General features: G+C 32.4%; 1 protein-coding gene across 8 annotated transcripts; it reads right to left on the bottom strand.

Annotated features, from left to right (window-relative positions):
- Window positions 1-5,518: 5,518 nt before the first annotated feature.
- Window positions 5,519-36,066, bottom strand: LOC143045408 (protein phosphatase 3 catalytic subunit alpha-like). Of its 8 annotated transcripts, none has more exons than XM_076217885.1 (14): window positions 35,875-36,066; window positions 30,804-31,004; window positions 26,869-26,993; window positions 25,132-25,243; window positions 23,602-23,747; window positions 22,804-22,943; window positions 22,425-22,502; window positions 20,730-20,824; window positions 19,609-19,734; window positions 15,897-15,974; window positions 15,446-15,463; window positions 12,261-12,345; window positions 9,836-9,933; window positions 5,519-9,468 (listed from the first exon to the last, which is right to left on the bottom strand). In XM_076217885.1, the coding sequence occupies exons 1-14, from the start codon at window positions 35,921-35,923 to the stop codon at window positions 9,344-9,346; spliced, it is 1,476 nt and encodes a 491-aa protein (XP_076074000.1). In that variant the 5' UTR covers window positions 35,924-36,066; the 3' UTR covers window positions 5,519-9,343. The 8 variants fall into 8 exon arrangements, with proteins under 8 accessions (XP_076074000.1, XP_076074002.1, XP_076073998.1 ...); XM_076217887.1 differs by lacking the exon at window positions 15,446-15,463 and adding an exon at window positions 13,855-13,866; XM_076217883.1 differs by lacking the exon at window positions 15,446-15,463 and adding an exon at window positions 13,644-13,688.
- Window positions 36,067-64,661: the final 28,595 nt, after the last annotated feature.

The raw sequence follows: 64,661 nt of genomic DNA, 5'->3' as shown, positions 1-64,661 counted from the left end.
CGAGTTTCGTCTTCATAAGACTCATCAGTGACGCTCACATCAAAATATTTATAAAGCCAAACAAGTACAAAATTGAAGAGCATTGAGGATCCAAAATTCCAAAAAGTTGTGCCAAATACGGCTAAGGTAATCTATGCCTGGAATAAGAAAATCATTAGTTTTTTCGAAAAATTCAAAGTTTTGTAACAGGAAATTTATTAAAATGACCATATTATTGATATTCATGTCAACACCGAAGTGTTAACTACTGGGCTGGTGATACCCTCGGGGACGAAACGTCCACCAGCAGTGGCATCGACCAAGTGGTGTAAATAGTTATCAAAGGTACCAGGATTATAATTTAGTACGCCAGACGCGAGTTTCGTCTTCATAAGACTCATCAGTGACGCTCACATCAAAATATTTATAAAGCCAAACAAGTACAAAATTGAAGAGCATTGAGGATCCAAAATTCCAAAAAGTTGTGCCAAATACGGCTAAGGTAATCTATGCCTGGAATAAGAAAATCCTTAGTTTTTTCGAAAAATTCAAAGTTTTGTAACAGGAAATTTATTAAAATGACCACATTATTGATATCCATGTCAACACCGAAGTGTTAACTACTGGACTTGTGATACTCATACAAAGTTTTTGTACAAGTAATTACCTGTACAAAATAATAAAATGTACACGACATATACACATGGAAAAAGTATTGCAACACTAAATTGAAATTCAAATTAAAAAAACACTCTTCTTTTTTTGTGATATAATTTGTTGAAATAGAACTAATTAAACATTATTTAAATATCACATGAGTTTAATCAATAAATATAGACTCGATAAGTTCTTATCTGCACATGCAGCTACTGTACTCGTAAACAATAAAACAGATGTTTTGTATCCTCATTGTTTTCAACACTTTAAATAACCAAGTTTATAAGTTATGTGATTGACACCTGTGACAATTGAACGTATTGTTGGTCATCACCATTCCACTATAAGTCGTTTTGAGAATAAAAATCGGGCAACAAACGATGTTAAAGACCTTCCGAGATCAAGAAGACCCCCTATAACATCTGCTTGGGAAAATCAAGCATATTGAAGGTTGGTCAGAAGGAAACCCATAGCAAACAATACAATCCTAAAAAGAGAGTGATGACCATACAGGAGCCTTTAAACAAGAACTGTTCGAGATCGGCTCATCGCTACTGGTTGTTATGCGATAAGACCATTTCGGGGACCATTACCTACGAACAGACACACAGTTGCCCGTATCCAATATAGTGCAGAGCTCGCCAAATTTGGAAATTAGCAACGTGGAGGAAGATCCATTGTTCCAATGAAATTCGGGTTATCTTCCTTGGCCCGATCGTAGCCCGAATTTGAACCATATCGAGCATATATGGGACCCTATTGGGCGTAAAGTGCACGAAAGGACACCCCAGTTCAAACACGTCATGAAATAAACAACACCCTTCGTCAGGAATGGTTTCTGCTACCTTAGCAACACATTAGTCGACTTATGGTAGGAATCAGAAGACGTTAAGATGCGGTTATCCGTTTGAATGAAGGCTGCACACAAAGTAATAATTCTTTGGCGTATAACGATCAACCATGATGCGAACAATCATCTTAAGATTAATTTTGAAATGTCTGACATTGTAAAGTTCGACTACAATAGAAGTTGTAAAATGCATTTTTTTTTGTACAAAAAAAACACTTCATTTTGTTATAAAAATTTTGGTTGGATAAAACATTATTTTTCATACATTTTTTGTTTGTTTTAATGCCAATATTATCATTAACTACGTTTCAATATTATTTTACAAATATTTTATCATATTCCATCCAAAATAAGAGGCTACTTTTTCAAGTTTTAAAAAATCGAGGTGTTGCAATACTTTTTCAATGTGTATATAAAGTCTTCAGTTTACAATAACATTTGTTGAAAATGTTTTCATAATATGCAGAACATATAAAGTGTTGTTTGTCACGTACTGATTTAAAATCTGTTTATTTTATCAAAATCAAAAACAACAACATTTCTCATCTATTAAAGTTTAGTTTTTGAGGTTATAGTAATGACAGTTTATAGGTTCTATGGACGGGCGATGGTGGGTAGATACATTTTCCTTATTTATTTGTAATTGGAGGAAACAAACTATTTCTGCTTACCCTTCCGGAGCACCTGAGATCACCCCTAGTTTTTTGGTGGGGTTTGTGTTGTTTATTCTTTAGTTTTCTATGTTGTGTCGTGTTTGCTGTTGTTTGTTTGTCTTTTTCATTTTTAGCCATGGCGTTGTCAGTTTGTTTTAGATTTATGAGTTTGACTGTCCCTTTGGTATCTTTCGTCCCTCTTTTAAATAATACAGTCATTAAATTAACATGTAAGATAAAAATCAAAGTGAAAATGTTGATTGACAGTTTAATTTTATTATATCATAATCCATTGATAACAAAAATATTAATAATTTTAAATGTGTTATCACATGATTTTTTAGCCTCTGTTTGATTCTAACATATTTTGCCGGGAATAAGACATACATATTTTTAACTAGGGACTAAACCTATACTACCACAATTTGAAAATTAACATAAGCACTATGTGCATTTTAATAAAAGTTTTGTGAGCTTGTCCAAAATTAATTTTAACTGCATATGTTACTACTGGGCCTTTGCTTCTCCCCTTCTTATTAGAAATACATAATTCAGGACAGTAAAATAAATAACACGATAAACAACATTATCCCCCCTCCATCTAAGCTGTCATAAAATGCTACCCAAAACATTGTCCAACTTTGGTGAATAATCAAATATGTCAAATGAAATAATATAAAATCATGGTGTGCTGCTATTAAAAAAAAACCAGCAATTATAAATGATTTTTAAATTGATATTGATTTTTGGATATTTTAAGTATATTTCACTCCACTCCAATTTTTAGTACATGCCAAAATCAAGAGCACTGAGGACCTAAACTCCTAAACGTTTTGCCAAGTACAGCTAAGGCAATCTATTCCTGAGGTAGAAAAGCCTTAGTTTTTCAAAAATTCAAAAGTTTTGTAAACAGTTAATTTATAAATATGACTATATCGATGATAATTCATGTCAGTCAGCAGTGCTGACTACTGGGCTGGTGATACCCTCGGGGAATTCAAACTCAAACAGCAGTGGCATCAACCCAGTGGTTGTAAATAAACTTATAGAAAGCAGGATTAAATTTGTATTTGAGCCCGACGCATGTTTTGTCTACAAAAGATTGATCAGTCACGCTCGAATTCATCCCATGCAAAATCAACAGGAATTCATATGTGCCAGTATATTAAAGTAAAGTTGAAAGCCAATATGCAGTATTGGATCATCATCTACAAATTGTCTGGGAGTCAGGTAAAAAACTATACATGTGTTGCATGGGTTATAATTGTTTTGATTGATTCCAGTCGGTCAACACTAAATGCATTCAATGTGTAGATTTAATTATTCTGGGAAATATTTGTTTATTTATTAATTGAAATTCGCTAAGAACTAGCTTTCAATAACTGCAAGTACTCGGGTTATATTCTTGTCAAAATATATTTTGATATGCTTTGTGTAGTTCTGTAAGTCAAGCCCCTTTTAATATAGATTAAGTTTGTTCTTGTGTTCTGTTGAAATTAACTTTGAACTAGCTTTCAGTAGCTGAAAGTACTCTGCATTATAGTCTGGTCAACATGTTTTTTGGTATGCCCTGTGTAGATCTGTAAGTCAAGCCCCTTTTAAAATAGATCAAGTTTGTTCTTGTGTACCTTTGAAATAGCGTTCAGTAGCTGAAAGTAATCCGTGTTATAGTCATCAAAATGTTTTTTAGTATACTTTGTGTAGATCTGTAAGTCAAGCCCCTTTCAACATAGATTAAATTGATTCTTGTGTTGAGTTCTGTTGTTTAACAAGTCCCAGATTAGGGGAGGGCCAAATATTACTATATTTGGGAGCCTAAAATTCAGTAGTTGTTGGTTGGTCTGCTTTGCTTGACTTTTTTTTTTACATAAATTTGGTGGATTGATTCTTATTTTCTTTTGCCTTTTATAGCTTATGGGTTTGCTCATTGAAGGAATGTAGAAGATACCAAATGGATAATCAAAGTGATGACATTTACAACATAATGGCAAAAACAAAAACATTGAAAACTGAAGATTTAGCAACACGAATTCAACCCAAAAACTGTAGTGCTGCAATTGTTACTGGTGATAGTTGTCTCATTTGCCATTATACCACAAATCCTTATTTTCAATTCTAAAATGACTTTCTTTAGTTTTGGATACAAAGCCATGTTCTAATTCCAGTAAAACATGGGCTGCACGTGATTGACGTCACAATCGAAATTGGAACGTCAGATGCATTTTAAACAACAACGGAGATCAAATTTGACCCTTTTGTTGATGTTGCTCACTAGGAAATTAAATAAAAAAAAATTCTAAAAGTAAGTTTGAATGTTTCTGTTCTTTTTTTATTGTTCAACTTGATTTTCTATAACGTTTTTGGTTCATCAAATCAAAATGGTCGAGCGTGTATTATAGGTCCGCTTCGAAGTACAAAAGTTCAAAATATTCCTATTAGAATCGAAATAATTCTATCATGCCATGCTCTATGCTCATTTTAACACGAGTAGGCATTATATTTGTAAACATTTAATACCTCACTAACACTCAGTATTAAGATATTGACAAATATAATGCCTACCCATGTTAAAAATGATCATAGAGCATGGCATGAAAGAATTATTTCTTAAATTAAATCAGACTTAATTATAAACTTTATATCTCTGCTACTCTTTACCCTCTAAATATAAAGAAATAAGGTTGTTACCCTGTCCAGCAGAATATACACTTTAGGATGATTTTCTAGATCATAGTCTATCAACTTAGTAAGAAAACTTGGTGCCAATCAATGACCATAAAAATGAGTTCAGTCGGATGATCTTATCATATGAACCTGTAATTCATATATTGAATCTTCATATCTAATAAAGTTGTGTTTTTTTTAATTTTACTGCAATTATGTTTTGAAGTTTAATATGAAGTCCAATTTCAGTCAACTATTAAATATTTTTATTTAGGGGCTGGTTGAGGTACAACTCTGGATGCAGGATTTTCTTGTTGTGTTGAACACCCATTGGTGGCCTTTGTCTGTTGTCTCTTTGACATATTCCCTATTTTCATTCTCAATTTTATTGATATTTCATTATAGTATTAATCATGGAAGAACCTTTTAGCAATTATCTAACTTGAAATTTCAGACAATCTTTGTCGGATGGACATACAAGACCATATATATTTGACTTATTACTAAAAACTGAATAAATGGTCAAATCAAGGTTTCTGTAAAATATTCATCATTTAACAATGAAAATGCAGTCTAAGACAATTGGATGCATACCAGATGATTAGCATCAGTATGAACAATAAAGATTTCATCAAAGAGTTACACTATCACTACTGCTTCTTAGAACTGACTCCCTAGTTTCCACATCTCCTCAATATTTATATTGACAACAAGATTTGTTCATAAATTATTGCAATTATTTTTATTAAGTATAAAAAAAGATTTTGGTGGTAGAGAAAATGGTGTGAAGGAACAATATGCTTTCAAATTCAAGCAAAAGACTATTAATAGGGAACAACACCTAAAATTTCCAAAAATTTAAATTTTATGAAAAAAAATTTAAATGCATGTAACAACAGATAACTTCTTAACATATTTGAATCTTGAAAATCATTTTAATGAAAAAGGAACATTAACTGTTCCGAATGAACATCAATAATAATAATACCATTTATACATCAGGAAATAAACTGTACGACCACAAGTGCACCAACTGTACTGAAATATCACCACTGATAAAATGTAGTGGATTCTTCTTCATCTGCTTCAATGGAAGACATTCTTCCTGCTATAGTTGTTTACTACTAGCTCAAATGATAAATGCTAGATAACTATAATATGATTGCCCTAACGTTACTTGTAATTATAATAGTTAAACACACTATAACTTGTTGAAATCTTTAAACAGACATATCAAAAGACAAAATTTGAATAACTAGACAACGAAAATGTTCAAGATTATCAAAATATGACAATTTTACTGCAAAAGAATGCTCTTGTACAATTATGCAGATTCAGCATCTTTTATAGTGTTACAATGAAAATAAAACCACACTATAATTGACATAAAAAAATATGAATCAAAAAGTTAATTTTGTTCTAATATAAGCAATAATTATGCTGAAAAAACTATTCAAGAAAAAACTTCTTTAGACAAAAAAAGTGTGAATCGTATTGATATCATGTGGTCTGATATTTTCTATTTTTGCCTATTGAATTTGTCTCATTCACTGTCAAAACTGTTTGGAGGATTTGAAGAAAGCATTACTTTTAGTACTATTGCACTGTAGCAGACTGTACTATATAGCAGTTGAACATCTGTCCAACAGGCATTTTTGTTTCTATTAAAAAATTTATACATATAATTTTTTTTTTTCAGTCAATTAAAACTTGGATAAACCAATAATTCAGTTAGCTATCAAAGGCCTTATCTAATAGTTTTAATCTATTGTAATATTTTTTCCTATCAACTGATCATTTTTTTCCCCCAAAGATCCATACTGTTGGACAGTTAAGCAATTTCTGCTTTGGTAAATGTAATTGTGATATCAGTACATCATACGAAAACCTACTCTCATATTAAGATATATTATATATATAATATAAACTGACCAGCATCCATATCACAAATTGAAGGAGCAAATAAAAATCCACTACTTGTATCAGTTGTTAATAAATACCAAGGATTATTATGTCTGTTTTTGCGTCAGAAAATATAAGATTATACATAAATATAAATATATGGAATGCAACTTTTAACAGATTCTGCAAATATAAGGAATAGGTATAGATTCATAACACAAAATCTCTCACAATTAAAACTCAAACAACCATCATGTATACACAAATGATAAAACGTATCAACTTGCATTTGGATTTCAATAAATTGAAAATATAATTTATAACGTTGTATGATACACTTACAATATAGCCATTCATAAGATAAAGAAACAAAATAGTCTGCTAGAACAAGACATTTAACCCTGGAAAATAAACCTATGAACAACACAAACAAAAAGGAACCAACATACTGTACACAACATAAAAAGTTTAAAGAACAATCTTCTATATCTATCTTGCACTTGCCCCTAAATATAATTTTTTTCTCTTATATATTAGATTTGTATCCGCTTTAAATATAAGAGATATGTACATTTGTGCATGGTTAATATTGACCTGAATACTCCATCAAATTACACATTGTCCCTCACATGAAGAATTGTTGTTACTTATTGCTGCGGGAAAATTTCCAAGTTTGGGCTTTGGAGGCTTTAGAAGCCATTCATCACTTATTTGTTCAATAGAAATTTTTAAAGTGTATTTGGAAACTGATGGATTTTGAGTTTTATCGGTGATGTAATTCAAACCTCGATGTAATTGTACTTCCTTTAAAAGCCTCATGTAGCATTGTTTTTAGTTATATCTATGTAATACTCATCTCATTCTCTGAACTCATTATGCACAAGGAAATATCTAACTTATCATTATAACATATAACACTCCTATTCTCATCACAAATATAAACACAGACATCTAAAGTATGAGATTCTAATATCAGATACTGTATCTTCCTAGCTATATCTGAACTGAAGAAACTCAAAATGATAATTCTGTATCACAAGCCCGAACCTTGTTATTCTTATTTACAATTGAAAGGAATGTTGGCTTAATCTACATGGGAGGGTAAGAACTTGTATTGTAAGAATTATGTTTAACAGTTACAGCATTACTCTGTTGGCTAAACATTCAAGTTTCATTTCTAACTAAACTTCTGATATAACACATGAAAGCAAAAGCAACAAAAAAACTCTAGACATTAACAACTGCAGGATATTTTATATTTTACAATCCTGAGATGTTTTTCATTAGATATTATCACAGAAATTTTGTAGACATACAATAGATAATAACATTTACCCATTTAAAAATGTATGTAGTACAATAGGTGCTTTAGTACCAAGAACATTCAATTAGCACTATTTGATTACTTATTTTGTTATCAATTTTCTGATAGATAAATATGCGAAAGATGGTGCAATTAATAACGGAAAATATATGTTGATTTGATTCCTGAAAGTAATTCAATACTTCTATATATATATATTTTTTTAATATTTCCAAGTAGTGAACAGTTATTTAGAATTGTTTTCTAGCAGTTGTTTGTAACTGTTATTAAAAGTTAAAGCTTCAGAGGGAAAAACAATGTTGAAATCATGTATAATAGAACAAACTTTGATCAAAATTCAAACATACACTTACAAAGGAAAAAAATTCAAACTTGAATGTTCTTAGTATCACATCAACTATAAACACATAGGTCTAAAAATCTTCCCATTAATATCTGGAACATAATTATTCCCCAGCACACAAAGATGCCACAGAAAAAAGATGATGACAATTACACTTAGTATGAAAATAAACTGGGACTAGCACTATGACTAAAGAGGATTTAAAACAAAACATTCATCTGGCAAGTTCCTACTTGACATCCACTTCAGGGGGAAATATAACAAACAGATTTAAAACATTCCTTATGAAGCAGTGTCGATGTGGACATCTACAGCCATGGATAATAAAAAAGTTGATTAATTATAATAATAAATATTTGAATCTCAGAAAAAAGTTATTTGTTCTAATGTAACATTCTGCGTACTCATCACTTGCAGCACAACCAATATTAGGCAGAGATAAGATGGTTTGCCAAGAGTATGTCTCTTCTTACTAGGTCCTTGCTGTGATAAGCCGGTCCACAAATGCCAATAACTGGCTGTTTCCTTCTGCCTTCTGTTTTAAGCTGCGTTGGACTGAGCATTGTGGAGAACTCTCGTTAAGCTGTCCATAAAGTGACATACTAAGAAAAAGCTGGCCTAACAAACACACACACTAACATTCATATAACGGATTGACTAGATCTTGAAAGGAACAACTTGCAGAACATTTATACAGTTTGTGAGCATTCAAATTATGAATTGTGTAGACATTTCAGCAGAAATTTCAAGTAATAAAATATTTAAGTTATGTTTCTGAATTGCTTTTAGTCTATAAATACTGCATTCAATAATATACAAACTAGAGATCAAAATGTTCAATCTTTTTCCAGTTTAATCATCATGCATACATAGGCCAGCTTTTAGTCAGGAATGTCTTGGGACAGACCCATTGGACATGGTTAAAATTATCACGTAAGGAGACCAGCTCATTCATGTCACTTGATAAGTCTTTAACTACTATTGTGGGTATTATTTAACTGTTCTCGCCTAGGTGGCATTCGTTCATTCATCTTATCTAAACATTTTGCCTCTTCAAATCCACTGATTTTGTGTGTAGGTGAAAAACCACTGAGAGCTACAAATATAAAGATGTATATTGTCAGGTCATGAAATCTTCAGCATAGTTGATATATAATTTTATAAATATGTCCTGATATGAAAGATTTTAATATCGAAGTAAGTTCCATTTCCAATTAATATATTATATACATATTGAAAAACCTAAGTTCCATTCATGTTAACATATCTTTTACAGCATTGAATTTTTTTAACGGTCAAGTATTTCATTGAGGGCTGTGCCAGGAATATGATCTTTAATTCAAATTACTTTAATGGCATCTCATGTAAATTGAAATTATAGAATCTAACTTTAAAGTCCTAACCTTTACTATTATGCATTAACTTTTAATTCTATAAATCTGCAAGTGTTATAAATAACATACCATTAGAAAGTGTATCTTTCCCTCCTGATAACGCTCCCATTGGAAGAAGACCATTTGGAGTAAGTCCCTTGAGCTGTAACACACTTTCACTTTCTTCTCTGTAATATGAAAATTATAAAATTAGTTTTCTTCATTTTTCTAAAATCACATTTATAATATAACAATGTTGAATCAGCAGTCAAAAGCAAGTCATTTGTATAAAATGTATCATATATTAATTTGATGTCATCAGTTCCTTTTTTAGTACCTAAACCTCAGTTAAGAGTGATATGAACTGACCAATTAGGTAAATTTGTATCCAAGCTGCTAAATGGTTTGAAGAGAGATTTGTTACAACTGATAACGACTACAGATACAATTGAATTGATAAGAAGAGTGTGCACTTTGTTATTCTGTTAAATATCAAGCTTTTACTTTCTTGACTGTAGCTAGTTTTATTAATTGATGCACATTTTTGTTTTTACTTATCCCTGGTCAAATTGCCATACTAAGTTACCTCATAAATGTAAGCTATTCAATGTAGTGAGTAACATATTAGTTGATTGAATAATTAAGGCAAGTGTATAAAGTGAATATGTTACATCAAATTGTGTGTTTTATAAAAATAACTCTAGTGTGTGCACTAGTTAATAAGTAGGGTGAATATATATAAATTTCAGTCCCATTCCTTTCAAGCAGATACTATACATACTTATCTGATTAAAACCAAACTTCAGTTTACAACTACTGTAAATTCAGATATTATTGCGATTTTGTCATTTGAGACTTTAATGAGAATTTGAGAAAAATCCTGTTAAATTCATATAAAATATTTTTCACAATAATTTCTGAATTAGTATGTTTCATGATGATAGAGTTATCTTTAAATGTTAAAATCAGACTAATCCAAAAGCGTGATAAATTTAATGCAAGTAAAGGAAAAGATTAATTCAATTTCCTGACTATACATGTTCTGCTAATTTTATATCTTAGGAATCTTTCATAAATTTTGGTCTACTTTTTATAGGTCAACCAAACTGTAATAAAAGTTGGACAAATAACCAATACTAATCATGATAAACTTAAATCTGTTTCAAAAAAGATTGTCCCCATATGTTGATTTATTTCTTCAGTTCGTAAATTTTTTTCACCAATTTTGACCTATTCTTGTTTTCACAATGATAGGACTACAAACAACTTTGTTTAAACAGATCTTCATGCAGTAAATCAGTAAATGGGAGCAATAAGTCTGATTTTAATTAGTACATGCACTAAATATATTTCATGCATCTAAACAGTAAATGTAAAAATATCTACATCGAACAAGTTATCATCAGAAATCTTTTGCCAAATGCTAAATATGAAAGGTCTCAAATGAAAATGGGATAATACTTCTCTTGGTACTGGTTTTACATGTAACCTCAATAACATAAATAACAGTTATATTTCAACATGACATTCTAACTAATAATGCTTTTAACTTGCCATTTAATAGAAAGATGTTGAAAGGGTATGTAATGCTGACTCCAGTAAAGAAAAAGGTAGTTAAAAATGGGGATTACTTAAAATATTGTTGGTCCAAAATTTGCTCCTTAGAAATTATGTTGCATAAAAACAGGTTGGTGACAATCAAATGATGGATAACAAAAGATTTGCCTAAACTGTTTCTTTGACCGTAGATTTTGAACCAAGTGACCACAAAATCAGAAGAGAATTTATCCCCACAAGGCAGTTCAAACATTTGTAAGTATATAATTTATGGCTCAAATATTGTCTGGATTATATTTATCCAAATTGCTCTATTAATAGGAAGTGAATTTTACTTTGACCTACTTACTCAATATGTGTGGTATCACCAGTACCAAGAGAAAGGAAAATAAATACAACACTGGGTACACATATAGGTAAGGAAGCATAAGAAAATGTGTATATATATATTATAAAACTGTTATTTTATATAGTGAAAATCTACAAATATAAACAAAAAGGTTTGCAAATTCCTGTAAAAATCAAAGAAAAAACTTTTCCCATGCTAAATAAATTGAAATCACTTCACTTGTCATTCATTCAGTTGAAATCGGTAACAAATATTCACTATTTTTCTTGTTTAAACTAAAAAGCTGAAGGCATAAATACAGTTCCAGTCATGTTTACTGGTGATTTTAAAGCGAATTCATGATCACATTTGTCATATTAATAAACTTTTTTCCTTTTGAATCCAACATGTAGGCTTCAATATTTAGCTTGGAAAAAACTAAACTACTCCAGGAAGAAAGTAAGTATCCATGATGAAGTCAGCTGACATACCTGAGAACTGTGAAGACCCTAGCCATTTTTCCAATGGCTCTGATTTTGTTCCTAATCACCTCTTTTCTTGCTGCCACTGCACCATCTGTAATGTAATTAACAAACACACACTGAGAAATTAGTTGTCAAACTAACATACCTGAGCACTGAGAAGACCCTAGCCATTTTGCCTATGGCTCTGATCTTGTTTTTAATCACTTTTTTCCTAGCTGCTACTGTAGTCCCTGGAATCAAAGCACAACTGCATTTTACCCTGCTATAGAACAGTTAAAACACATGAACTGACATTCCTTCTAGTGCCATCTTGTGCTGTTTTAAATGAACTTGATTTTTAAATTAGTTTATATCATTGTTTCTGTCAAAAAATCGTTTTCAAAACAATACAATTTCAATAAGCAGAAAATGTCCATAAGGGAAAAGATACAACTAAAGTGTTAAATCATAAAAATAAAATCAAGAATTATAAATAAATCTTATCTATGTAATAACTCAGCAAGGTAAATGCAAAGCTAATCCTACTTGTGCTATTACTCCATTCAGATTTGCAGCTTTTGTCAGATGATAATCTTCAGCAGCATTTTAATATTTATGTAGTAAAATAGCCAATTCTTGCTGCAGAGCTGCAGTTAACAATTTACAACAAAGCACTAGCTAGACTCATAAAATTATATATTTATAAATTAACATGTTCTAGCATAGCTCACAGTAAAACTGGTGGGCTAACAGTAACAGATATTGTACAGCAGAAAAATGGAGCCCAGGGTTCACTATTGACAAACAAATTCTACTTGTTACCAGTGTAATTGTTAGTTCAACTGACTGAACCCTGGTGTTTGCAACATACTAACTAGCACAGGACTACTACAAAAAGCAAACAAATGACTAAAACAGAAAATAAAAATAAAGTAGGTGAATTAGAGCAAAGTATAAAGCGTGGAAGATCTGAAAGATAAGGCATTATTCTGATTATTTGGTTATATACGTCAGACAGAGAGTCAAGCAACTAAGCTGCCTGACTTGTTAGTGGCCTCAGTCACATGACCAGTATTTAACAATGCATCAATGTTAACATGGTCAAACATGTCAAACATGCAAGCTTGGTAAAGTCCTTAGAAAATATTATATCTTTTTGTATCAGTGATTACTTGATTAAAAAGTGTTCTTGGTTTTATTATGTGTTCCTGATTTCTTTGCTCACACGAGTATCAATTTATTTTCCTAAACTATTTCAACCCTAAAATTTCTCTAAGACAAGTTACACATGTTACGGTGAGCTAAATTAGGAGATTTTGTTATTATCCTCACTATTGTTATTATTATACATAAATTAAAACATTCATTTATACAAAGGTTACTGAACTACTACAATGTTATATCTCTGTGGGTACACATAATTATGTAAAACATAGATCAAACTTGACATCACAGAATGCCGTGTGAGTTGTACTTATCAAACCAGGAACAATTTATAAAACCATGTCTTTAGCCATGTCAGATTATTTTTTCAGGACTTTAGACTTACTTGTCTCTCTGTCTACCTCTTTAAGTGTTATTTTTCTCGCCTGTTCTAGAATTTAAAGAGTTGAGATAGTTGAGAAAGATGCAAACAGAAATGCAGAAAATTTCTACAAATTAAAGAGATTATACACTGTAACACAATTAAAATATGCAAACTAGCTTTTTTTAAAAGGTAATATAGTTATTTATATATAAAGCTTGGGCTGTGCACTTACCATTACGCTGCCCTAATTGAGCACATGCAGGGATTTTCAAGGAACCCAACAAGAAAAGAAAAAGAAGAAAACAAAACACATTTACAAACATTCATTAAAAACATAACAAAAATTTGTGTAGCACAGCTTGCAAAATAAATATGTGGCTGATATGCATATATATAAACAAGACTGTCCCACTACAACTTCGTTTAAATTTGGAAACAAATTAAAGATGAAAGAAAAAAATGTTAACTAAAAAAAATTTTGAATTGTTTTTTTTTTTCTTCAATTATCTGATCAAAATTGCAAGTAGATTTTCTAATGGAACAGCTTTTTAATTTATTTTTGTGATGTTACTTCAAGCTTACAAAAATTAAAGGTTTTCCAATAATGAATCAGTCGTTGATTATTCTAATATTTGTTTAAACTTTTAAAACACATTACTTTTGTGACATCACAAAAACAAACAAACATTATGAACATTAAAGCAATCTGCACACTCAATTTTAAATCATTTATTAACTGGATTAAATATAACAATTACAGTATACTGGTGATTTTCTAGTGTCTACTAAACTTAAGCAAGTTAACTTTCAATTCAAAATTCAAAACACCATGCCACTTCATACAAATCAACATCCTTTGACATTTGTGATGAAAAAACACTAAAATACACATTGACATGAAGAAGAAAAGTGTTTTCCCATAACGGACAAATTAACAAGGCAATTCAGCTTTTTTGTTTTTACAGACCATCTGACCATAAATTTTAGCAAAATATGAAGAGAAATTCAACATCATGTATGATTATTGGTGCTGAGTCTGGTTTACAGTTCAAACTTGAAATGTTTTAATTCTTTTATTCAAAAATAAAAAGACAGATGGATTTTAAAATCTCAAACCAGAAGTATGTGTCTGACAATGTTTCGCATATGACATCACCGTAACACTGCCTACCAAGTATGAAGTCATTCAATTCATTAGTACACAATAAAGGTGTGTAGAAAAAAATCATGGTATTGGTAAACAGGAAATAGGTGTCTGGTAGATCCTTAAGCGTTTTGAACTTTTCACTTATAAGCTGCTGATCAGATGTGTAGTAATTAGTTCAGTAGTACCAGAGAAAAGAATCACAAAGGGACTGGGGATCAAACAATCAACCAAACCTTGAATGCCATATAGCCCTTACTCTTAATACATGCACAAGTGAGTATCCCTTCCAGTACCAGTTCAAAATTCAAAAGCCTTGCTTCAACTAGTATTCCATTCACATTCTCAGAATATATCATCACCAAATTGTATGTTGATATGAAGACTTGAGGTTCAACATAAGCACATTAAAGGAGTTCCTAGGAAATCAATTTCCAATAGTCACGTGACAAAAACATATGCAAGATTAGATTTAATTTCTCGACTCCAGACTTGACAGAATTGTCTATTTACTCACTGATGAATTCAGATCAATTTGAGATCAAACATTGACATTCAAATGAAGTTAATATGTAAAAAAGTGCAGTAAGTGACAATGATGTGAAACCTTTAACACTGACCCTATTATATGAGCAGGCCCCTTCACTCCTAAAACACTAGCTCAAACAATCAACAATACCTTGTAATAATATTGGCACTGAAATAAACTTTTCTTGTTTCAGATTTTCTCCCTCAATTTTTTTTTCAGAAGCTAGTGTTAACTTACTAATTAAATTCATTAGTATACTATTTGCTGACATAATTAGTTATTAACAACATCCGTAGAACAAGATACTTCTTCGACAATTGACAGAAGCATGTCTTCTGAACATAATGAATTGACTAGTTAATTATGATGTACTGCTATTTTATAATAGTTAAATTTCAAGTATACATGTAAATAAATTGATACAGCAGGTTATTTAAAGCACAGTGTTCTGTATAAATAGATTTATATTGGATTTTCAATAAACTGTCATGTATAAATACATTTTATTTTCTGGTGCAATTTAAAACATTTATACACATATGGACTTTATGTCGCGTACGATAGAACAGTAAATAAAACACAGAGAAGTGTTTAAACTTACCATCTAAGATCTCATCTCCTGCCATTATAAGCTCATCATCTGAGCAAATATTCAATACATTCACTAACATTTCTGTAACTGTAAAACAAAAGTTTTCGAGTTAGATTTGTTTACAAAATATTACTCTGGTTAGAGCTTAAAAGATTGTTATCAGCTGATTTTTGTAGAAAACTGTATGATACCCTTTAATGTAGTTTGGTTGCTGTCATTGATGTTTACCACAACTTTCATTCATATAAATGCGTCATTCTGATTTAAACCTTCATTAATAGCTGCCCTGACAGAAGCTACTTTGAGAAAATGGCTTCCCTGGCAATTGTGACACATGTAGATCTTTATATCTAATATCAATAAAATCTTGTCTGAAGTAATTTATGTCTATTTTTATCCACTTACACCATGGACATAGTTTTGTTAGTTTTATTGAATTAATTTGCCTGAAAAAGAAAAAAAAATTGCCCCTTTTCCACATTAAAATAGATGAAAAGCAAAAGGCTTCAAAGTACTTAATCAAAGCGCTGTAAGCGCTAAAGGCAGTTAACCAAAAACCAAGGCAACCGTTATTATGAAAACTGTTGCAATGTTGCCTCAACATTAAACATTCATATATGAGTACATTCATGTTTATCTAATGATTTATTTATTAAGGCAAATAATTTATATGTTATCAAGGTTTCAAAAGCAATGCATATATCAATGTATATTTTTTATGGTGAGTCTGCAGTGGTACAAGTTCCCAATGATTGCAGTTGTTCTACTTGGTAGTTAACCTTGGTTTTATTTGACTGCTAGAAGTTCAATTTGACTTAGTATGAACATGTAATAGTATGAATGGACTGGTTTCCCTGGAAAGAAAACTGAGTTTGTGTTCTATAGTACAAAAGTTATGAGACACGAATCAGACAAATGTTCACTACAACAGGGATCAAAGGTGAGGTCTGACTGACCTGCCCATAGTAAATGTAAATGATTTGTTATTTTGTCCCATACATATGAGTATATATAATTTAGGGGCGGGGATCTCAACGGTTTTCAAGTTCTCAAACAGGTAAGGGTAGGCAGAGGATTTAGGGGGGCAGGGGGCCCGGCCCCCCTTTTTTGGGAAAAAAATTGGTTGCTTATATAGGGAATCACTGAAGCGTGACTGGAGCGGGCCCCTCTTAGGTCAGTCAGTGGGCTCCACTTATGAAAATTTCTGGATCCGCCACTGGGGGTAGAGTGACCCTAGGGACTTCCCCTACATTTCATTTTATTTGTTATATTGTCCCATACATGAATATATATGGTTTAGGGGTGGGGATCTCATTGGTTTTCAAGTTCTCAAACAGGAGGGGTAGGGTAACCCCAGGGACTCCCCCTATATTTCATTTAATTAGTTATATTGTCCCATACATGAATATATATTGTTTTGGTGTGGGGATCTCGACCGTTTCCAAGTTTTCAAACAGGAGGGTTGGGATGACCACAGGGACTTCCCCTATATTTCATTTGATTTGTTATATTGTCCCATACATGAGTATATATGGTTTAGGGGTAAGGATCTTGACCATTTCCAAGTTCTCAAACAGGAGGGTGAACAGTGACCTCAGGGACTCCCCCTATCTTTCATTTGAATTGTTATATTGTCCCGTACATGAATATATATGGTTAAGGGGTGGCGATCTCAATGGGTTTCAAATTCTCAAACAGGAGGGGGTGGGGTGACCCAAGGGACTCCCCTATATATCATCTGATTTGTTATATTGTCATACATGAATATATATGGTTTAGGGATGGGGATCTCGACCATTTTTAAATTCTAAAACAGGAGGGGTGGGGTGACCCCTAGCGACTCTTCCTATATTTCATTTGATTTTTTATATTGTCAAAAACATGAATATATATGGTTAAGGGGTGTGGATCTCGACCGTTTCCAAGTTCTCAAACAGGAGGGGTGGGGTAACTCCAGGGACTCCCCCTATATTTCATTTTTTATTTATTATATTGTCCTATACTTGAATATATGCAGGGGCGGATTCAGACGGGGGAGGGTTGCAGGCTTGCACCCCCTTAAATTTGCAAAGCATGGGTTGTTCTCAGCTTGATAAAGAATATTCCGATAATTTTACCTAAATTTTTTTTAGCCTCGCTCTGTTCGTCGAAAATTTAAGTTTGCGCCCCTCTTAACCTAAAATCCTAGATCTGCCCCTCATATGGTTTAGGGGTGGGGAGCTGGACCGTTTCCAAGTTATCAAACAGGAGGGGGTAGAGTGGCCCAAAGAATGCCACCTATATATCATATGGTTTACTTACATTAAGGTATATATAATATAGTTGCATTATTTGTGAAAATAAAGAAAGAAACTTTCAGCTACTTTAATTGACCCTTCAAAATTGAGAAAAAACAAATAACCCCTCGAAATTGCAGTAATATGTTTACACTTTAAAAGCATCTCACATGCATTATCACCATTTATCATTTATAAAGAAAATTTAGACTGTGACCATGACCATGTATATTGTTAGATATACTGTTCCATGCTGTCACGTTGTATTGGATTTTTAAATCAAAATTTGTCAAAAAGTAATTTTGAGTTTCTGAATAAAATATTTTTCTGCTTTTTCTTTCTTTTACATATATCTTTTGGTTTACAATACTAGTGTTTATATTCATTTACCATGCATAGATGTATTTTTTACACCTGCTTGGATTTATTTTGAAAATGATCACCAAACCCGGAATTACCCTTATCCGCTTCCGGAATCAGATCCGATTTTGTAAAATTTTGTCTTCACGGCCGCCATTGTTATGTGTTTACAATGTTGTTTACGATTTTACTCGAATTTATACAATATTTGTCGGCGATTTTCTATATAAAGCTAGCGGTTGAACAAAATGAACATCGCCGTCATGAATAATAATGATAAAAATAAGTTTTAGCTCGTTTAATTGGAGACTTTGGTGAACATGGTGAAAAGGTTTGCAAAGTAATTTCTTATTTTCTTTCAAATGGAAGGTGACTACGTACGTCGGTCGTAGCTAAATGTAGAAACCAACTATCCTAGTCGAAATTCCGCTTGCATAAGTGGAAGGTCGCGGACCTCGGACCACCGCTAATTTGAACACCTGCCTCCAAATTGAAAAGCTACGAAAATGTCTTTTTCTAATTTGAAATTGCCGCCAACAGCATGAACAGTTGAACTTATTATATAATAGACTACTGACGTAGTTGTACTACGTATTGATGACAAACAATATTCCTACGACTTTTGTCATTTGGGAAATCTAAACTACTTGTCTTAAGAGATTTTCGGCGATTAAATATTTCATACAATTGTTCTTTGACATCTTAGCTAAAAGCACAAGTCCTAATGAACTACACAAGGATTCTTAAAAAGCACTACTTCCTATGTGTAACTTTAAAACTTTTGGATAAATCGACGATCATTTAAGGTTTTTCTGGTAATTTTTTTTGTAATCCAGAATAAAAAGTATTAAAAAAGTGTTCAATTAGTTATATATAATATAGTAGCAAGCTAGATAATAACAATGGCAAATATTTCAGGATTTATTGGGTAGAACACAAATCTAGGGTGCTCGCATAATGCAGCTTAACTGCATAAAAATCACTTAAGTGACTGCTTTATATAGCAGACAAACAGAGGTATATGGTATATACTGTAAGACTAAAAAATAAATAAATTTGTCTGCATCCTCTTGTCTTGTACAAACCTTTTTCTCCTACGAATGGTAATGACCAGGTAAATACATCCATAAAATTGGGTAACCAGTATGGATGTGGGGAACAATTAAATTGCCTGATGTTCATCACATTATTTTCATATTTCAATATGGCAGCTAAAAAAAAATCAAAAAAATTATATTAAAAAGTTTTGTAAACATGATATCAATAATTATAAAAACATGATCCACATATGATTTTGATATTATGCTGTTCTTGGCATCATTAATGATGTATTCTAATATCTGAGCTTCTTCAAATGCAATTGAGAACTCACCTGCGATATAATATGAATATATTGGTATATCAGCTGGTAGACAATGTCATGATTGTTCTGGCTGTTCCAATATTACTCCTTTATTGTATGCTATTTATGAATGAATCACTTTGGGTTAGATGGTGTAAATGACAGCATTAAACAATGACGTAATAATGTAAGCATTCTACAGGAAAACGCATGAAAGTTCAGACTGAATGTCTTAAAATCTTGAAAACATGAGCAAACAATAAGAATTTTTTGAAAGCCAATTTTTCTTAAATTAAGTTATGATAATCATTCAACTTTTTCAAACCTGTCATAGTATGTTATTGTAAATGGTTTAAGCATGTCATTCTTCTGTTTTCTTTGTTCTTTACATCAATATTAAAAGTGTGTTCAATAATAGCAAATATTTACTTAATGGTTATCTTATTGTATTTTGCCTGTATGTGGACATTAGAATGGCATTGTATCCTATTATAAATATTCAGTTCTCATTCAGGGGTTTCATTATCTTTCATGTTGACTGGTACTTTCCACGTTTCTAGGTGGTACTTTTCAATTTATTCCATGAATATCTTATATAAAAATTTCTACATTTAGGCGGTACTTGTCAATAGCATAGGAGGGTAAAAGTACCGGGTACCGCCTCTTAATGAATGGCCTGCTCATTTCTTCTGTTTTCAGTGTTGGTTATCACGTTAGAATTCAACTTCATAATGCAGTGCTTCTGTACCACAACACACCAATTTTCATTTTATATAAATAGAATTATGCATTTTCTACTGCAGAGAATATGTTACATCTGTTTCTATATATAAGCATCTGGTACATCCAATAAACAATTCTTACCTTTATTATTATAAACATCTAAATAATTAGGTGCTGAAAATATCGTAATTAATGAAGGAAAGCCTGTGGTTTGACTTTTTCTATACATTCTGTACCTGTAATAGATTAGAAGGATGATTTATGATAGCTGATAATATTTATGACCAATTTGTCAATAACAAGCTTATACACAGAAAAACACATTTTTTTTCTTATTCATTTTTAAAATTATTAATGACTGTTTGTCTACAATATTTGAAGAAAATATGTTAAGATGAACTTGTATCAAGATATGGATATTTTGGGACCGACTTAATTCTTACTACACTATACAATTTAAGACTCATGTTTAGAACTATTGATTTTCCCAAATAACAGTATTGTGACCAATACTTTCTATGCAGCCAATGAAGATTAGAAAATGAAATACTTCAAGGGATTACTACCAAACGTGCAAATAGAAAGGTGTTGAGAGCTCACAAATTCAACTTTTCCCTGTCGTATACAATATGTGCATTCCTAAAGCCTTGGTCACACCGTAACAGATAGCTCCAACGGATGCCTACGGAAAACTTTTTTCAATCCATTCATGTCCGTTTAGTGTATGTTTTATCTGTCGTAGCCTGTTCTGTCCGTAGGAAAATTTTGAGCATGTTCTAAACTTTAAATTGACTTCCAACGGATGAAGTGTCTGTTGAACATCTGGTAGCCATCAGTTTTGGACGGTACTTGTCTGTTTTGAATCCGTTACACATCTGTTGAAGGTCTGGTAGACAAATTCACCAACAGACTTCTACCAGACCTTTAACATGTAAAACGGATGTTGAACGAATGTGAAATGGACTTTTACCAGACTTATAACGGATAATGAAAGGATCTGAAACGGATAAATGCCAATTGAGAATTTCCCGTCAGAAATGCCAGTTATTAGTATGTCAGATTTCTTGAATGTCATGAATTCTTATTATTTATAATTGATCTTTGAGTAAGGCCACATCTTCACTATCAAGCAGTTCTTATTCAGGCCAGACACTACCCTTTGGCGGCATTTTTAAGAACAACCAAAACCAGTTGCACAGAAATTTGAATATTTATGCAATTTAGTATTATTATTGTGGCCTTTAATTTTTCCATACATCTTGTTCATCTGTTTTACTAGTACGCCTCCGTTAGGTGTCCGTTTTATGAGGTACTCGTCCGTTGGATGTATGTTTGACATCCATTCTGTAAGGTATGTTTCCGTTTCTCGTACATTGCATATCCAGTGTGTGTTCGTTTTGCATTCGTTACGCGTCTGTTTTATTTGGTAAGTACATCAAAGGACTTCCAATGGATAACAATTTTGTCAACTGACAACTTTTATTTTCATCTGTTAGGCCTCAATTCGTGCTATTTGGTAAGGTGTGACCACAGCTAATAGCCAAGTGCGAGTAGTCCAATGGTTGTCATTTTCCTCCAATTTATCACTTGCATCTTATGTCATTAAGGAGATATCTTTAAAGCTTGGCCTTGGTAACACATTAAAGTTAGAGACACTTATTGAATTTAATTATTGAAGAGATGCCAAGGAAGTAAGTGAACCGAATCTGTATTGGAAACATCAAAGGACTTTGCCTTCTTATTTTGTGGTTCATTAGTTAAGTAGTTTGCATAAGAAAATTTAATTTGGACCTTTAAATGTTAAACTATGATCCTTCTACAAGGTTGTAAACTCACCCAGCATCTTGCGCTTCATGAGCTCGTATAATTGATAATAGATTATTCTGCTGTAAAAAATCACAACATGCTGCATAGCTGAAAATCAAAATAAATTCTTTATGATATTCATTATTAAATTTTACCTGTACCAAACCTTTCAGATTGATAAACTCATCAAAATTTTACATGATTAATTTAGTTTTTTGAAAAAGGTTTTCTTGTGAATTAACAAATAAATATATATCAACATCAAAATTGTTTGGATTACCTTTTAACCTTACTGATTTGGCTAACATACAACAAAGTAGTCACTTATGTTTACAACATTTAAAATGATTAAAATGTTAAAAATTTCAAAGGAATTCATTATCTTATTTGCTTCAATTTAAATATTCACCTGTAAAAATATGAGCAACCCCTGACACTATTATGAGTAAAGTGCTCTGTTGTCTTTTCTGTTCCGAAATCTTCTAATGGATCTGACCATAAAAGATCACACATTGGACCAAATGCTGGAGGTTCTTTAAATCTGTCCAACTGATAATGTAAAACATAACTTATAAATCGTTAAAATAAACAACTCTCAGCCCAATTCATGAAGACTGAATATATCTAAAAAGCTTTCGTTTTGACATTTATTGACATGAAAAATATAATTCTTCCACATAACTTTTTTCACTTCCTTATCTTATCAGAGAAGAAACGGTTCCAACCCTAAACAAATATTTTTGTGTGGCCATTGTATTGCATGTATTATACTGATTTAGATTATGGAACCAGCATTTTTCATACTCTTACATGTAAACAAGGACATCATTGATAGTATGACACAAATGGTAAAAGCTATATAATCAATGACTTTATACACTGTTATAGAGGATTGCAGACAATAAGTTGTTTGTTCTGTTTTGTAAAAAGTAGAATGGGTATAGATAAATAAAGAATGATTTTACTTTGTAAGTATCAATAAAGGACCAGAATTTAAAAGGGTTTTTTTTTTATATCTGGACTAAGCGAAAGTTTCTTTGACTGGTACAGATAAATAAAGAATGACTTTACTTTGCAAGTATCGATAAAGGACCAGAATCTTAAATTTTTTTTTTATATCTGAACTGAGCGAAAGTTTGTTTGACTCCTGCCTATGTTTGACATCCTTTTGAAATGACTAAGGAAGGAAGATCAATCTTATGCCTACTTTTCTGATATCATCCAATGTATGAACTTCTGGTGATAATCCACCATGCACACATAAAAACTGTTGATTCATTAAAGCTGATAATGGTAAACAATCAAAGGCTTCCATACATGCATCATATACTTTTTCGGTATACTTTATTTTACCTAAAAAAGAAAATCAATAACTAACTGAAATGTAAATCAAGTATTTCAGTATTGCCAGACATATTTCAGCTATCAAGACTTTCCTTTCAAGTATACAATTTAAATTTCTGTTACAAAAAAAGCAAGTCCTTTGTCTAAAGCTTAAATATGTTATTTTTTTTTTTTTTGATTAGGTGAATAAATGACTTAAATATTAAAGTAACACAGGGGATATTTTGAACATCATGTCAACACGAGTTACTATACTATAATTCATAAACAACAATTTAGTAGTGTTAAAGGAACCTCCCAAACAAACATGTTTACAATTGAACAACAGATAGATATTCTGACAGATTACTTCCATAGCCTATTTCTCTCAATCACAATACTGCAGGGGGGACATTTATATGTACAATTGGAAGATTAACAAGTTATATGTCTTATCCTGAAACATTCTGTTGTATGTTTGTAAGCAGCTTTTTCATGATCAGTTCTATACAAGTTATCAACAATAGATGTCCCCATTGCAATATAATGAATGTAGCTTTATCAATAGATCTATTAACACCTTCTATATAACATATATTTTATGTGTGGTTGTAATTAATACTCTTTTCACCTGGAACAATTGACATTTAAACAGAGACAAAATCAATACATGTTTGTTTTGCTGTACAGTGTATTGAGACTAAGTTCTGTCAGATACTATATCAATATGTATCATATACAGACAGGTCATGTCTGATGATCAATTGTTCACACTTATGATTATAACTAGTATAGATCCACTTAATCAATTTAATAAAGCTAGGTATTTTTACCCTGTGATGTAATTAGCTGAAACTGCAATATAATCTCACTCTTGTAAACAATCAAACTTAATGCAAAGATATATGCTGTATTTACTTTGCAGATAAATCACACATTGAAAACATGTCAATTTTCAATTAGAGGCTCCTGAAAGCCGTTATTTTTAATTTTTTAAATATTTTATTACTAAGCACACATGTAATTTTTGGCCAAGAGTAGACAGCTAAGAGGGTTTCTTGACAGGGTCATCAGATATAAAATTAAAGTTAACTCCCTTAAAAGACTTAATTTGATTTCAGCAGACCCAGTGATTTTATAAAAGACTTATGGAAAGGAATGATACCAAATTTAAGTATCTGTTATATTAAGTGTATATTCATTGTAAAGCTTTTGGTAATAATTTCCAGTATAACATGTAATGTAATATACAGATGCAACACTCCAGAAAATGTGTAAAGAACACTGATCTATTCACTTAAATGCATGTTGATCAAATGTTGAGATTTGATTGGTTACTAAATGAATATTATGTACATGTATACCGATGTAATATGTTTTATGATGAATCTAACAATATTCTGTATATACTTACATTCTTGTTTAAATGTGAAGTATTCAGTAAGGTGCCGACACTCATGATTTCCTCGTAGCAAGAAAAATGTGCTTGGATATAAGATCTTTAAAGCCCATAAGTACAATACACACTGAAAATAGAAATCAGATGAAAATTGTTTAAAAAGATGTCTGGTAGGTTTCAATTTTCAGCCACAGTAAATATATTCATATCTTTAGACTGTTTTAGGGGGGGGGGGGCTTTTATTTATTGAATGATTACTTTCCTTTAACCTTTGCAGTCTCGTTTAATATTGTACATGATGTTTTTTTATGTCAGGTTATGTATTATAAGTTGGTTCTTAACTTCTTACTACCACGGATGGTAACAGTATGTACCAAAAAAAAATTCAGGAGTGTAATGCTTTTAGTGTGAAATTCACAAGAAAGCATGTGCATTCATTTATAATGATAAACAATAAATAAGTGCAGATACAGTAGTACCAAACACTTTCTCTCATCAAACTACTTTAAATTGACTATAAGTTGTTCAATTTTTCCATCCATTTACATTTTTATTAACAGCATATATACATGATATAAGGTAAGTCAAATAATTTTGTAAAAAAAATAAACTGTAAGTCAATCTATTGCTAGAAAATGTCTTTGAAGGTGACATAACATGTTTATCCACATCTTTCATGTTTTATATTTTTTGTCAAGTATCACAGCATGATTCCACAGGTGAATCCAGATGACCCTAAAGTTCAATTTCTGAATACCATGGTTAAAATTAGACTAGCCAAGTTTGCCAGGAGTGTGTGTTTGGTGTCAAGCTATTATAAACAGTTAGTGAGTTACATTTTTCACATATTTGACACAAACATTACAAGAGGACTCCACAGGTGAATCCAGATGACCCTAAAGTTCAATTTCTGAATACCATGGTTAAAATTAGACTAGCCAAGTTTGCCAGGAGTGTGTGTTTGGTGTCAAGCTATTATAAACAGTTAGTGAGTTACATTTTTCACATATTTGACACAAACATTACAAGAGGACCAAGCAATAAAACAAGTGATCCACAAGTCAGTATGTGTTGCTTCTGCTTCATGGTTCAGTGGTTAACACCAAATGAATCACAAGACAGTAATTAGGTAGGACCTTGAAAAATCTTGTATAAATAACCACACTTTCAGTTTACTATTCACATACAAAGAAAAAGCCACAAGTGAACAGCAACATGTCAAAGCTTTGAATGAAATCAGATTAGACAACTTGATTAGCCAATTAGATCAAACCATTTGCATCTTCCTGACAACATAGTGGGAGACTGCCTTCAAACTATTGATTTTTTTTCAACTTACCACCAGAAATTTTATGATCCTGACGTTAACATCTTTTTCACTTTCAGTTCAATAAAATATTAGCATATTTCCCCCAGAATTTATAAAATCTTTTAATCCAATTCATCCAGGATGATAAATGGCATTTTCAGTTACTTTTTCACAGCTAGTTCTCTCCCATAAGATATTATTAGCAATGGTAAAAGACCTTGAAAGAAATCAATGTTAAGAAAATAAAAACCTGTTGCAAGAGAGATATCCAATGCACCCATCGCAGTCGGATATTTATGAGGAAAGACATCACTTACAAAAATGTACTACAAGTCCATATTAATACTAGCTAATACCTAAAAAGGCTGCTATTCAATATTTATGAGGAATTAATTTTCATGCTGATGAGAATACATTCAAAAACAACTTTTCACTCCACTTACCTCTATACTAAAATATCCTCTGTCTACATAATCTCCCAGGAAGAGGTAGCGAGTTGTAGCAGGAGGACCACCCACTTCAAAAAGTTTCATCAAGTCATAAAACTGACCATGTATATCACCACAAACTTAAAGTAGAAAGAATATATATATACATATGTTGTATAAGTAAAAATTAATTTGTTACACACTAGTAGTGACTAGACAATTTCAGTTATATACTCCAATGTCAGTGAAATCACAATGTCATGGTCATATTGCTGCTTTTTAATCAGATTAAAAAAAACGGATATCTGATATAAATATGAATGATCCTACAACTTAGTACAAGTACATCTGTTTTAACAAATTGATACATCTTTTTTAGAATGATGTAATGAAAATATGCTGCATTAAGTGTTCAGAAGGCGAGCAGTTGTACGCTATACATATTTAATGATGAAGTGTTCAATCTTTCCCGTCTTCTTGAAATATCCCTTTCCTCCATAATGACGCCTTTTGACGCCACCCCCTTACTCCATAATGACGCCTTTTGACACCTGTGTAGTACCTCAGTTGAAACACTTTGACTACAAAGTGTCTGCAGTTGACTTAATAAAATTTGTATCCAATATGAAAAGGAATATGATGGGAATATCCGACTTAAATTTATTTGATGAAATAGTTGTTTTTCGCAATGCCTTAATACTTTAAAGCATATGTTCAGCATTTTATAAAAAAAATCCTATGCGAATCAAGTATGCAAAAAAAAAATTTCAATGGAGGAAAGGGTTAAGAGACAGATACATACAGTATGACAATATAAGATTTATAAGTTGGTGCACAAGTCTTAATTCCAAAACTTAGGTGAAACAAACAATTTTGGTTAACTTATTAAGAAAACTTCAACTATATTATCTAATTCAATCAATGATTATCATGATTATATTATCCCTTTCAGTTCTTACTGTCTCGTCTTATGAATTGCATTGAATTCAAAGCCCTTAATTTAAAACTGTAGAACATTTGTTACACCAAAAAAGCTTATACTTAGTGACTGGATGGACTGGTTATCATTTTTGTATTTTTTTTCTTTTAAAATATTGCTCTGATAATAATATATTGAGATTTCGAAAAGACTTCAATGATAACATTGAAACACACCTGCAGAGTGTAGTTGTCAATATATATTGATATCCTATTTTTTGGCTGATATTTCAGTGTTTAACCTTCATGACCTTACCATGAAAAGTTCAAAGCATTGCAAATTATTATTGGTGTCATTTTTATTGAATGAAAACATATTAAAGCACTGGTGTATAAAAATTTGATCTTAAAAACTAGCATGCTGTTTCTTTAACAGTTGGAGCCAAATTAAATGTAAAAAAATTCTACTTTTTTTTGGTTAAAAAATTAGAATGAAGAGAAAGAAAATAACATTCAGATTTATTCCTTTTTGTTTCTTTGGATGTTTATGATTTGTAACAAACAAGCATATTACTTCAATCTATAAAATATGCTAATGAGGTATTAAAACAATTACTTTCATGTTCATCAGAAGTAAGCACATTAACAAAGTTATGAATTTCTTGTCAGTATGCCATAATTGTCTTTCAACTGTATTTTGTACATTGTACATGTATGAAAAGCAATACAGCCCTTTTCAAGGCTTAGCTACTTGGGTAAATAATTTAAATGCCCCTTTTTGCTGCATTTGATGAACTTTGTATAAACCTTATTGCCAAATGTTAATACTAATAGAGTGAAATAGATTACTACAAAGAATAATTTTGGTCCTACTAGTTTTACACTAAATCTATCAACACAAGGTTATTCTTGATTGGCATCCCAAGTTAGTTCAGTGGGGCATGGTGAAGATGTCTGCTAAAGTAATCACACTTCTATTACAGAAACAAGTATGTTGTCAGTATCAATTCCATCTATCTGTTAGAGCAAGAAGACTGCACACTTTATAGATGTGTGCTGTCAATGATTTTCCAATATCAAGGTCATAATCAGATCAATTTTCACTTAATTACCATCGAACAGAATTAAGCTTATCAATAACTTCCAATCACTTGCGAAATGTTATTCACCTATTATCTGTTACAGGTAATGCTGACAGACATATAAAATATGATTTTAATACAATAGATATGTACTTAGTAATATTACAAGATTATTTATAAATGTTCCCTTCAGTTTCATTACGTTAATCTTTACTGTATGAAATAAGCAACAACACTGTCTTCAACATAATGCAGGATATATATATATATATTCAAATAAGGTTACATTATTTAGCTTCCTTTAGTAATTCATATAAAATTGCTTGAGCTTTCTTATTACAGAAAGCAACTTTTAAAGGTTACATTTGTAGTATAGCAGATTAAATTAATTAATTTTTTACATTTGGTAACACACTGAAGGAGAGATTCTGCTGGCAGTAGTCATTATCTAATTACTGTCATAAGGCTTTCTCATATAAGAATGTGACCTCTTAAATCTTTCTTTGATGATCCTTTAACATTTTCATTCAACAGTCAACCCTTCATTTTACCATGAACTTGTCATGCATTATGATTTGACAGAAAATCAATAATCAGCTGATTACAAAAAGGTACCAGCAATAATAATGGTGTTAAAATTTTATAGTTTAAACACATTTTGTGGTCAAAAGTATCAACACTTCACTTAAAGATGTGTTTTTACAACTTTTTGTTGATAATTGTTTAAAGAGGGTTCTTCATAATTGCTTTGGCTGCCTGTTTAAAATATATTGAAGGTTAAACTTTAAACTTAAAATTTAGCTCTGGGTATTGTATTTTGATCATAAGAATAGCTCCTGTCCAAATTCTCTTCAAATTCAATAAGTTGTGACAAAAAAGATATTGATAATTGAAAAACTTTAACATCTGTCTACATCTAAATATGAAGTCCATTTATCAGTGAGTAGAATATATGGGAAAAATGAAAATAAATATTTTCATAAAATTCCATGAAGGCTTGATGAAGTTATTGATGTCTAGAAAAAGTGAACCAAAGACTAACCCTAAATGCTGATCATCATATCAACAGAATCTAGGTGTTTAAACATATATAAATATGAATTTATGAACATGTAGTAACATGTGTACTAAGTTTTAATTTTATTGGACTTTAACGTCATCAAAAACTACGCTAGAACAAAACTTTAACCTGAAGTGGGAATCATTTTTAGGTTAAAAGTGGGAATCATTTTCTATGTTCAGTGACCATGAAATTGGGGTAAAAACTCTAATTTAATACACTGAAAAACATAAAACCACTATAAAGTGGAGCATAAAAAGATTGAAAGAAGATCTATCAATCAATTTTTTTTTAAATTCTAGCTTTAAATATCCTAACCTATTTATATGTAAAGGGTGTGCCAATGCCCCTCTCAGATTGTATTGGTCCATCAGCAATGACTTATTACTTTTTTTTAGTTTATATTTCTTAAAAGCTTTCATAAATTACCTACAAGAAATGTAGACATGAATTTGCAAATCATTGTTGTTTATCATATCATTTCTATTTCCAAGGAGCATAACTCTTCTTTAAAAATCTTCCAAAACCTTGTTGATATAATAAATTTTTAAAATGAAGGGTCACTAGAAATAAATAGCTTAGTGAGAACCTAGACTATATCAAAGTTGACTTCAAATTGTGTAAGGCAACTTAAACTTTGCAATTCAACTTATAAGTCACCAAGTCCTTTTGAGACTGGAGAACAGGAAAAATCAAGTATGCGCCAACTAATAATCTACTGCGTTGTTTCAACCCTTTTAGAAAATAAGAATGGGACATTTCAATAAATTTTGTGCCAATAGCGTATGTAGTCCATAATAGATCGCTGCTAGGGATTTTTTTTGATTTCTAACCCTGCATGGATACAACAAGCATCTTCTTTCACTAATAAACATAAATATTGTAGTTACCTGTGACTGGTGCTTCTATGTCTATCATTGTTTTTTCCTGCCTCAACAAGGAAGCTCCTCTGTTGATTAATTTAAGTGCAACCTCTTCCTGTAATCTTCCTTCCAAAATAAAATGCTGTTTGAGAACATCTGGTCTTGGTTTATCTTTACTGTCGAACACTTCACTATCTGACAATCTGTGACTTGGTGGAAAGGGAACACCTAAAAATCAAAATAAATCAAATCTGACTTGACAACAATGTTTATTATACCTCAGTTATCATTTTCTATATAAAATAAGTACACAATATTTTCACTATTTTTCAAATTACAAGCTTTGAACTATTGGACCGGTAAAAAATTTCCAACTAAAGTCTATTGGACCTGTGTTTCACACCGCAAGGGTCATTATATTTCGTGGAATTTTAAATGTCGACAGCTGTTACGCGATTGGAGGATTTTGAAAGTAACGCAGGAGTAACGACGTCGTGTTTTACCTTTGTATCTAGTATAGGTTTGACATCAGTGCAAGACATAGCCTTAGCATTTGAAAACATCTGAAGTAAACGTTATGGCTAATTTTCTTTTTTTTAAATATTACGATAGTTGATTTATCACCGCCATTTATTGTCTGTTGTTTGTTTCCATATAATAAAACACTTACTGACTGGATATTTTAGGAATAGCAAGTTTATTGTCCCTTGGATACAACTATTGCCCTCAACTACAGTGTTCTCCCCAGGATTTTTTTAAGGCGCAAAATTCAAGGGTGCGTAACTCCTTTTTTATAGTGATCTTTTGTGATCTGAATCAATCAGTTATTAATCATAACATGCAATATTGCTTTGTGTTGTGTGTTTGGTTGGGATTATGAAAAGTAATTATAACATCTGCTTATACTGACAGCTGAGTGTAGAGGGAGGTGTATTCCCCTTTTCATTAGAAGTCATTGATCTGAAAAAAAGCCTTCTACTTCCATCATGTCTTTTGCTTAGAATTCACCCTTTGTTATTTGCAGAGAACATGTTCATTCAGAATTAATAAAATCGAATATGGTTGAGATAGTTGGTATACAACTTTTTAAAACAAAAATATTTTAATGAACAGCTGACAAGTTTCCGTAGTTTGACATTTATTTACGCTTCCGTGTGCATTATTTTTAAAACGTATCTTTTGCAGGTAAATATAAACCAAACTTCGTTAAAGTTAAGACCATTGAAATTATTTACTAGTCACTAATACAGAAGCCGCGGCGATTCCGTACCCGTGTTGATTGTCACATATAACGTTCCCGACACACGGACTCACGATCAATGTTCAATGATCATTTTATTTCTAATAATATGACAGTTTGAAACGAATTTACCTTGCAAGCAACATTTTTCACTTTCAATTAAAATAAATCACTTCTCGTTATCTTTAATCAAAGTTTATTTTAATTTTTTCAACTACAAATACTCTCATTCATAATTTTCATCGTAAATATCTTCAGCAATGTGTATTCAAATCTATCACGTGTATTGAACATGTTCATTGGTCATGTTTAAATAGATTCTTCTTCTCAACCAATGAAAAAAATTGTTATTTCAATGGTCAAGTAATCACACACACGATGCTTAAAATATAAATAAATACAATGTATTTGCGATCTATTTCTTCAATTTCTGCACTGAAGTTTTTATTTTTTTTAATTTTCTTCTGAAAATATCTATCTTCTTGATGATCATTTACGCTATTACATGATAACATAGTCCGATAAGGCTGAGATAAGCGTGGCTCAGGTAAAACTATATTATCAGATATTGCGTAACACTGACCGACCTCTCAGCAGTGCTCAGCGGTGATCAGCAACTTGACAATTTTAACCAACATTTATTATGAAAATGTGAAAATTAACACGCTGCGGAATCAAGTAGTAAGGGACAGCGGCCAATTAAGACGCTGCGGGATTAACGAAAATATTATGAAGGTGCTGCGGCACCGCAGCGTCATATCGGCCTGGGGAGAACACTGAACTATGCCTCAGGACAATAGTTGCTCCTCAGGACAATTAACTTACTATTCCACTTATACCCAGTCAATAAGTATACAATAGAACATGTACAAATGTACAGAACTTCCTATTATATCTTTGAGGAATAAAAGGCAAAATTAGTTGAGGACTTATTCCTTCCCTAATAAGGCCAAAAAAAAAAATAGGTGTGTTTCCTGTTGCATGCCCCAAAAAATTAGGGTCGGTAGGTAGGTATTTTTTTTTTTTTGTTCTTTAATCCAAAGTCATGATACTGATTGAATATATCAATAAAGGTGGTAGAATTAGAAAATGGGGCTATTATACTTTTTTTCTCGTTCCTGTGTGGACACTCATCGATTGTTATTGATAACACACTTTGACTGATGGCCATAGCAGAAGCCATGCCGTTGTTTGACTTCAATCTGTATCACACAAATGCTTACTGTATTAAAATTTTATTTGAAATCAAACGTTTAAAAGATGCCATTCAAAGGCTATACTAAACAAAAACCGTTTCCGGAAAAAAACGAAAAAAATCCGGATTTTTTTTTTTTTTTTTTATTCCGGGAAAAAAAAGTTAGGGTCGGTCGGGCGACCGGAAACACACCTATTTTTTTTTTTGGCCTAAATTATACCAGTCAGTATTCATTGGTTCTATCAGGTGATTATCAAAAATGCAGTTTCACTCTTATTGATGTTGTGTAAGCTTAAAGTACTAAGGAAACTTTGGCTAGTCCCTCCTAAAATCACTGGGGTAAATGTGATCTCCGTAACTGCAGTTACGTATATCCAAAGATGGCGGACAATGTTTCTGGTCAATTTTTCTTTTGTCAATTTTGTAATAATAATGTACAGTATTATTCTTTGGTATTTCATGTCTTTTTTAAAAGTAATTCTAAATTTGAAACTGAAATACTAAATGTTTTATTCATAATTCAACCACTGAAATGGAGAAAACAGCCATCTAAAATATCTTGATGATATGGGTAACTGAAGTAAATAAATTGTCAATGAGATACGTAACTGCAAATATTGATATCCATAACTGATTTTATTTCTACACAATTCAATCATGTTTGAACAGAAATAAATGTCTCCGGTTATTTAAAGTGTGATAAACATGAATAAGAATTGTTCTTCGAAGTCTTTAAAATTATTATGTGAAAATATTGAGCAGGCTTCCAATTCTGTATTTCTATATAGTCAGCAGCAAGATGAAATATTAAGAAAAATTGAGAACGGACAGTCTTTTAGCAAATGAAAAAAATCTAAAACCTCTAACACACTAAACGAATTGATAACATCTGTATTCTTGATTTGGTACAAGCATTACCTTATGTAGAAACTGGTAGATTATACCTGACATTATTATAGATAGCTAAGTCTCTCACTTGTATGAGAGTCACTGATTCTCAGACTCACATAGAATTCCATTATATTAAAAACAATTATTGGGTAAAGCAAACAGTCAAAATATCAAAATTTGGGGTACAATGTATCACAGTCAACATTATTTTAACATCTGAATGCCTAGAAAACAAAATTTAAAACTATTTCAACAGAGAAACACAAAATGTGTTATATTATACAAATGTCCGGAATATATGACCGTTTTGGAAGCCCTGCTTTAGAGCTATTTCTAAAAATATTTTATCCATACAATAACGTCTGAATAAATGGTGAGTTAGAAATTTTAGACACTCGCCCAAGCTGGCAAGTGGGATTTCAATTTGGCGAGTTGTAAATAAAATCTGTTCTCCAATTTTGCGAGTTCCAAGAAAAAAAGGTTTCACACACTGCATTAAATGGGTGCCAATTTGACCAGGTGCCAAGTTGACTTTTTCTATGGGTGCAGTCTGCACGGTTAGCCACTAGTCCGATGCCCCAGACTAGTAAAATTTCATTCGGACTATTAAGTTTTTGCAAAACTTTGTTTGGATTAATAAGAAAAATGTCAGAATATTGGTATTCGGACTAGTATTTGAAAAAGTTTTTGGTGCAGACTGTATTAGAGTGAAGATTTGACTTGTACCAAAAACCTCATCTCTATACATGTTTTCCCACAATACACCTTATATAAATCACTAATCCTGGCTGACCCGGAGTCAGATATTTTGTATTGTGCCATCAAAATTTTACGGGAACCTGTGTGATGTCAAATTAATGGTTGACAAATAGCAATAAGGTGTATTACAGGTCATCACAAAAGTTCCCTAAATTTGACCTCGCAATACAAAATATATGTTGACACAATGCACTGATTGATGTATGATGTCAATAGTTCAAGGGGGACATATTCTCGAGTCAACAGGGCCAGATTTCCTAATACACCTTATCGCTATTTGTCTGTCATTACTGGATATCACACAGGTTCCCGTAAAACAAAATATCTGACTCCACAATGGAAAAGGGATTGTTGTATGCTTCAAAAGTTCAAGCGACTGGGTCAGCCGGGATAAGCGATAAGGTGTATAGCTATAAAGGTCCATCTGACAATCCTGCACATTCCCTTATTTATAAAAATACTGTATATACAACATACAACACAATAACTACAGTTATCTACAATATATTTAAGTAAAAGTGTGTTTGTACATGTAGGAATGCAAGGAGAACAATAAGGAGGGCTTTTGAATGTAGTGTAAACAATCCTCAGCTGACCAAAAAAGAAATTCTATAAATAGCAACAATGAATGGCCTTATACTGTTTAGAAAAATATCAACATCAAATGTATAGTGAAGAAAACATTAATAAAGTCCCTTAACGTAAGTCGTTCATAAATGAGCAGAAAGGAATGGGATTATGATGATGTCTCCCTTTAAATTTATGCAGCAACGGAAAAGAATCTCTGCAGACGTCAGTATTCAGATTATTCGACGTGCAGTCTTTATGCAGAAACGCTTGATGACCAAAATATGTAAGCACATAGAAAATTTAGTATAATGAATTGTTAAAGAATCAGGACTGCCAAAATTACCATCCGTAAACGGAAAAGTATCACTTGCAGTCATGGCCGACAGGCAATATGGCGGACATAAATATTGTTGTGTATTGAACGGAGATAGCCATTGACTTACCCTTTACTATTCTTTCCTTTGTAGACAACTTAGGATCTGTGGAAGCCATCCTGGGGCTTTATAGAGGTGATAACGTTAAAATGTGCCTTAGATGGCACTTATTTTTGTCGATATGCCCCGATTCAATAATAGTAAACAATTCTTATCAAGATGGCGTTAACGACATCTTATTTGCATACAAAATACTATGCTGCGCATTTATTTGCGCAACCTTGCCAACGCCCGGTGTCAATGTTGCAAAAGTATGGCGAGCTGGATTAACAAATCTATTTATATACAGAGAATATGTTTTTAACCGATTCATATTAATAAAATGTGTATTTAAACGACAGAAACTTAATAAGTATGCGATATTAGAGACGGATTTATATATTTTTTTCCACACTTGTTTCCGAATCCCATAGTTGACATAGTTGAAGTTCATGTAACATGATTGTATAAATAATTACTACTTTATTCTTTAAATTTTTCATTAATAAATACTGTTTAAACTTAACTAAGTATGCGATACTAGCCCTTAGTACTAGCTATACTCATTTTGGCTTCTTAATTTGATCAAGGATTTGTATAGTGGATCAAATGTTTACTGAAATTTCTAGATCATTCCAGTATTGCCCCCAGTTTTAACTCAATAAGTAAAAAAAAAAACAAATTTGATTTTATATTTTCTTGTGAAGATAGTGATATTTTACTTATCATTGTTAATGATATAAGTGAAATGTATAATGAGAGAAACAATTGTAATGCTAATATGTGAATTGTGTGTGATTGAAATGTATAATGAGAGAAACAATTATAATGCTAATATGTGAATTGTGTCTTATAATGTTATAATATTTTAATTGTTAATTCTATAGAGGAGGCATGCTGTCAAAAATAGTATTATAACTAATATTAAAAATCTTTTTCTTTTTTTTTCAATTCTACATTTTTGTAGTGCTGTCTGTCTGTCTGTCTGTCTGTAATGCTAATATGTGAATTGTGTGTGATTGAAATGTATAATGAGAGAAACAATTATAATGCTAATATGTGAATTGTGTCTTATAATGTTATAATATTTTAATTGTTAATTCTATAGAGGAGCATGCTGTCAAAAATAGTATTATAACTAATATTAAAAATCTTTTTCTTTTTTTTTCAATTCTACATTTTTGTCTGTCTGTCTGTCTGTCTGTCTGTCTGTCTGTCTGTCTGTCTGTCTGTCTGTCTGTCTGTCTGTCTGTCTGTCTGTCTGTCTGTCTGTCTGTCTGTCTGTCTGTCTGTCTGTCTGTCTGTCTGTCTGTCTGTCTGTCTGTCTGTCTGTCTGTCTGTCTGTCTGTCTGTCTGTCTGTCTGTCTGTCTGTCTGTCTGTCTGTCTGTCTGTCTGTCTGTCTGTCTGTCTGTCTGTCTGTCTGTCTGTCTGTCTGTCTGTCTGGTCTGTCTGTCTGTCTGTCTGTCTGTCTGTCTGTCTGTCTGTCTGTCTGTTTGTTTGTTTGTTTGTTTGTTGTGTTGTGTTTTGATTTTATATTGTTTTGTTTTGGTAACGTTACAATCCTATTGTTTTGATTTTAAACTAATAAAATTCTTATTCTTATTCTTATTCTATACAAATCCTTGATTTGATTGAAAAAACATCTTTGACAGATGAAAATTACTGACCTATCATAGTTTAACTTTGGTCAAATTCAGTGGCAACCCATTGAGGGGACCATTGACACATTTGACTTACCAAAAAGAGCTTAGACTACTATCACACAATAGTAGTCTCAGAAAAGAGACACATTATATAAAGCGGCACGTTTAAGAAAATAAGCCTCCAAAGAGGAAGAGACTCCCCCCCCCGGATTATGTGTGGTGCTTATTTCTTTAGTGTATATCATTTGAATGGGTTTTTTTTTTCACTACAAATGTCCTGAGTACTTAAAAATTGATTTTCAAGAACTTACTCAAATAGGAATATTAATACAACTGCTTACAATTTCAAGTTATGTTTTAAATGTCAAAGGTGTAGAATTTTCTTCTTTTTATGCTGATGGTATAAACAATGGAATAATTTGCTAGACGACGTAAAAGTTAAAAACACCTAATGAGTAAACTCGGGTCAATGTCAGATGCATTTTAGATCTTTTATGTCCCATTTATGAGCATTATGTTTTCTGGTCTGTGCATCCGTTCGTTTGTCCGTTCGTCTGTTCGTTCGTCCGTTCGTTATTCCGTCCGTCTGTCCTGCTTCACGTTAAAGTTTTTGGTCGAGGTAGTTTTTGATGAAGTTGATGTCCTATCTATTTGAAACTTAGTACACATTGACCCTATGGTATGATCTTTCTAATTTTATTGCCAAATTAGAAATTTTGCAACATTTTCACGGTCCATTGGACTTAGAAAATGATAGTGCGGATCCGTGTACTTTGGACACATTCTTGTTATATAAATGTTTTAAGATGCGATTCATAAATACTATTTATTGCTGTAAAATTGAATGATAAATTATTCATTTTATTGTCAACACTATAAGGACCCAGTTGGAAAACTTGTTTGCTTTCATGGGTCATCCTAACCTTGGTTAAGGAATTAGAGGTATTTAGAATCACAACCATATAGCTATATTTTCGTTTGATGTGTGTTATCATTTGATTTTGCCATTGGAGTTCAGTATTATTATTTTACTTTTTTGTAAGCTGTCAGTATTTATAGCTAAGTTTCCAAAACTGATTTGTATTTGTACATAGTGCCTTTACCTGAATAAACACCATACAGCCTTCAACAATGAACAAAGCCCATACCGCATAGTCAGCTATACAAAGCTTCGAAATGACATATGTAAACCAATTCAAACGAGAAAATTAACGGCCTAATTCATGTACAAAATAATGAACGAAAAAAATGTATCACAGCAACAAACGACAACCACTGTATTGCAAGCATCTGACTCGGGACATGCACATATAAACAAAACGTTTCGGAGTTAAACTAGTGTGAAGGCATCGGTAGAAAAGGGCTAAACTCATCAAATGCACTAGTCGGTGTGAGCCAAGGCTTCGTGTTGAAGACCTTACTTTGACCTTTAATGGTTTTTTTTTTTACAAATTATGACTTGGATGGAGAGTTGTCTCATAGGAACTCATATCACATCTTTTTATATTTAGCTACAAATAGAAATACATCAAAAAAAATACAGAGTGGACGTAGTCTGGTACTCATACATTCTAACAACAAAAAAACAATATAAGTTCAGATTTAAAAGTTCTCGCAGTTAAAAGCCTATAACAAATAGGAAAAATAGTCCTGCATCTAAAACTAAGTTATCAATCGTTACACACCCAACTTCCGATGAATTTACAGCTAATTTCATATTGCATGTAGAGCAAGACTTTGGTTAGCTTGCTTGCTTTGTTTGTATATTGTACAATAGTAATTTAACATCCAATTGAATTTAACTATAATCTCTAAAGGTTTAAGTTTGCCTATCTTTAGTGTTTGAAGATGTGAATCCTAAGTAAAGAGGTCGGTCAAACGTTTATACAAACAAAGCATGCAAGCCAACCAAAATTTTACTCTACAAGCTTTAGGAAATTAGATGTAGTGTAAAGATGTCATAAGCATTAATATGACGAATTTGACAGTTTCGGAAACACATAATTTTGTTTGTACACTTTCTGATTACAAGAAATATGAGTCTTGGAGTACTTAGATAATGATTAAGACTATATATTCCTCCCTATAAAATCATTCCATAATGAAACTGTTTGCAGAAACTGCATAATGACTTTTTTCTCTCTTAGTCTCTCTTGCTCCGTCTAATCAAAGTACCTATACTACTGCTAATTCTGAAGATGTACTGACTACCGAATAAATTTTCTAACTCCATTTATACTGCTAGAACGTGATATGGAGTTACTTTTGTACGTCCAGTGTACAATATTCATCCCAAAATTAGGAAGAATCAAAGATATCATGTTTGACAACTTGGTAGGTTCTGTGAGGGGGGGGGGGGGGGGCAATACATTTTTGTGTTAACCTGTTATGGCCCTTTTTAAGGTGTTGTTAGCTGATTTGAGATCAATTAAAGCTGTTAACTGTTTTTAACCCACTTTGTTAACTGTTATCAGCATTTTTGCATTTTTTGTGAACTGTTTTTGCCAAAATCGAGGTGTTTTTAACATGTTAACGGACCCCCTATTGCCCCCCTTTCCTGTTATATGGACACAGTAGGTCGGAAAGGACAACTGAAAAATAAAGAAAATTGCCATTCATCGTTTGAACACTGGATAATGAATTCAAAGGAATGATCTCAATCCGATCAGACATGACCGTGTAAAAAATTGCCAAACAGACACCTCCTTTAACTGGGTATTACCTTGAGACTATAGATGTCCAAGTGCACATAGGTTTATACCCACGTGACCCATTCTTGTGTCTCGACAGTATGCGCAGTTATCCATTTTCCTTGAACATTCACAGCATACACCTTTCTTATTTTACACAGTATTTTGTGGTTGTTTGGAATAAGTAATTAAATAGTTCTCAATTTTTACAGCAAGACATTATGCTTTTTTTAATATTGTCATGCATGATCCTATAATAAAATATTCAATTCATTTATTTTAAAAATACCTTGAATTACAATTGTTTTATATATATGTCATATATGTAATGTCTATGCTATGTTTTGTTATCTTTGTTGGTGCTTTCGACGTCTTGTCCCTTCGTGGAATTTAAGGGGCAGGACCTAGCCTTATATTATACTATTTCAATTCTACTTTTTAACAATTAGATGAGAGACTTTATATCCATAATGACGCAATTTGATAGATATGAATAAGAAAGATATAGAGAAACATGACTACATGAATTAGCAAGCAATATACATGTACATAGACATCTGTTAAAAAATAGATTATTTCTGATATTGAAAATCCAAAAAATATCAGAAACACATTTCGCCTGTAATTGGAAAAATGTTCAAACATGCCTGACCTTAAACACTCGACTAAAAGAAAATATTTCGGACTGATACCTTATTGGTTATATAATTTTTCAGTCACCAACATTCTTTTTTGTTAGCCCACTTCATTAAAATCCACCAAACAAATCAGCTGAAAGGTTTACATATTCTGTTTTTCTTCTCTTTTTCAAACTAATAAAGTTTTGTAAAAATTCATAAGTGACTGTATCCACTGCGGATCCAGTGGGTGGCCCTTGGACACCCCCTCTTTTTGTTGGGAAAAATTTGGTTTATTATATACGTATATTGGGAATCACTGAACCGTGACTGGAGCGGCCCACCTTACAAAAAGTTCTGGATCCGCCACTTTCCACGCTTAAAAATCTTAACTGAACATTACATTTTATTTTGATCATGCTTTAAACATGTTAAAGTAGAGAACACTTGTCTATTTTTTTTTTTAATTATGAGACATGTTTGCGTATATATGTGTGCTTATTCATATTCAAGGTTGATTTGACTTTAAAACAATTTAGGGAAAAGCTAATTTTAACAGAATATATTTCCCAAATAAGTCCATTTTTTAATTTTTTCTCAAATTCAGAGGAACACAGTACTTTTCTTAAGTTTGGGAGGAATTGAGTATACAACAAAAACAAAGAAAGAAGGACATCCTTAATAAACACCAAAATCCAGTTGGAGTGACTTTATTCGATGCCAAAATTTACAAATATAATTATTAGTAAATTAAAAGCAAACGAAATACTATTGAATTTGTTATATACCTATGCAGCACATTCATGGATCTACTATCTGTCGATACCTGTATCTTGTCATTGAACAAGTTTACGTTTTCTCAAAGTGTTTTAACTTGATGTCGTCTATACACTAAATCCATTGGATGTTGGATGCGAACTGATTGATAATTTAAAATTCTTAGATGCTTGATTTTTTATTAGTTGTGATTGGCTTTGAACAAGCTTTTACAAACTGCGAGCACTCTCAGATCTGTGCTTAGTGCCTTTTTGTCCACTCTGTGGATTTTGTTAGATGTATTTCTATTCGTATCTATCTGATGAGATAAGCCTTTTTCATCCGAATTTTTAGTTCGTTCTTATGTTGTATTGATCATTACACCATTGTCACAGGTTAAGAGGAGGATTGGGATCGCGTTAACATTTTTAACCCCACCACATTCTGTTTGTATGTGCCTGTCCCAAGTCAGAAGCCTGTAATTTAGTTGTTGTCGTTTGTTATTGTGTAACATATTTGTTTTTCGCTGTTTTTGTTTTGTTTTTTTTTTGTACATAAACTAGGCCGTTAGTTTTCTTGCTTAATGTGTTATACATTTGTCATTTTGGGGCCTTTTATAGCTGATTATGCGGTATTGGATTTGCTCATTGTTGAATACCGTTTGTTGACCTATAGTTGTTAATTTCTCGGCGATGTCATTAGGTCTCTTGTAAATTATAGTTGTCTCATTGGCAATCATACCACATCTTATTTTTGATATATTTTTTTTTTCGATACTTGTATATTGGCATTGCAGACGGTCATGTTTTTCTTCTTCTGTTTATGCCGTCCTTACACTAAATCCACTGGATGTTCGGTGTGTAAAGATTGATAATGTAGTCTAGATGAATGATTTTTTATTAGTTGTTAATGGATTTAAACTAGCTGTCAGTGATTGCGAGTACTCTTAGATCTGTACTTAGTGTCTCGTTATTGTCGGTATGTACAAGTACCCGGCCACGTCCACTCTTTGTTTTTGTTAGATGTATTTCTACTTTTTCAAAAGTTTTTTAGTTTCTTCTTATGTTGTACTGTTAGACTATTGTCCAAGGTTAAGGGGAAGGGCTTGTCTAGGCGTTATCTAATTGAACATGACGTTGACCTCCGACGGTCATATAGCCTTATATAAACATAAATGTAAAATTAATGCAAACAAATAGCGACTATGTCCAATTGGATTTTTTTAGGTTTGTATATCATCGTTTTTAACTTATAAGAATGATTGAACTGTGGATCCAATCTGTCCACCAAAAGGTTCAACCTTGTTTCACTTTCAATGTTGGCATTTTTTTCTTTTAAATAGCTGAATACATGCGTAACCCATCTCCAGGTAATGGATTTAAGAAAAGGTCACTTGAATACGGATTCAATGAGGTCGAATTATTCTCTTGCAAGAGAATAATTCACCAGCAATTATATTCAAATCTTATTTTGACAAAATTGAGACAAATTGGCTGCTAAAAAGCGAATAAGTATAACTGTAATACTTTCATTTATAATTGAACAAAAACAAATTTATGATTTTTTTTATATCTTGTAGCAAATGCCCTAATTATGACATGTAAACCATATGCATGTACTGCAAAGATATAATTCAAAACTAATAGATTTGTTCATCTGATTTACCACTCTTGTTAGGGACGACATCAAAAGTTCAATGTAGGATAAAAAACTTAATTCACATAGTTTTTAAACTGACCCCTCCTAAACCCTCCCTCTTAACTTAATTTGTGAAAAAATGATTTACCTATATGGATATATGTAAAATTGATTTTAGATTAACAAAACTTGCAGCAATGTTACCCCCCCCAGCAGAATGACTTGAGCGGGTATGTAAAGGTAACATCTTTGACTACTGAGCTAGCTGGCTAGCTGAACGGCCGTGAAATTATTATGAGGTTACTAGGTATACTACCCTCCTTTCGTAGAAGTCTAGTCGTACAGACATATAGATTGGTTATCTGTCGGACGAGTCTACCCTTAAAGGAGGGTACTAGTATACCTAACCTAATAATGAATTCAATGTTCAGCTAGCAAGCAAACTAACCAAAGATATTACCTGTACCTACACACTCAAGTCATTCTGCTGTAATATACGATTGTTTTCATCTAGATTTTTATGTTGATATCAATACCATCTATTTGTGGAAGATCGAGGCTGCAAGTTCCAGTTTATATTGATATACACTATTGCCCTTGTATAATAATAGATGGTGTCGCATGTATATTTCTATTTATTTTGAATTCGCAGGTGTTATAATAAAGAGCGATATATGAGAACTTTAAAGCTTGTACATACTTAAACCCTATGTCATTTGATATTTTATGTTATATTTCTATAAACGCTATATGAATTTATTAATGATAACCTTTTACGAAGTTACCGTTAATGTAACATTTGATCGATTTTGCATCAAGGATAACAAATGAAATTTCATTACTGCTGGCAAAATATAATCTTTAATATTTGATGAAGTTTTAGTAAAATGATTATTCATGTATGCATTTGCTTTTACTCTTCAATCGGTTTATCAAGACACAATTGTTCTTTAACAATCAACGATGCCAACATGTTTTACTGAACATGCTCATGCATGTAACATTAAAATGGTTCCAGTTTAAGATTAAAAGAACAATCACTGTACTAATAAAAAAAACAAACCAATAACTGGCCATTGTTAGTCTTGTATGATTTTTCACTTTTAGTTAATTAATATATTTCGGAGTTTAGTATGACGTTCATTATCACTGAACTAGTACACATTTTTGTTTAGGGGCCACCTGAAGCACGCCTCCCGGGTACGGGATTTTCTCGCTGCACGTTGAAGTCCCATTGGTGGCCTTCGGCTGTTTTCTGCTCTTTGGCCGGATTGTTGTCTCTTTGACATATTCCCCATTTCCATTCACAAATCACAGTTGGTCGATCTTCAGTTAGAATCTGTACTTTTTTGTATCCATATATTTGAAATAATATATATCTCAAAACAAATAAATAGTCTCATTCATAAATAAATCAATTGAAAAGACAAAATATTCGAAGAAACACTTACAAAACATACATAAACCACTGTTAAAAGAATGTGGACCAAAATACACAGAATGTTCAACAACTAAAGATTCATCAACACGAACCATATCGAATAGCGTGAAATGGACGCATTATTTGCACCATTAGTGGAACACCGACTGCAAAGGTCAAGAAATATACCAAGGCAACAATTAAAACTACGTCATAAAAGACATACATATACCCACAGGCATTTGTCTCTGACCCCTATATACCTTAATATGAGACTAGTGCCTATGCATATATCAATATCAAAAGAACAAACACTATGAGACTATTGCATGGCAATACACCGTACCTTAACGGTTTAAGATTCGTTGATTTGGAACAAAATTACAAAAATGACGGAAAACTGCTTACATGCGTATATTCTCTATAGCTCTGCAAACGAATCATCTTAATGGAACAAGTTAACAAAGCTGCTAATGTATCTAAAGATCTACATTAACCCCCTGGCCCATAAGAACAAGGTGGACTCGTTCATAATATGCTGCACTGAAGTCGCATTTGCTTGTGTGATGGCATTAAGTGATACGCTTATACTAGTATCAGACATCGACATCACCATCGACACTCAGATAGTTTGGTTTGATGTATTTTTGCGTGCATTAATTCCCGTCTTATGGACGTATATCCCTTCTCTCTTAAGTTTTATATGTTTATCCATACGACACCAATGAAGAATTTGTGTCAATGAGGCAGAACCCAAAGACAAAAAGTATCAAAAGTCATCTAGAGGTCAACATACGGTCTTCGACAATAGACAGGTGTTTATTGCCGCCAGTGTAGATACCCGGCAATTGCCGGTTTATTGTATTTTGTCCTCTAGATGTCTGTTGTTTACTCTATGTTGACCTCTATAAATCTATTTGACCACTAGATGTCTTTTGTTTACTCTATGTTGCACTCTATAGATGTCCTATGCTTACTCTTTGTTGGCCGTTAGATGTCCTTTCCTTACTCTATCCCCCCCCCCCCCTATATATGTCACATGCTAACTAAATATGTTGGCCGCTAGATGTCTTTTGTGTACTCTATGTACGCTCTATAGATGTCATATGTTTACTGTATGTTGCCTGCTATATATCTTCTAGATGTTTTTTAGTCGATTGGTACTGTTTCATTGACGCATACCCAAACAACTCCTTTACAAAGGTTACTTTTTCAAGATCTTGCCTTTGAGGGATACCCTTTGGATTTTTGGTCAGGTAGCTAAAAGTAGAAAATGTTAATTTCAGTATACCATCAAGCATGGTTGTATATAATGCTTATGTACAGTGGAAGTATGTAACAATACATTTGCCAAATTGCATCTCGTGTACAACACAACAGCCTGACATAATTATTTCAAAATACATATTAACAATATAATTACTGTGTCACGATATTAGTCTTTATCAAACCAGCCGTGTTTACGACTGTCACTGTAGCATTACGCATTCTGCATTGATCCTTAGAAAGTTGCTATACAGATCACTTTCATCTGTTTCACTGCCGTTATTTTGTTTGTAGGCTTTTTAATCAAATATTGGAAAATGTGCATTAAGCATCCAGTGAAAATGATAGATAGCCTCCTTTGGGTATAAATGCATGTTTTAACGTGTAATTACAGGAACTTAGATCCATTTGGTGTACTTTTCAATAGAATTATAATGAGACATGTAGATATGATTCAGGTTGACAAGTTCTAGACGATAAAGTATAACTTACAGGTTTAATAGACTTTCATTTCACAGCCTACATTGTTATGTGTAAAATGTCATGATGCTATCACAATGCTGTATTATAGAGCCAATTATACTGGAAGTACCTATCCATTTCTGTTATAATTCTATATAGGAATATTGACAATGTAGACGGGTCTATTATACTTTTGATACATTGAGGTGTTGAGTCAGTGGTTGAATCAGTGCTAAGATTAAATAAAAAAGTGATTTTCCCTACCGACTCACAATTGAAAACGAATTAAAGTCTCGACCAGAAAATTTTGGGTGACTTTATTTATGTGTTTAACACTTGTTAGGAGAACGGTTTTATAGTAAAAGTTTAACTTTGGGAATAACAACATTCCAAATAATCAACTTTAACCCTGCCACATTATTTCTGTATGTGCCTGTCCAAAGTCAGGAGCCTTTAATTCAGTGGTTGTCGTTTGTTTATGTGTTACATATTTGTTTTTCGTTCATTTTATGTACATAAATAAGGCCGTTAGTTTTCTCGTTTGCATTGTTTTACATTGTCACATCGGGGCATTTTATAGCTGACTATGCGGTATTGGCTTTGCTCATTGTTGAAGGCCGTACGGTGACCCATAGTTGTCATTTTGGTCTCTTGTGGACAGTTGTCTCATTGGCAATCATACCACATTTTCTTTTTTATACTTCATAAAATTCGATATCATAGTATCCAATTTTACAGTGAGTTAAGCTATACTGTATATAATATAGAGCTTATTAAAAGTAGTTAAAACGCCCAATTTTTTGTCAAATCTTTTATTATGCCTGGACCATGTTGGTATTATGACTTTTATCTTTGCTCAGTGCATAGATCTAATGCATGACTTAACAAAGTTATATGCATGTGCAAAGTCAATGGATTAAAATTTCTGCAGGTTGAAATGTAAATGTCAATGAATTATTTTTAAATTGTTGTAAACTTTCTGGTTTATGATTCAAACAAAAGTTTGGCTCCTCTATGAATGGGTTTTACAGTCCAATCTAATTAAAATATTGATCTCTGATGTAGTATTACGTAATCAGAGATTAATATTTTAATTAGATTGTTTTACAGTCAAACCGAGAGATGCCATATTATATCAGTCGAGTTGGTAGATGCATTTATATCCAAATTCAAAATGAATTTTATTTTGTAAACTGATGATACGTCAGATTGTAAAACAAAATTGTTAAATCAATATTGTTGAAAATCTTTAATATTTGAATTCCTATGTTTTTCATTATTATTCGTATATTTTTTGCCGCGTGAGGGAATAATTAGGGGAAAAGAGTTTTGAGGCAAATTTCATCTGAATTTTTTACGCACCTAGGTCATTTTCAAATAATAAAACTTTAATTCTTTATTTAAAACTGTTGTATGTATGTACGTTAAGAATGTATCCATGCACATTGTGTATAACAAAACTATAAATACATAAAATGTCTCAAAACGTCAAGTCTGTATCGATGTTTGAGATTTTAACATCAGCAAACTATACTGTTGTCTAAAATTGTATGACAAGTACAAAAAATAAGTTCGACCGGTTTTTTATTTTGTTACATATAGTTATTCAATTAATTGTTTCCCATTGACAAGTTTGTTTTCCATAAAAAAAATGTAAAATATTTGACATTATATTTAAATTCCAGCTGTTGCATTAAGGAAACAGATATTTCTAGTCAGGTATACAAGGTTTTACTACAGCTTGTAGTAAGAATTTAACGGACTACTAAACTTAAATCGCAATTGACATATCTAAGGCGTAGAAAATCAATGGCAACATAAGTATTAAGGAAACATTAGGTACAGCATGGTCGATTTTTTTTGTGAACCTAAAAAATACTTCATTAGTGCCACTAATATGAATCGGGTTTAGTGTTGGAAATGGTGCTTTTTAAAGAAAACAATTTAAAAAGCTCTTTAATATATGCATTTGACATCTTAAATCGCAGTATGATTGTGAAGTTGTTTGAATATAATTACTTTTTTTTGTCAATTTCCAAAGGTAAACCAAGAACGATGCTTGCTGGTCGTACTTATAACCTGATCAGGATTTTAACATAATGAATTTGGTGTTTTTCATTGCACAACATGGACTTCAATAATATATACATCTATACAAACGGTCTGAGCAGGCCTGACAGAATAAAGTTGGCTCTGTTCACAGTTTTTCTAGTAGCACACTTGTTCTACGTCACCCATCCATATTAATATAAATATATAGACAAAGGTGTCTTTTTTTGTCTCTGTAGTGTTATTCATATATGTATTTTTTTTTTGAAGATAATTGACATATTATAGTTCTTAAAGCTCTCATTACACTTTTCTAGTAGCCCGTTATGTATAAGTCACCCCCTCCCCCCCCCCAAAAAAAAAAGAGCAGAAAGTAAGTGATCATTGAAATAATGAATTTTGGTTGGAATGTGACTGCTCCATTACATAGCTTCAACTTTTGTCATCCTGACCAAAGAGCAGAAGGCCACCAATGAGTCTTCAACACAGCGAGAAAATCCCGTACTCGCGGTGGCGGGCTTCAGCTGTCCCCTAAACAGACTGTGTACTAGTTAAATGACAATGGACATCACACTAAACTCCAAAACATAAATGAACTAAAATAAAAAATAAGAATAATATAGGCCAAATGTACTTGACTTGGGACCGGCGCAAAAATGTGGAGGGGTGAAACATGCTTTGTGAGAATCCAACCCCCCTTTATCTCTTGTCAAAGTAGAATAAACAAAAATACAGATATACGCTTAGTAAAACTCAGTTTAAAAGAATTCCAAGTCCGATGTCAGAATAGGAAATAAAAAAAGAATTAAATTTAGGACAAGTAGAATATTACAGTGCAAAATTCCTAACACTACCATTTGTACTGCCTTTTTCAAGTATCCAAGTACTTTCACATCCACAAAACTGGTTTATTGATTAACCTGATTTCGTCTTAAATATATACTAATGTCCTTAAATCTGTGATTGCTATGGTGTTTTTTTTTTTTTTTTTTTTTCTTTCTTTGATCTTCATATTATTAAAGCTATATCTGCTATAGGTCACCGAATGGCCGTCACCAAAGAGCAAAACCCGTACGTTATAGCTATCTTTGTTATTTGTGTCGTTTGGTTGCAGTCTCATTGACTTATGCACATATCTCCTTTAGTTCGTAATCATATTCAGCAATAAAAGTGTGATGAGACATGATTGAAAACCAAGGAAGATTAAGTATTTCTAAATTATATTTAGATCTGTATAGAAAGTCCACGAAGGTCATTGACTGAATTAAATAATGTAATAAGCGCATCGATTTATGGTTAAAGAAAAATAACAACAGGCGAATTGAATAAGATATCTGATATTGTAACATATTGCTTATAGAATTAGGCCATACGAGATTTGGCTTAGGAAACTCATTCAATATAAAATGTGCGTGTAAAAATATATAATGACATTTACATGCTCCGAGGTAAGAGAAGATTCAAAAGTTCCTGGAGTCGATAGGAAGCAATAGTTGATAAAATTGGCTTTACTACGTAATGTTATTCAGTGATTATTTTGTTAACTAAGTACCGAGTCTATGCCATATAGTCATGCAAGAAACTGCGAGATTTAGTACATATATACATATTCCGTTTGATATGTGGTTGTTCTATAAAATGTAATTAATTATATTTCAAGTTCAGCGACCTCACGCAAAGCTTACCTTAAATGAGTTTTAAGTCCTCTTTAACATTTTGTTAAGATTTTTTATGCATTTTTGTTAATCGTGTTTCTAGATTCCACCAATGTGCGAAGCTGAATTAGTTATTGATAGACTTAAGCACCAGTCCCACTAGACCACGATCGCACCACGCTCACCGCGATCTAAATTAAATTCAGATCGTGGTGAGGTCGCGGTATGAGCGGCATGAAAATGTAAATTCGTTGCTTTCACGATGCTACTACGTCCTCATTACGCTTCTACAACGATCCCGCTACGATTATAACACGTTCTCACCGCGCTTATTCTGCGACCTTACTACGCTTATCAAGATCTTTCTACTCATCACGTTCTCACTACGACCATACCACGAGTTATCCGATTGCAGCACGATCTTACCACGCTTCTACTGCGATTATAGCACGTTCTTACCACGATTACACTACGTGCAAACCGCGATCTTACTACGCTCTCAGCAATAACGTCAATATCGTGTTCCATATCAATACATATCATTCCTTCAGTTCTATTTCTGATTAGTACGTAGATTTCTCGAAAAAAATACAGTCATGCCACCAAAATCTACTAGAACACGTGGGCATGGTGTTAGGGTTGATGTAGAGGCAGATGGGGCTCTGATAGTAACGAATCTTGATCAAGTAGAGATGTCGGACCGACCAATCCGACCTAAATTACAACATATTGCTGGTTCATAAAGCTGAAATGACGATATTTTAGTGAACGATAGCAGATATGAAACAGATGTGTCAATAACTATAGGAAGATGTGGTATGAGTGCCAATGAGACAACTCTCAATCCAAGCAACAATTTTTAAAAGTAACAATTATAGGTCAAGATACGGCCTTCAACACGGAGCCTTGGCTTACACCGAACAGCAAGATATAAAAGGCTCCAAAAATAACTAGTGTAAAACTATTGAAACGGGAAAAACCAACGGTCTTATCTATATAAAAACAAGAAGCATGGTTGAGCCGTTAAAGAAAATGAACAAGAAGTCCCAATTACATACAGACAAACAAAACCTGGAGAGAATTAATATATTTTATGGGAAAATGACAATGAAAATAATGGTCGTAGTATGAACGTAGTCAGGTCGTAAGAAGAGCGTGATGAGGACGGCAAGGGCGTGCTAGAATCGTACTATGGTCGTGAACAGCGTGGTATAGTCGTAGTGGAAGCGTAGTAACGTCGCAATGAGATCGTAGCGCAGTTTCTCCGAATAGAATCGCGCTTTCGCTGCGCTCTTACTGCGATGGTACAGCGATCTTTGCGATCTTACTACGATCTTAGTGCGCTCTCACTAAGCTTCTACTACGACCTGATTTCGCCACGACCGCACCACGATCTTGAAGACCTCACCACGACCGTGATACGACCTTACTGCGATCTACACGACCGTACTACGATCATCAAATTTTGCATTTTTTTCACAGATCGTAATGCGATCGTGGCCTAGTGGGACTGGGGTATTACTTGCCTTGAACAGAAAAAAACTGTTAAATAAACAGCAAGAAAATTAGAAGTAACCAGCAACCACAAGCCTAATTAAACTTTAAAGCCGACAACACTTTGATCAAGAACCATACACAGTCCGAGCCTATAATACTTCACCAGTATTTTCAAATTTACCTATTTGAACCCAACTTGGTTCAACAGCTTCCTTGTTTGTTCTTATGTTGTACTGTTATACCACTGTCCCAGGTTAGGGGAGGGTTGGGATCACGCTAACATGTTTAACCCCGCCACATTCTGTATGTACGTGCCTGTCCGAAGTCAGGAGCCTGTAATTAAGTGGTTGTCATTTGTTTATGTGTTACATATTTGTTTTTCGTTCATTTTATGTGCATAAATTAGGTCGTTAGTTTTCTCGTTTGAAATGTTTTACAAGTTGTCATTTTGGGCCTTTTATAGCTGACTATGCGGTATTTGCTTTGCTCATTGTTGAAGGCCGTACGGTGACCTATAGTTGTTAATTTCTGTGTCATTTTGATCTCTTGTGAAGAGTTGTCTCATTGGCAATCATACCACATCTTTTTTATATATATATATATTTGTTGCAGCAACCTCGTATCAAGAAAAGCATAATGTATAATCCAACTCTTAGAATATCGTTAGAACTAGAAGATATATGAAAATACGTATAACCCATATGCAGGCGCTGATGGAATATGACTGCACATAAACGGAATCTCGTTGAGATGATCAACGATAATCTATAATTATCTGTCGAAGAAATGTATACCAAATAAAGGCAACAGTAGTATAGCACTGTTCGAATGTCATAAATTGATTGAGAGAAAACAAATTTCAGGTTACAAACTAAAACCGAGGGAAACACATCAAAATGTGAAATCGAGGGAAACACAATCCGTTTTCCTCCATCCAAAAAAACCCTGGCCGCCACGAAATAGCCCAAAAGCGATGCTTCAAAGTGGCGTTAAAAAAAATCAATCTTATTTTGCGTGTTTCTCATTGTCTGGTATAATCATACCTTATTATTATTTCAACGTGGTATTTCATGTTTGTTCATATAGGCTCAAGGGATTTCGACCAACAATATATTTAAACATCGCTTAATATTCATGCGTCTTTCATAAAAAAAGGTAAGTAAAGTTCTCGTTGGTGGGCAATTTGAAAATTTAAATGATGATTTTGGCGTTACGACGATAGATCTTTTTAAACTGTTATATTAATGTTTAGTCAGTTAATAATTTTATTATATCAATTGTTACATCAGAATTTTGTCACTTGTATTTCATAATTTTACAATAGCACTTTTGTTAAATTTAATTACTATGCATGTTTAGTTCTCTCGCGCTGAAGAGCATGACATACTAGTAGTATTACTCTATTCTTGCAAAACCATTGTTGAGCTTTTGATGGCTTTTGTGTAGGTGGCCTATGACGTCACGGTATACACCATTTATCCTTAGGTTTCCCCAATATTTCTCCTTTTTATTTGTGGTTTTGTTAATGGCACGGCTTGATAATGTAAATAAAACATCAACCAGAATATCTAATAAAAAACCCTTATACTAGTATATGGAAATAGAATTTTTAACCAAAGTGCTCCAGTTTCTACAACCGACAAGCATTATTGAATAGTATTTTGTAAGAATCACACACTATATATATATAGACGAAAGACAAACAAAGAAATCTTGTTTCGAACACCGGATCAGTTCAAACTTGATCAGTGTGGGAAATCACTAGTTCAAACCTTTTTCCGGATACCGCAGGAGGAAATATTTAGTTTAAATTTTAATCCATAAACCTTGATAATGTCGTTAGTGTTCAAACCTTAATCATGCAATCGAAATTAAAATTCCTTAGTTTAAGAAAATATTGTGTTATATCTAAATGTATTCCTTAGTTTAAGAAAATATTGTGTTATATCTAAATGTCTTGACATCAGAGCGAAAGTCTCACGATGTTCTGCGAGATACATGTTTATGGTTATAATCTGCAGTGTAAAGATATGATATAAAATTGCAACTAGATTAAATGTTTGAAAAAAAACCTACAGAAAATAACATGCAGTAAAGTGTGAATCGATGTCCTTGGTTTTTATTGCACAAACTATGGTTTGTCATGGTTTTCTGCACACCCTAGCTGTAATACATAAAGTAAAATTTTAAAGGAAAAGGATTAACAAGTCAACATTTTATGTGAACATTTGATAGTTCTTAAGTTTACATGTTCCATTAATAATGTAAGATGTATCTGGTGTGTTATGGGACATTTATATGTAATTTATTGAAAGACAGACGACCTGTTAAGTTCTATTGATTTTTGAAGCCTGGCTGCCATCGACATACAAGTCTTGTGCAACTTGATGTTATTAAATTTAAACAAGTAAAATCTTTAATGCGAAAGTATTGATAATTGCATTAACGCTCACAACAAAAAGAAAAACAACCAGAGGGCTTCTAGTTATAACGTGTGGGAGTGTATTGGAAACGTCTTACTTCTGTACAGATTAATTAGATAGACATGTTTATGTATGAATTCGTCTGTTAATGTAGAATAGAGTTAGAAAATTCCACTGCTATCGTTATTGTGTTGTATTGTGCTATGGTATATTTTTTTATTCTTGTCTTTCAATTTTGCCAATGTACTTTGTCTTTATGCCTTTTTGTGTTCTTTGTTACATATATGACGTGGCTCTATATCCCGTCATTGTGCAATTTCGCATTGGTAAATTTTTGTATTCTTTTCTTTCATTTTTGATGTACTTTGTCGATATGCCTTTTTGTATTTTTTTGTTACATGTAACTGTGGCTCTGTACTTTTACATCCCGTCATTGGGTTGTTGTGTCATGGTATTTAATTTTATTCTTGTCTTTCGATATTTCTAATGTCTCATGCCTTTTGGGTTTCGTTGTTACATACATGTATTTGTTAGTTTTTGCCGTAATTAAGATTATAACACAATGTTGACTGCTTTACCACATTGTTTTTTTACATTTTTGCCTATTATGACTGTTTGTTTTGTTCACACATCGTTGTCAATATAATAGAATGAGAAAACGCCAGTGTATACCAAGTTAGGAATATGAGAGTTGTATTCGATCGTCTAATTTGTTAGAGCTTTTGATTCTGCCATTTGATTACGGCCATTTAGCTTTGAATTTTCCTCGGACTTCGGTATTTTTGTTATTTTACTTTTTACTCCCTTAATAGTAAAATGTTCGCTAAATGCTAAAAAATAATATACATGTGTTCTTTAATGTTATATAAATGACAATGCAGAGTTAAACACTTATAAAAACCAACTAAATAAAGGAAACAGTAGTATACCGCTGTTCGAAATTCATAAATCGATTGAGAAAAAAACAAATCCGGGTACCCTTAAACGATATCGAAGATCTTTGGTATAAAACCAGCTAACCTTTTTATGATATCGAAGATCTTCGGTATTCTTAAGCATATTTAAGTGCCTTTTCCGATTATCGGTTTCTTCTTCTCTTGGGCCTACGTTATTGAATAAGTCTTTGTCTTGATTGGATTTTACGATACGTTTTATTATTACTATTATTGTTCTAACATAGACCAAGTAATGAATATTGAAAAACTAGTTTGATACAGCTAGTGTAAGCCCCTTTCATAGGAATGATATAATAGAAATTGATCCCCCAGTTTAATGTTTATACCTTTTTTTCAAATTTTATTTTAATACAGTTGTTCATTTTATCCTTATTGTTATTTTTTTTATCGATATTGTCATATGGTTCACCCTTATTGTTTATCCTATTCATACGTAAACCCAGACCAAGTAACTAGTATCACACACAATTTGATTTGTCCCATGATTTTATATATCTTTTTTTTTCTCTCTGAATTTTACAGTGAGAGAGTCGAACACTCTTTGACACTATCTATTTAATTTCATTGCCATATTTGTAAATTAATGATATTAACCCAGCAGCCTTGATCTAAATTCACAGTTGTAGCATGTAGCGAAGAACTCTGCTCCAACCGGCGAGAGTGGAAATGTATGATCAGTGTTGAAATTACAACAAGGGGAAATTTTTTGCTTCATTTTGGAGGCCTTGTTGTGACTTCGAGATTGAGAATAGCAATTAAAGCTTGTACACGTAGTTATTTGTTTCATGAAAAGAAGACTTTTATTTTCTACTATAAGAACTCAGAGATTGATTTTGAAAAGGGTCGATTTTTTTTTTAAAGTGATTGTCAGTGGTTGTTGTTCTCTTTTCATTATTGTTGTGAGATACAGGATGGATAACTGTTAGCAGCCTCCAATTCATCATTCAATAATTTTGTAAATGAAAGACAGTCACCATGTATGCATGAAATCTATGTGACAACGTGTGATCAGTGCTGAAAAGTTAATAGACCGGGTTAGAGGATGTCCTATTTCTAATCTTGTTAAAAATTGAAAGTTTAGATAATTATTTTTTTTTGTTTCCGTCTGCTTTCGAAATATCTAGAGATCTATTTGCATGATTGTCATTTAAAATTAAATTCAAACATACTACAATTGATCACGATGCTTTTAAACAAAAAGTATTATTGAATTGAAAGTTTGATCACGTATACAAAGTATCGAAGGCAATGTGTTTTGTAAATTGCTATTGGTAAAAAATAAAGAAACTAATTCGGTAAGGATAAGATAAAAATGAAACAAACAAAAAATTAGATTCATATTAAAAATATCACGCTATTTGTTACATGGATTTCGAACAGTACTGGATAACACCCGGAACTCCATCGGTTTTTATCAATTAAGGTGAACACGAAGGGTTCCGCGTACAAAAAGGTCTAATAGAATTAAGTAAAACACAATCCAGACATACCCAGTGTAATGTTATCACTGACCAAAGAAATACGAGTTTCCTTTGCAGCATGGTTAATGGTACCAGTGGCGGATCCAGAAATTTTCATAAGTGGGGGCCCACTGACTGACCTAAGAGGGGGCCCGCTCCAGTCACGCTTCAGTGATTCCCTATATAAGCAACCAAATTTTTTCCAAAAAAGGGGGGCCGGGCCCCCTGGCCCTCCCTTAAATCCGGCTCTGGGTACCGTTGAATCAATAATACGTAAATTTTTGATTATGATTATTTTATTTTTGTATTAATGGCAAAATTTAGTGTCAATGGTCATATTTTTTTTAACTGATACGCTCCCTGATTGTACCCAATACATCATAATGTGTACTCAATTTGAACTCCGAAAATACAAGGAAATTGACACTTTTAAACCAGGTGCTTAAAACCAAGTTTACAGATTGGTGAAATGCCCTCCATAATATGGTTTGACAGATTAATGTTCGCACTTTGTCTTACTGTAATCTGATTATATAATTCATAGCAGTTGACGAAAATCTAATAAATCTACGTTTAGAGAGACAAAATTTCCTTAAAGATCTGTTTAGTAAAGTTGTAGCTTACAATTGCTTTCAAGTGAGTTGAGTGAAACCAATAGTAATATACTATTGTGTAGCGTTTCTGTTACATCAGCGTGCTAGAATCAAATTGCATATAATGACAAAAGCTGATTAGGAAACCGCGAATATAGGAATTTGACGGTTTAGTTATCCCCAAGGAAACCATTTGGATGATAATATTTCCAAACATATTGATCTATATGATGAAATTGCAAGACCAACAGTCAATATTTTAGCAGCTTTTTTTGTGAAGATCACATATATAACAGATTACTTTAAGCTCTGCAAGCTGACAGGCGTCATTATAAATCTATTTATTTTTTCGTTAATTCATTATTGTAGAATCCTTAATCTAAAGAGTTTTAAACTGTATACTTAAATAATGTGAAACCCCTCCTTTCAGTTAGGGTCTTCATCAGAATTCAATATTAGCCGCTACCCTGTGTATTCATACTGGTCTCGTGTAGACAACGGTGTCGTTATGAACAGATAATTACACGAATATAAACTTATATTTTGGTAATGTTCAGAGAAAGAGAATAATGAATAATATTCAATGGTTAATATTTCATGCAAATGCTGGACAAATGAACAATAAGACTTAAATATGTAAATTGGACAAAAAGGATTGCCCAAAAACTAAGGACTGCTACTATACACAGGTGTATGGTAAGACATTTTGCCAGGTAACATGTCACATATAAATCCTCAAGAAGTTATTGTAAATATTCCATAACATACAGATACCGCAGCACATAAGGCATCTATATCAAGCCCCTATTCCCACTGGACATCGCGACAAATGGCTATATATCCCACAAAGCCAAGGGGATGTCATTCTTTTGCAAGGATTTGATGTTCGATTTGCGAAAATTAGACGACCATATTTCTATGCTTCGGATGAGGGTTAAGTAATGAAGAATTTGTTTGGCTTCAGGAGAATGTCATGATGGTAAATTGTGGAGGGTGTGACATGAAAGATACATTATAAATAAATTTATGAAGATGACAATCACGAAAACAACTGGATTAACTGGAACATGTAAATATGACACTGCGTATAAATGTAATTTCCAGTAATAAGTAAATACGATAAATATGTGTCAAACAGGCATTCATGTGAAATCTCATAAGATATTCCCTCTTTCTTTTCGTAAACCTCCAGGGCATTGTTGATACTTACTTGAAAGTGAATGTAAACGATTTCTAGTATTGATTTGGCCGGTATTGACACAAAGAGGAATACTGTATAATAACGTAGTGTCATTAAATTTAAATTGCAAACTTGTTTACGACAAAAAAAAAAAGAGAAACGAGAATTAACATATCTAAAAGCGACAGACGGGAAATCAATATAAAATAAATATGCTTTAAAATATGATTAAGGGGAGGAAATAAGAAATTAACAAAGGTATTTGTTTACCTGTGCAAATGAAGCAATAGCTTTTGCAGGTATATTACTATATGTTTGATATATCGATGCATACTTGGTTGGGAAAATATATGCAAAACAAAACAATAAAGTACAAAGCACAAAGCAAAACAATAATACAGTGAAACTACGCCATAGGACAAGATGAAAAACATCAAACAATTAACATACTGAGTAAAAAGAATAATGACAATATTACAACAGAAAAAGATTTTTGCAGTGTTTTATTTTAAACTTAGACTGCATATCTAATTAAATGAAGGCAACAGTAGTAAACCGGTGTTCATAAATCGATTGAGAGAAAACCAATCAGGGTTATTAACTAAAACCGAGGGACAAACATCAACTGTTAGAGTAAAACAAAGGAACAGGAACACTGAAGTGCAACAGAAACAAACGCCAAGATAAAAAGAAACGAACAGTTTGATAACAACTGCCATTGTCTTGACTGGTACAAGACATATTGAGAAAGAATGGTGGCTTGACCTGGTTTTATAGCTAGCCTAACCTCCCGCTTATACGTCAATGTTAAAAAATATCTATAATGATATCACTACGCTACAGAAATACAGCACACACACATGCAAGAGAAATGCACAAACACATGAGTTAATAGTCGACACAGCATGCATACCGCAGAACAACGACAGACACAACATGATATCACAAACAGTGACGCACTTACGTTATGAACATGGAATCAAAGATGTTAAACCACAAAGTGTCATTTTTAATCTTTTCTCCTTATAACTCAGGTTCTGCGTAAGGAGCTTACTCCTGTATGTGCAGTCAGTCTAGGAAGAACATGAACAAACATAACGTATCAATTGAGACATGTAAACACCATACGACTGAGTAGCGTGTATAGGACTGATGAGAAAGGGGAAATCGATATTTTGGAAGTTGAAATCATTCCGTTTGTCAAAGATTTTAGCGAGAAGTCGTCCATCTGTGTCAATATTGAGGAAATTATCAGGCGCTCCTTCTTGTATCAGTAGTGTACTAAATTTCATATGTGAGATACAAAGTACTGACTAAAATATGGGTTATTCAGTGATACGGAAATTGAAACGGCGAATGTGTCGGGTGTTTTCATAAATGTAAATATAACGGAATTTGATGAGACTGTCATCAAAGTGAGAGGGTTAGCGCTATAAAACCAGGTTTAATCCACCATTTTCTACATTTGAAAATCCCTATACTAAGTCAGGAATATGACATTTCTTGTCCATTCGTTTTTGATGCGTTTTGTTATTTGATTTTGCCATGTGATTATGGACTTTCCGAATTGATTTTCCTCTAAGTTCAGTATTTTTGTGATTTTAATTTTTTTCATTGGTTTAGAGATAGACTGTTGAGTACAGTACATAGACTTATTGTTAACATTTATATTGCAACTAAGAAAGCAGGACCGATTGTAGCCTTTCCATGTTTGTAAACCAGGTTACGGATGTGCTTTTGTGTCCAGAATTTTTGCATTAATTTTTTGAAAAACAGAAGGGTTCTATATTAATTAGTGGCACATGAGAAATTGATAATGTGTGGGTTAAAATTGTTTTATTTTTAATAAACAATTGGTGAAAACCCAGGATATTTCAAAATGGCAACATAAATGGCGACAAAAGAGATGATTTCATCTTTCCAATAGTGAACTTTCCATTTTTAAGTATCAACATTCCAGCAGCACCTGCATACGGGGTATATATCTCCCAATTGATACGATATTCCCGTTCTTGCATTTCCTATAATGATTTTCTTGAAAGAGGGTTGCTGCTCACAAGGAAGCTATTAAACCAAGAGTTCCAAATGGTGAAGTTAAAATCATCCCTTCGTAAATTTTGCGGACGCCATCACGAGTTGGTTGACCGTTATGGAATAACCGTTTCACAAATTATATCGGATATGTTCCTTACGTCGTAACTACAATCCCTTCCCTTCCATGAGTGTGACCTACCGAATAGAATATTTACCGGATTTGTTATCACTTAAGCAATACGACGGTGCCACATGTGGAGCAGGATCTGCTTACCCTTCAGGAGCACCTGAGATCACCCCTAGGTTTTGGTGGGATTCGTGTTGCTTATTCTTTAGTTTTCTATGTTGTATCATGTGTACTATTGGTTGTCTGTTTGTCTTTTTCATTTTTAGCCATGACGTTGTCAGTTTATTTCGATTTATGAGTTTGACTGTCCCTCTTGTATCTTTCGTCCCTCTTTTATTACAATATGACTATATTAAAAAAAAACCTCACAAACATGAATGTATAAGGAATCAGACTAAATTTCATGACCAGAAATTCGTACTTTGAGAAAAAAACTAAGATTTTATCATATATATCCGAAAATAGGAAACCGGATGATTTTTGTTTATTTCTACTTGAACCATAAAACCTGATTACGGAAACTGACAAAATTTCATTATCAGACAATCCTATATTGAGGGAAAAACTAAGATTTTTATCATGAACTCAAAACAGGAAGCCGGAAAATTTGTCGGACATTAAAATAAAACAATATGTAAATTCAGATTTTTTTAGGTTCATATTTCACAATAGAAATACTGAATAATTTGATGTTTATAAAATCTGTCATGCAAACAATGTTTATGGTATATATCTTAGTCAAAAGCTTCCTTAAAATATTATCTAAAAACTGTTTATTCAGTAAATATGATTCTGTCGATACCTGTTTAAATGTATACATTTCGTACCCCAATACATAAATTGATCAATAACCTTATGCAAGTTTCACAAACGCATTTAAAATAAAAACTTGATATAATACTTCCATGGACTAACTGAAATAATCATGACTAAGAGTGTTTTGTTCTTGTAAGGTTTTTGTGAAACTAATCATTGAGAAGTATAAGGGAGAAGAAATTGTTGATTGTGGAGCAAGGTCAGCTTAGAATCTGCTTACCATTCCGGAGCGCCCGAGATCACCCCGTTTTTTTTGGTGGGGTTCGCGTTGCGAGGTCTATAATTGTCTATATTGTGTTTTGTATACTGTTGTTTATCTTTTAGGTTTTTTTTTGCCATGGTGTTGCCGGTTCATTTTCGACCTACGAGCTTGAATGTCCGTTTGGGGCAATTTCGTCTCTCTTTATGGTACTGATAACGTCAAGTTAATAAAACTGTAAAAGTGAGGTCACCATGCAGATAATAGCTGGAATATTCAGATACCAAGTGTGGCATTATAGAGTATCATGCCACTGATTAATAATATATATTCAGATAGAATATAATGACCATTGACAAACTATCATAATGGTCTTGTCTTCACTAAAATTCGGAACGTTCAAATTTCAGTTTGAGAAACACGTAATTACACATTATACACCACATGTTTAATGAGTCAATGTATGTGTGTTCTTAGACGTTTGAGGGCATACAATTTATACCGAAAATTGACAGTAAGAGTGTCTTATGACGTTTAATTGATATTGAGTTTTGAGGGCAGTTTTCCTAAAATAAAACAAACTTATGTCTTTTTATGTTTTTAAAAATTATATAGCTTTAAGTCGTCTGTCTCATTGATCTTTTATCTTTTGATCAGTTCATAGTATTGTCAATTGTATCGTATTCATTTCAACCTTAAATATCAATCCCGTACATGTGAAAAGTAACATAACAAAAATACTGAACTCCATGGAAAATTCAAATCGGAAAGTCCCTTCAGAAATAGCAACATCAAAAGCAGAAACGTATCAAACGAATAGAAAACAGTTATCATATTCATGACTTGGTGTGTACAGGCATTTCCTTTATGAAGAAAATGGTGCATTTAACCTAATGTTAAAGCTAGCTTTAACTCTCACTTGAATGACAGTCACATAACATCACATTTTATTGACAACAGTCTGCATACAAAACAAACAGACATGTATATATACTCTTATTCTTTTGCTCAAATTGGTTCTTCGATTTTAAGCAAGTTTTGTTCCATCTTAAGATGTACAATTACCGGAATTAAGATATTCACAGTCTTTATACAGTTTTACTGATATGATAACTTTACATAAAAGCTGATCATTTTTATTGTAAACATATTTCTTTTTAATGCATGTATTTGAATACAGGTGCATATACTTCACCAGAGTGCTTTTTCTAACAAACCTACAATTGATCAATTACCTTGATAGAATGTTTTAGCCTTGAAAACAAAGGTAATTGTTTTCCATATGATATATAAAACTGACAAGCGATAGCATGATAATGTTGTATATTGTTCCATTAGATTAATGTGCTCAAGTAATTAGCTGCAACAGTTTGTTACAATATACTTTATGCAACACTTGTACTAATAAACTAGGACGTCCAATAAAATTAATGTGTTTTAGTGTATCTAACTAAGCATGCTGCCTACTTCACATGGAAGCTCTTAATATGTAAAATATGGAAAATGATAACGATTTCCAATGTGGAATTTGCAAGGCCGACAAATGGATTAATGTCGTAAACAATTAAATCAAGTGACTGATTTTCATTATGTCTATCTCATTAGGGTTTTCATATTCACTAATTGGCATGGTAACTAGGTATGGAATAATCTACCAAACAATAAATCATTATCAAGATTCAGATTCAGATTCAATAGTTTATTAAAGTCTCACCACATACAACATGATTAAAACAAGATACAATTATAAAATTAATTATACAGTAAACATAGTTAAAACAATTAAATACATGTATGTGCCATTCTTAAAAGAATTATGAGAGACTATTAAAATACAAATAATACTTATTCATTTTATAAAATACTACAAATACAGTAGTTAATGATATAAAATACTGTTTCTCCTTGTTAAAATGTTAGTGCAGGTTTTGGCAACAATATTACAAATATTGGTATTTTTAAACATATATATAAATTTTTCTTCGTCAGACAAGTTTAAAAACATATCATTATGACACAATATATCAATAAAAAGAGCATGTCTTAGATCTTCATACAAGGGACAATTTAAAAGTACATGTTTTTCATCCTCTAAAATATTGCAGTTAAAACAGACTCTTTCGTCTAGATTTTTTCTTTCATATCGACCAGTTTCAATTTTTAATGGTGCTACACCACATCTAAACTTTGAAAAAGCACTACGATGGCGCTGTGGCATTTTCTGTAGCAAATATTGCTCAGTGTTATAAGTATGTTTAAAAAGTTTATATGTTCTCAATTTACAACCGGTACTATATGAAAAAATTCTTGTACACCAGTCTTTTTTATATTTATCAAACATTTTCTCTTCTAACTGAGATATACTATAACTATCAAGAAAATTTTCATTTATTTTACAATATCTTCCAAAATCAAATGATTTCAACATCTCCATAACTTTGTAGCACCAATTTTTTAATTTACAACTACCTTTCATCACTGACCATTTAAAAACGTTATAATTAATTCTATTATTGTCCATTTTTGTACATTTGGACCAGTGTCTAAAAATATTTATCCACTGTTTAACACTTGGTGGTTTCCAGGCCATGTCACCTGACACAGCATCGTTTGGGGTATATTTACCCACACCCATGTAGAAACGCATGGCGCGATTCTGTACTGCAGTGATGCACGAGAAATCTCTCGTGCCCCAAATAGACGAGCCATAATTTATGACTGACCAAACCATCGTATCAAATAGCTTTGTGTAGATATTGTACTGAAAACCACCATGTGCTTTACATTTAACAATAAGTAAACCTAATGCCCTACTTGCTGACCTGGCTACAGCTTTTGCCATTAATTGGTAGTCTAAAAACTCCGTTAACAATAAACCTAAGTATTGGTAATTTGAAGCATACTCAGTATTTTCATCATTTAAACTAAAATGAAAATCTGATCTGGCTACAGAAGGATTTCTAAAATGTATAACATTTGATTTTCTTAAATTTACTTTTAAACTATTATGATTACACCATACATTTAAAACATCTAATAATTTTTGTAAATCCTCAGCATTTTCTGCTTATAAAACTATGTCATCGGAATACAGCAAGATAGATAATTTTTCACCATCAATATTAATACCAATGTCTAACAACTTTATATCATCAATTAAATCATTAATAAATATATTAAACATTACTGTTGACAATACACAGCCTTGTTTTAAACCAGTATTTACATTGAACCATTCAGTCATGTTACCATTTAATCTTACACTGCATTCTACATTAGAATAAATAGCCTTTAAAGCATACATAAATTTTGTACTAATACCCAGTTTTCCTAAT

The sequence above is a fragment of the Mytilus galloprovincialis genome, chromosome 9 (genome assembly GCF_965363235.1).
Source record: "Mytilus galloprovincialis chromosome 9, xbMytGall1.hap1.1, whole genome shotgun sequence".
Classification (NCBI taxonomy): Eukaryota; Metazoa; Mollusca; class Bivalvia; order Mytilida; family Mytilidae; genus Mytilus; species Mytilus galloprovincialis.
The sequence above is the reverse complement of the archived record's forward strand: the minus strand, read 5'-3'. Positions and strand labels throughout refer to the sequence as shown.

What these genes read in the sequence shown, in the direction of transcription:
- LOC143045408 (XM_076217883.1), bottom strand. Translation starts at nt 35,923, where the DNA reads ATGGCTTCCACAGATCCTAAGTTGTCTACAAAGGAAAGAATAGTAAAG. An exon ending in GAGGATATTTTAGTATAGAG is followed by an intron (nt 25,244 to 26,868) that starts GTAAGTGGAGTG and finishes TTCTATTTTCAG; the next exon opens with TGTGTATTGTACTTATGGGC. An exon ending in CTTCACATTTAAACAAGAAT is followed by an intron (nt 23,748 to 25,131) that starts GTAAGTATATAC and finishes TTTCTTTTTTAG; the next exon opens with GTAAAATAAAGTATACCGAA.